The sequence below is a fragment of the Sorex araneus genome, chromosome X (assembly GCF_027595985.1).
Source record: "Sorex araneus isolate mSorAra2 chromosome X, mSorAra2.pri, whole genome shotgun sequence".
Taxonomy (NCBI): Eukaryota; Metazoa; Chordata; class Mammalia; order Eulipotyphla; family Soricidae; genus Sorex; species Sorex araneus.
This window is the reverse complement of record NC_073313.1, coordinates 158,647,018-158,713,442: the sequence shown is the minus strand read 5'-3', so window position 1 is coordinate 158,713,442 and position 66,425 is coordinate 158,647,018. Positions and strand designations below refer to the sequence as shown.

The 66,425-nt window shown below is 61.8% G+C and overlaps 6 protein-coding genes across 7 annotated transcripts; 1 reads left to right on the top strand and 5 right to left on the bottom strand.

Annotated features, from left to right (window-relative positions):
- The first annotated feature begins 10 nt into the window (after positions 1 to 10).
- Positions 11 to 1,154, top strand: LOC101541982 (olfactory receptor 10J4-like). Its single transcript, XM_055121200.1, has 2 exons — positions 11 to 38; positions 185 to 1,154. The coding sequence occupies exons 1-2, from the start codon at positions 31 to 33 to the stop codon at positions 1,152 to 1,154; spliced, it is 978 nt and encodes a 325-aa protein (XP_054977175.1). The 5' UTR covers positions 11 to 30.
- Positions 1,155 to 2,915: 1,761 nt separating this feature from the next.
- On the bottom strand, positions 2,916 to 6,650 carry FCER1A (Fc epsilon receptor Ia). The gene is made up of 5 exons (XM_055121199.1): positions 6,608 to 6,650; positions 6,342 to 6,425; positions 5,535 to 5,792; positions 3,837 to 4,094; positions 2,916 to 3,106 (listed from the first exon to the last, which is right to left on the bottom strand). The coding sequence occupies exons 1-5, from the start codon at positions 6,648 to 6,650 to the stop codon at positions 2,916 to 2,918; spliced, it is 834 nt and encodes a 277-aa protein (XP_054977174.1).
- Positions 6,651 to 12,914: 6,264 nt separating this feature from the next.
- On the bottom strand, positions 12,915 to 15,631 carry LOC129400069 (mucosal pentraxin-like). The gene is made up of 4 exons (XM_055122948.1): positions 15,539 to 15,631; positions 15,336 to 15,356; positions 14,454 to 14,744; positions 12,915 to 13,534 (listed from the first exon to the last, which is right to left on the bottom strand). Exons 1-4 carry the CDS (start codon positions 15,579 to 15,581, stop codon positions 12,939 to 12,941), a joined length of 951 nt encoding a protein of 316 aa, XP_054978923.1. The 5' UTR covers positions 15,582 to 15,631; the 3' UTR covers positions 12,915 to 12,938.
- Positions 15,632 to 17,135: 1,504 nt separating this feature from the next.
- LOC101541413 (mucosal pentraxin-like) lies at positions 17,136 to 18,488 on the bottom strand. The gene is made up of 2 exons (XM_055121198.1): positions 18,419 to 18,488; positions 17,136 to 17,731 (listed from the first exon to the last, which is right to left on the bottom strand). The coding sequence occupies exons 1-2, from the start codon at positions 18,486 to 18,488 to the stop codon at positions 17,136 to 17,138; spliced, it is 666 nt and encodes a 221-aa protein (XP_054977173.1).
- Positions 18,489 to 29,900: 11,412 nt separating this feature from the next.
- On the bottom strand, positions 29,901 to 30,950 carry ACKR1 (atypical chemokine receptor 1 (Duffy blood group); the record flags this gene model as incomplete). The annotated part of the gene is made up of 1 exon (XM_004613926.2): positions 29,901 to 30,950. A coding segment is annotated over one exon (1,020 nt), but the record flags the coding sequence as incomplete, so codon positions are not given.
- A 2,197-nt stretch (positions 30,951 to 33,147) lies between these two features.
- CADM3 (cell adhesion molecule 3) lies at positions 33,148 to 58,870 on the bottom strand. Of its 2 annotated transcripts, XM_055120878.1 has the most exons (10): positions 58,660 to 58,870; positions 41,376 to 41,468; positions 39,630 to 39,770; positions 39,215 to 39,367; positions 38,354 to 38,491; positions 36,943 to 37,113; positions 36,757 to 36,847; positions 36,143 to 36,312; positions 35,101 to 35,226; positions 33,148 to 34,524 (listed from the first exon to the last, which is right to left on the bottom strand). In XM_055120878.1, exons 1-10 carry the CDS (start codon positions 58,853 to 58,855, stop codon positions 34,406 to 34,408), a joined length of 1,398 nt encoding a protein of 465 aa, XP_054976853.1. In that variant the 5' UTR covers positions 58,856 to 58,870; the 3' UTR covers positions 33,148 to 34,405. The 2 variants fall into 2 exon arrangements, with proteins under 2 accessions (XP_054976853.1, XP_054976854.1); XM_055120879.1 differs by lacking the exon at positions 41,376 to 41,468.
- Between the last annotated feature and the right edge of the window lie 7,555 nt (positions 58,871 to 66,425).

Genomic DNA, 66,425 nt, shown 5'->3' with positions numbered 1-66,425 from the left:
TGGGGTGACCGCTCGTCTGCTCCGGACTCCATGACCGGGTAACTGTCGCCTGACGTTCGCTGCCCCCCACCCCCGCCTCTGTCTTCCTGCCCCCGGGATGGGGGAGGGGGGCTTGTGCACGGCCCCTGGGATCCCGGGTCGCCCTCCGGCGCGCTGACCCCGCTTCCCTCCGCCCTCCGCCCAGCCCTCTGGCCCCTGGCGCTGCCCCGCCGCCGGCCGCCCCCAATGGCAGCGCGGTGACCGAGTTCCTGCTTGAGGGCTTCTCCAGCCTGGGCCAGCGGCCGCGCGTCCTGCTCTTCGCCGTCTTCCTGGCGCTCTACCTGCTGACGCTCTCAGGCAATGCGGTCATCGTGTCCATCATCCGCCGCGACCGCCACCTGCACACGCCCATGTACTTCTTCCTGAGCCTGCTGTCGGTCTCCGAGACCTGCTACAGCATGGCCATCATCCCCCGCATGCTGCAGGGCCTGCTGTGCCCGCACATGCCCATCCCGCGGCCCGCCTGCGCCGCCCAGCTCTTCTTCTACCTCACCTTCGGCGTCAACAACTGCTTCCTGCTCACGGCCATGGGCTACGACCGCTACGCGGCCATCTGCAGCCCGCTGCGGTACTCGGCCATCATGCGCAGGGCCGCCTGCGCCCGGCTGGCCGCCAGCTGCCTGGGCGTGGGGCTCTGCATGGCCGTGGCGCAGGTCGCCTCCGTGTTCGGCCTGCCCTACTGCCGCGCCCGCGTCGTCGCCCACTTCTTCTGCGATGTGACGCCGCTGCTGCGGCTGGCCTGTGCGGACACCACTGCCAACGAGATCCTGAGCCTGGCCGTCAGCGTGCTGGTGCTGGTGGTGCCCATGGGGCTGGTCTTCTGCTCCTACGTCTTCATCATTGCCACCATCCTCAGGATCGCCTCGGCCGAGGGCCGCAAGAAGGCCTTCGCCACCTGCGCCTCCCACCTCACCGTGGTCATCGTCCACTACGGCTGCGCCTCCATCGTCTACCTCAAGCCCAAGTCGCAGGCGTCGCCGGTGCAGGACCGGCTGGTGTCGGTGACCTACACGGTCATCACGCCGCTGCTGAACCCCGTGGTGTACAGCCTGCGGAACAAGGAGGTCAAGGACGCACTGCTCCGGGCTGCCGGCCGCAAGCCGCTGTCTGACTGACCCCCGGGCCTTTGCTTGGCCACTTGTGTGGCTGCAACCCAGCTGGGGCCTTGCCAGGCTGCAGGGAGCAGTGCAGGGGTCAAGGGCCACACGGTACAGGGGACAGGGCCAGCAGCCGCTGCTGGTACCACCCACCACCACCCCTACCTCTACCATCCCCCATCCCCTACCACCCCTGTCCCTACCATCCCCCATTCCCTACCACCCTGCCCCTACCATGCCCCATCCCCTACCACCCCTGCCCCTACCACCCTGCCCCTACCATCCCCTATCACCCCTACCCCTACCATCCCCACCCCTACCACCCCTGCCCCTACCACCTCACCCCTACCATCCCCTACCATCCCCGCCCCTACCATTCCACTGCTATCACCCCTACCCCTACCTCCCCTGCCCCTGCCACCCCCGCCCCAGCACCCCCAGGCCCTGATCAGATCTTCCTAGTGGCTTAGTCACATCTGCTCCTGCAGCTCCAAGACAGCTGACCCTGCTGGGCCAACTCGCCCCAAGGTCCCTCTGAGCTGGGTTCTCTGTACCCACCCAGAGGCCTGGTTTGCCGGGCACAGGGCCACGGGCAGAGAGGCCCAAGCCCGTGGGCTCCCGTGGCACCCCGTGCTCTCGCAAGGAGCTGAGTCAGAACAGGACGGCCCTGAGGAGCCCCCGGGAACATCTCGGTCTGTGGAACTGTGCAGACCCCTGACACAGAGGGGGGAGGCAGTGGGCACACCCTCCCGGGGGCCGGGGCAGGGGTGCTCCCCGCGGGCAGAGCCCCGCTCAGGCCTGTGTCGGGTGTGGGGGTGGTAGGGGTGCCGCACCCACTTCCTGCGGGAGGAGCTGGCTGTGCTTCCGAGGCCCGAGTGAGCAGCCTCGGGAAGGTGGCGCTAAATAAAGGAGTTTTCCAGGGAGCCTCTGCGTCTCCAGCCTCCTCTTCTGAGATTTCCTCTCAGGCCTCCCTCGGCCAAATGAAAGGCTGAACGTTCTCAGACCCCGGAGTGAGCTTGCAGCCAGCCCCGAGCCTCCTGCAGCCCCACTTCCTCCCCTGTGGGCTGAGGTACCCGGGTTCTCCCACCTCCTCACACTCAATGACATTTAGTTACTTTTTTTTTTTTTTTGGCTTTTTGGGACACACCTGGCGATGCACAGGGGTTACTCCTGGCTCTGCACTCAGGAATTAACCCCTGGCGATGCTCAGAGCGCCATATGGGATGCTGGGAATCGAACCCGGGTTGGCTGCGTGCAAGGCAAACGCCCTCCCCGCTGTGCTATTGCTCCAGCCCCTAGTTACTTATTTTTGTTTGTTTTTTTGTTTTGCTTTTTTTTTGGGTCCCACTTGGCGATGCACAGGGCTGACTCCTGGCTCTGCACTCAGGAATCAATCCTGGTGGTGCTCGGGGGACCCTATGGGATTCCGGGAATTGAACCGCGGTCGGCCGCGAGCTAGGCAAATGCCCTCCCCGCTGTGCTATGGCTCCAGCTCCGACATTGATTTTTAAAAAATTTTATTATTTTTATTTTAAAAAATTGAATCCCAGAGCTGCTCATGATTGGGTGTCAGTCACACAGGGTTCCAACACCCGTCCCTCCACCAGGGCACATTTCCCAGCACCGGTGTCTCCACTTTCCCTCCCTTGACGACATTTACTGGCCGCTGAGCCCAGGGACCACATGCCGAGCAGACATCTCCCGGGGGTCCCCGAGCAGACCCCAGGTCCCCGAACACCCGGCGAGAATCAGCAGGGACCTTGGCTGAGCCAGGGGGCATCAGCGGTTGGCGGGGTCTGTCCTGGAGCGCGGGGCCGCGCGCGTGGTTCGGCCCTTCCTGCCTCTCGGTGCTCTCTGCAGCATCGTGAGCTCCTGCCGGGTGAGGACGAACAGGGCCGAGTCCGCGGCCAGCAGGGCCAGCAGCAGCGCGGGGACCAGCAGCCGCAGCCAGGGCAGGGAGCTGCGGGAAGCTGCCGGGCGGAGGGTGAGAAGGAACTAGCATGAGGGGCTGCGTCAGCCCGGACCCCCAAATCCCTCTAGGGCCCCAGGATCGGGGGGGGGGTGTGAATTCTGGGAGCACAATCCCGGCTCGGGGCTCCGTGTTCTGCTCCTGGTAGGATGTCCCAGAGGTGCCAGCGGCCAGCGGGCGGGAGGGGACAGAGGACACCCGCTCCCCGAGCTCAGCGCCATCTCCCCCGGGGTGGCGTGGCTCATGGGGCCAGACCCCCGTGGCTACTGGCTGGCCTGCTGTTGCCATGGCCGCTGAGGATGGCAGGTGTCCTTTGCACCTGCAGCCTTCTTGGAACAGCCTGAAGCCCACCGGGACCAGACGGCCTGTGAGGACCTTTGCAATGATTCCAGAATGTTCCAGCACAGACACGGCAGCAGAGCCATGCAGACACCAGCCCTCCAGCTGCAATTCCCACTGGGCTGAAGATAGTGGACGCCCAGATCCCACCACTGAAACCAGTACTCTGGAAACAGCCTGGACACCCAGACCCCCACTGTCCAGCCCTTGGGCCAAGCCTGGATGCCCAGACCTCCACCGTCCAGCCCTCGGGCCCAGCTGGCCCAGGTGATGCTCGCAGTCACTCAGGACTGAGGCTGAGGCGCAATTGACAGGTGCGGGTGCTGGGGGCTGGGTCTCCCTCTGTCCGCTGTGCCCGCTGGGCCCTGCGGCCCGGCCCTCTGCACACTCACCCCTGTGCACCACGATGAGCACCGGCTCGGACTCCCTCTCCACCTTGCGGACCCGACCCACGCAGCGGTAGTGGCCACTGTCATTCAGGGTGACTCTGTCCACGGAGATGTTGTGGTTCTCGTACCAGTACTTGATGGACACGTTGTCCTTATAGAAGATGACCTTGTCCACTTTCCAGTTCTTCCAGCTGTGGCACTGCAGGAGGAGGGGCTCGCCCTCACTCAGGTTCTCGGCGGTGGCCTGCAGCAGCAGCCAGTCTGAGGGTCCCGGACAGAGAGACAGGGGCAGGCAGAGAGACGTGTCACCAGCCGGAGCCGAGACTCCCCGACTAGTAAGCAGGAAACCGTCTTCTCTGCGCTGAAACCCTCCCTCCCTGGGGAGGTCCACCGGGGCCAGCGCTGCCCGAGCTTCCAGCCCCGCCTGTCCAGGAGAGAGCACACTCTCTGGGGACAAGCAGGAGCCACACGCTGGTATCAAGGGGGTGTGTCTCGATTCGACTCTGCGTTGCTCTAGAATTAGCAGGTCAGAGTGTGCGCGTGGGGCGAAACCTCTCTTCTCACTGGAGATAAAAATATAAAACTCGCTCAAGCCTCCCGAATGCTTTGTAGAGGGTCAAAACACACGCGGCACAGTCACCATGGGAAAACTCGAGTCCCTTTGCCTCTGCGCTGAAGGGGAGAATGAGTTTGAAAAAATATTATTAGTGGGGCTGGAGCGATAGGACAGCGGGTATGGCATTTGCCTTGCACGCAGCCGACTCGGGTTCGATTCCTCTGTCCCTCTCGGAGAGCCCAGCAAGCTACCGAGAGTATCTTGCTTGCATGGCAGAGCCTGGAAAACTACCTGTGGCGTATTCAATATGCCAAAAAGAGTTACAACAAGTCTCACCATGAAGACGTGACTGGTGCTCACTCGAGCAAACTGATGAACAAAGGGATGACATTGATACAGTGATACAGTGCTATATTATTCATGGATGAGCCTGGCAAGCTCCCCGTGGTGTATTTGATGTGCCAAATACAGTAACAATAACAGGTCTAATCCCTCTGACCCTGAGAGAGCCTCCAATCATTGGGTAAGACAGTAAGGAGAGGCTGCTAAAATCTCGGCTGGTGGGGGCTGGAGCAATAGCACAGTGGGTAGGGCATTAGCTTTGCATGCGGCCAACCCGGGTTCCATTCCCATCATCCCATAGGGTCCGATGAGCACTGCCAGGAGGAATGCCTGAGTGCAAAGCCAGGAGTAACCCCTGTGCATTACTGGGTGTGACCCAAAAAAAGCAAAAAAAAAAAAAAAACAAAAAAACTCAGGGCTGAGACTAATGGAGCCGTTCTTGGCACTCGAGCAAATTGATGAACAACAAGATGACAGTGATTCAGTGATATCTTCTCAGTGTTTTGGACTTGGGTCCACACTGAGTGTTGCTGGGTTCAAACCATGATTCCAAGTGGGGTCAGACTCACCCAGGTCACAAGCCTGCACCCACCTCCCTCATCTCCAGCATGACAGAGACACAAGGGTCGTATGAGAAAGTGCCCGCTGCCCTTTGACCTGCACACATGCCCAGAAGAGGGGGCGGGCAGCCTGCAGATGGGTGGGTGGACTCTGGCTGGGGTAGGGCCGGGGTCTGGCCTCCTGGGCACACAGGGATGAGCCGGCAGCCCATGGACACTGCGTGTTTCTGAGTCCAGACTCACCACTGAAGATGCCCAGGCGCACGGGGTCACTGGGCTGCGTGTCCCCGCCCTGACACCTGTACTCGCCGCTGTCCAGCTCTCTGGCGTCGGAGATGGTCAGACTGGACGTGCTTTCATTCAGAGGGCGGCTGTTGTGTGTCCAGTCGGCAGTGCCAGTCAGCAGGGAACCGTTCCCGAGATGACAGGTGAGGGTCACGCTCTCGCCCCGGAATATTCTGCTCCACGGGGGGCTCAGGGAGACCCTTGGTTTCGGGGTGACTTGCAGACGGGCGGATCGTGGAGAGAGAAAGAGAAAGTGCAGACTGAGAACCCTCGCTCCACATTCCCTGGCGTGTACCGCCCCCGCCGGGGACAGGCCCTCAGACAGAGGCTGAGAGCTGCCACAAGAGGACGTCAGGGCGCTGAGCGGGAGGCCTGGGGGATGAGTGGGCCTGGCCATGGGCGGTCTCTGGGGTACTACTGCCCCTCCCCAGCACCCAGGGGCTGCCAAGCTCCCCCCGAGGGGAGGGGAGGAGCGGGAGAGGGTCGGGGTGGCCCAGCTCTACACTGTCATGACTTGTGGTGGCATGTGCTGGGGGTTGTCCTATGGGGAGGGGCCCCAGGGGTGGGCGAGGGGACAGTCTGGCCCAGGCCACGGCGGCTGAGACCTCCGGTCACCCGGCTGGGCCAGCACCATCCACGGGATAGAAGTGACAGGGAAGGGGGAGGACTCCAGGCAGAGACGCTGAGAGCTCAGCAGACGTGGTGGATGGAGGGGTGGAGGGTGACGAGACGCCTGTGGGGGGGACGAGCACAGATGGAGCAGACCGCTGGCCTGGGACGGGGGCGGGAGGGACACGGGCGCAGACGCACGGCCGGTCTGACAGTCACCTGTTGCCACGCTGCCCAGGGCTGCAAAGGAGCAGAGAAGGGTCAGTGTGCCCACCCGCCGGGCCCTGGGGCTGGCGAGGCCCCCCGAGAGCTGCAGCCCCTCCCTCGTTACCCCTCCCTGCCCTGCTGGTCCCCACAGCCCCAGGGGCCCAGGCAGAGTCACCCCGGGACGGCCCCCTCTGCCCCGAGGGCGCCCGACTCACTGAGGAGCAGCAGGGCCTGGGCGAGCAGGTTGCACGAGTCCATGGCAGGAGTTGCTGACCCTGGAGCCACCAGCCCCCACGTCCACTCCGAGGGCCACGAGGCACAGAAATAAGGAAACTCAGCCTGTATCTGGGGGATCAGGCCTGCCCTGCTGATAAGGGCGGGGCTGCTCGGGGGCCTGTCCCCCCACGCCCGCTCCCAGCTCTCTCCGGGGCCCCGACTGGCCTCTGTGCCCCCTGGAGCTGGCCGTATTTGGGGGGGGTCTGTCGTCTTTGCAGGAGACCTGTGGGGAATCTCCAGAGAGGAGGGGCAGAGGATGCAGTCTCTTCCCTCCTCCATCTCGGAACAGTGCTCAGGAGCAGGACTGGCTTCGGGGCTGCTCTGGGATGGCTCGGAGTCGGGCCCCCAGGCCTCTGGGTGGAACTTTGGGGGGCTTCTGACTGAAGGGGCCCAGACTCTGCTCCCGAGGGCACCAGCGTGGTGGGGGCTGTCTCGGCTGGGTGCTGTTGCAGAAACCGGATGTGGGCTGCCAACGGCTCAGCCATGACAGGGATGTCAGGAGGGGCAGCCAGCTTTCTGCCCCTGCGGCCTCATGGCCTGGGCTGGCTTCTGCCTTTGGGGCCATACTTGCCAGTGCTCAGCATTGCTCCCAGCTCAGTGCTCTTGCAGAAGACCCCAGACGAAGTGGTGCTGGGATCGAGGAATTGAGCCTGAGACTCCCATGTGTTCACACCCTCCTCCTCCATTTTTTTTTTTTTTTTTTGCTTTTTTGGACACATCTGGGGATGCACAGGGGTTATTCCTGGCTCTGCACTCAGGAATTACCCCTGGCGGTGCTCAGGGGACCCTATGGGATGCTGGGGATCAATCCACGGTGTAGGATATCATTGGTTTGTCCTTTCTCCCTTGCCACAGAGTTTGGGCTTCTCTGGTAATAATCTCTATACAACTCTAGACTTCCTTGGTATTGCTCCCCTTGGCACTAGGAGCTTAGGTAAATCAGTCACGCCCATCACTGTGCCCCTGAGTCACTCCCATTCCTTTGTCTATATGTAATCACTTCTATGCTCTCTTCCCCAACTAGTTAATCAGTTCTTCCTCTTATCAGATTCTGTTAATTTGTAAGGTTAGACCCTGCTAGGACAGTGAACTTGTATTGTAAGTTAATATTGCCTTGCTCCTCTCCTTATGTCTTTTGAATAGTTTAAAGCAATATCCTTTTTGTATGGAGAAAGAAAGAGAGTTGTTAATATGCTTTGGTAACATGGGATTTAATTGGCTTCAAATATTAATCACTCCTGGGCATCTGCTTTCTTGACTTAAGCCTCAGCTGCCCTTACTTCCTAGCACCTCCAAAAGCAGGGTCCCGACGAGGGACGTGACACACCCAGGGCAAGCGGTGAGTTATGTGCTACCCTGGCATCGAGATGGGCCTTGCCAAAGTGCCGAATGCTTAACTATATGTTAAAAGCTTGGTCATGGACAGATCATGTCATGATTCAAAAGCAACGACTAGACTAGGACCCTGCTAGGGATAGGAAAGACTAATCTGGCCTAAGCACTGTAGTCTGAGATTGAGATGGCTCCAGGAGAGCAATTCTATAAGCTTAGTGCATCTCTTGCTATGTCCATACAAAATGACTAATATTATGAATGCTTATATGTTAGTTGGATGAGGAGAGGAGAAACACAGCCATGGGATTCCGCTCTTGGGTGGGTGTTCTGCTGAAAGAGAATCTGTCCTAGAAGAATCCCTGAGGGAAAGAACTTTATCCCTATTGATTGTGACCACACCTATGTGTAAGCACCAAACCCTCTTTCTTAGGGATTTAACTAGGCTGAAAGAGTCTCAGTGCCAGATCTGGAGAAGCTACATCCACATCGAGGTCCAGAGGAGAAGGAGAATGAAGTCGCATGGGGGAGGAAGAAGCAGGAGGAGTTTAAAGGAGAATGGAGATGGGAATGGAATAAACTGCAACTGAGACCAACCAGCCAGGCCCTTGTTCCTTCCTTCGCCTGCCTCATCATCGCCATCAACCTCCCCGGTGTGGTGCCCGCTCCCTTTTCTTTTTTGTGTTTTTACACACCATGGTCAGCCACGTGCAAGGCAAACGCCCTCCAGTCGGGCCCCCAGACCGCTTGGTGGAAATTTTGGGGGGCTTCAGACTGGAGAGGCCCAGACTCTGCTCCCGAGGGGAGTAGCTTGGTGGGGGCTGTCTCGGCTGGTTGCTGTTGCAGAAACTCGATGTGGGCTGCAAACGGCTCGGCCATGACAGGGATGTCAGGAGGGGCAGCCAGGATCCCGCCTCTGCGGCCCCACGGCCCGTGCTGGCTTCTGGCTTTGGGGCCATACTTGCCGGTGCCCAGCATTGCTCCCAGCTCAGTGCTCTTGCAGAAGACCCCGGAGGAAGTGGTGCTGGGATAGAGGGACTGAGCCTGAGACTCCCATGTGTTCACGCCCTCCTCCTCCATTTTTTTTTCTTTTTGGGTCACACCCGATGATGCACAGGGGTTACTCCTGGCTCTGCACTCAGGAATTCCTCCTGACGGTGCTGAGGGGATCAAACCCTGGTCACCCGAGTGCAAGGCAAACTCCCTCCCCGCTGTGCTATCTCTCTGCTCCTCCCCACTTTTATATTTCTAATTTATTTTTGGTTTTGGTTTGGTTATTTTGGCTTTTGTTTCTATTTGGTTTTGTACCCAGGGGTTACTCCTGGCTCTGTGCTCAGGAATTCCTTGTGGCAGTGCTCTGGAGACCCCAAGGCATGTTGAGAATTGAACCCAGCGTGGCCACCTGCAGGGCAAGTGCCCTCCCTGCTGTCCAATTACTCAGGCCCCGCCGTCCACCATTTTCTGAGCACCATGGGTGCCAGCTCAGCAGACATAGAAAGCAGGTAGGCAGATGCGTTTAATTTGGAAGAGGAGGGTGGGGTGGGCTGGGGATCTAAGCCCAAAGCCCTCTCCCCTCCTCCATTTCAAAACAGTGCTCAGGAGCAGGACTGGCTTCGGGGCTGCTCTGGGATGGCTCAGAGAGTGGCACCCAGACCTCTGGGTGGAACTTTTTTGGGTGCTTCTGACTGGAGAGGCTCAGACTCTGCTCCCGAAGGGAGCAGCTTGGTGGGGGCTGTCTCGGCCGGGTGCTGTTGCAGTGTGGTGGTCCCGTCCTGTCCAGCAGGGAGGACCCTTGTAGGACTTCGAAGGGGACGCAGCCGAATGAACAGACACAGAGCCAGAAGGAGGAGCTAGAGAGCGTTTATTCTATGGCAGTTGCAGTCTTTATGCCTCTCTGCTGGGGGGAGGTGGGATGGTATGCCTGCCGGGACCCCCAAAAGAAATGCAGGGTGTGGCATGGGCATTAGCTAGTGATAACAAATGGTGGTAGGATAAGATCAGTAGATCAGGAGTGCAACCTTGCTACAGGAATTTAAGTAAGCCTCTGTTTAATCAGAAGATAAGAGCCAAGCTCTGTAAAATGGCTCCCTACATTGCAGAAACCGGATGTGGGCTGCCAACGGCTCGGCCATGACAGGGATGTCAGGAGGGGCAGCCGCTTACCGCCCCTGGGCCCCACAGCCCGTGCTGGCTGCTGGCTCTGGGGCCATACTTGCCGGTGCTCAGCATTGCTCCCAGCTCAGTGCTCTTGCAGAAGACCCTGGTTGAAGTGGTGCTTGGATTGAGGGATTGAGCCTGAGACTCCCATGTATTCACACCCTCCTCCTCCATCTTTTATTTTATTGGCTTTTTGGGTCAGACCCGGCGATGCACAGGGTTACTTCTGGCTCTGCACTCAGGAATTCCTCCTGACGGTGCTCAGGGTACTTATGGGATGCTGGGAATCGAACCCTGGTCAGCCATGTGCAAGGCAAACCCCCTCCCCGCTGTGCTATGGCTTCGCGCCCCACCCCTTTCAAATTTTTAATTTATTTTTGGTTTTGGTTATTTTGGCTTTTGTTTATATTTGACTTCGTGGCCAGGGGTTACTGCTGGCTCTGTGCTCAGGAATGACTCCTGTCAGTGCTCTGGAATGCTGCTGGAATTGAGGGATTGAATGACACTCCCATGTGTTCACACCCTCCTCCTCCAGTTTTTAATTTTGTTTTTTGTTTTGTTTTGTTTTTTTGGTCACACCCTGCGATGCACAGGGGTTACCCCTGGCTCTGCACTCAGGAATTTCTTCTGGCGGTGCTCAGGGGATGCTGGGGATCAAACCCTCATGTAGGATATCATTGGTTTGTCCTTTCTGCCTTGCCACAGAGTTGGGTTTATCTGGTAATAATCTCTATACAATTCTATACTACATTGGTATGTCCTGATCCCCTTGCCACTAGGAGCTTATGTATATCAGTCACGCCATCAAGGTGCTCCTGAGTCACTCCCACTCCTTTGTCTATATGTAATCACCTCTATGGCCCCTTCCCCAACTAGTTAATCAGCTCTTCCCCTAATCAGACTCTGTTATTTTGTAAGGTCAGACCTTGCTAACATGATGAACTTGTGTAGTAAGTTAATATTGCCTTTCTCCTCTCCTTATGTCTTTTGAATAGTTTACTTTAAAGCAATATCCTTTTGTATCGAGAAAGAAAGACAGTTGTTAATATGCTTTGGTAACATGGGATTTAATTGGCTTCAAATATTATTCACTCCTGGGCATCTGCTTTCTCGACTTAAGCCTCAGCTGCCCTTACTTCCTAGCTCTCCCAAAAGCAGGATCCCGACGAGAGTTGGGACAGACCCAGGGCAAGCGGTGAGTTATGTGCTACCCTGGCATCGAGATGGGCCTTGCCAAAGTGCCGAATGCTTAACTATATGTTAAAAGCTTGGTCATGGACAGATCATGTCATGATTCAAAAGCAACGACTAGACTAGGACCCTGCTAGGGATAGGAAAGTCTAATCTGGCCTGAGCACTGTAGTCTGAGATAGAGATGACCCCAGGAGAGTAATTCTATAAGCTTAATGCATCTCTTGCTATATCCATACAAAATGACTAACATTATGAATGCTTATATGTTAGTTGGATGAGGAGAGGAGAAACACACCCGTGGGATTCCGCCCTTGGGTGGGTGTCCTGCTGAAAGAGAATCTGTCCTGGAAGCAGCATCCCATGAGGCAAAGAACTTTACCCCTATTGATTGTGACCACACCTATGTGTAAGCCCCATCCCCTCATTCTTGGGGATTTAATGAGGCTGTAAGAGTGGGCTGGGGCCCAGGCGAGTCCCAGGGCCAGATCTGGAGAAGCTAGATCCACATGCAGATCCAGAGGAGAAGGAGAATGAAGTAGCATGGGGGAGGAAGAAGCAGGAGGAGAAGCAGAGGAGAATGGAGATGGGAATGGAATACACTGCAACAGAGACCAACAAGCCAGGCCCTTGTTCCTTCCTTCACCTGCCTCATCATCAGCATCAACCTCCCGGTGTGGTGCCTACTCCCTTTTCATTTTTGTGTTTTTACACACCCCAATCAGCAAGGCAAATGCCCTCAAGTCAGGCCCCCAGACCGCTGGGTGGAACTTTTGGGGGGCTTCTGACTTGAGATGCCCAGACTCTACTTCAAGTGAAACAACTTGGTGGGGGCTGTCTCGGCTGGGGGTGGCTATTGCAGAAACCGGATGTGGGCTGAAAACGGCTCGGCTATGACACGGATGTCAGGAGGGGCTGCTAGTTTCCCGCCCTGCGGCCCCATGGCCCGTGCTGCTGGTTTCTGGCTTTGCGGCCATACTTGCCGGTGTTTAGCATTGCTCCCAGCTCAGTGCTCTTGCAGAAGACCCCAGACGAAGTGGTGCTGGGATTGAGAGATTGAGCCTGAGATTCCCATGTGTTCACACCTTCCTCCTCCATTTTTTTTTTTTTACTCTTTGGGTCATACTTGGCGATGCACAGGGGTTACTCCTGGCTCTGCACTCAGGAAATCCCCTGGAGGTGCTCAGGGGACTATATAAGATGCTGGGGATCAAACCCCGGTCAGCCGTGTGCATGGCAAACGCCCTCCCCACTGTGCTATGGCTCCGTGCCCCCCGTTTTTAATTTTTAATTTATTTTTGGTTTTGGTTTTGGTCATTTTGGCTTTTGTTTCTATTGGGTTTTGTTCCAGGGGTTACTCCTGGCTCTGTGCTCAGGAATGACTCCTGGCAGTGCTCTGGAGACCATATGGCATGCTGAGAATTGAACCCAGCTCGGCCGCCTGCAGGGCAAGTGCCCTCCCTGCTGTCCTATGACTCAGGCCCCCGCCCTCCAACTTTCCCCAGCATCTGGGTGCCAGCTCAGCAGACACAGAAAGCAGGTAGGCAGATGCGTTTTATTTGAAAGAGGAGGGTGGGGTGGGCTGGGGGTCTAAGCCCAAAGCTTCGGCTTGATCACCACGTAGCCATAGGACTGGAAGCTGAGTGAGTGCCAGTCGAGGACATTGCCGATTCGGCAGGTGGGCCCCGTGGGCTTCATGGGGATAATGGTGTCCCAGAGGTGCACATCCCACACCTCCCCCACCAAGGACTGTTTGGCATCGAAGCCGCCCCCGTATGAGTCCTGCTCCTGCCCCAGGATGATCTTGGCGTTAGCATCCAGCACATAACCTTTGCTCACGCCTTTCCTCCCCTGGGGCTTCCCGTCCACCCAGAGGGTGGCGATGCCTGTGGCCGATTCCCAGGTGACACACACGCGAATGGGGCCCTTGGAGGACTGGGGGGTCCTAAAGACGATCTCGGAGTGGCCGATGGTCAGGGAGAACTCGCCCGGCCTATTCAGGTAGAGCAGCAGGGCGTTGCTGTGGGCTCGGGTGCTGTAGGAGAAGAGGCTGTAGTCTCGCGTGAGGTCGGAGGAGGCCTTCATGCAGAGCGTGAAGCTGTGCAGCGGCTTCTGATGTCTTGCCGTCAGCAACACGTAGTCGGAGGCCGACTCCCGGGGGAAGATGATCGCCTTCCCCCGCAGCACTGCAGGAGACAAGGTGCCCTGTAGTTTCCCTGAGCTCCGGCCTGCACCCCATCCCCTCCCTGCCCTGAACATTCCCTGGACTCTGGTCCTGAGGGGCCCATCTAACCCTGAAACCGCTGACCAGCGGGGCCTCTTCTGAGGGCCATGAGAGAAGAGGCTGCGTATGAAATCGATGAACAAGGAATGACAGTGAGACAGTGAGGCAGTGCTATATTATTCACGGAAGAGCCTTGCAAGCTCCCTGTGGTGTAATTGATGTGAGAGTTACAGTAACAATAACAGGTCTCATCCCTCTGACCCTGAGAGAGCCTCCAATGGTTGGGTAAGACAGTAAAGACAGGCTGCTAAAATCTCAGGGCTGGTTGGGGCTGGAGCAATAGCACAGCAGGTAGGGTGTTTGCCTTGCATTCGTCATACCTGGGTTTGATTCCCAGCATCCCATAGGGTCGGCTGAGCATGGCCAGGAGGAATTCCTGAGCGCAAAGCCAGGAGTAACCCCTGTGCATTGCTGGGTGTGACCAAAAAAGGTAAAAAAGAAAAATCTCAGGGCTGGGACAAATGGAGATGTTCCAGGCGGTCGAGCAAATTGATGAACAATGGGATGACAGTGATACAGTGATAATTCCTCGGTGTTTCGGACTTGGGTCCACACTGAGTGTTGCTGGGAGCAAACCATGATTCCAACTGGGGTAGACTCACCCAGGTCACACGCCTGCACCCACCTCCCTCATCTCCAGCATGACAGAGAAACAAGGGTCGTATGAGAAAGTGCCTGCTGCCCTTTGACCTGCACACATGCACAGAAGAGGGGGCGGGGAGCCTGCAGATGGGTGGATGGACGCTGGCTGGGGTAGGGCTGGGGTCTGGCCTCCTGGGCACAGGGGGATGAACCAGCTTCCAAAAGACACTGCGTCTTACCTTGTCCAGACTCACCGCTGAAGACGCCCAGGCGCACGGGGTCACTGGGCTGCGCGTCCCCTCCCTGACACCTGTACTCGCCGCTGTCCAGCTCTCTGGGTCCAGAGATGGTCGGACTGGACGTGCTTTCAGTCAGAGGGCTGCTGTCGTGTGTCCAGCTGGTGGTGCCATTCAACAGGGAACTGTTTCCGAGATGACTGGTGAGGGTCACGTTCTCGCCCCGGAATATTCTGCTCCACGGGGGGCTCAGGGAGACCCTCGATTTTGGGGTGACTTGCAGACGGGTGGATCCTGGAGAGAGAAAGAGAAAGTGCAGACTAAGAACCCTCGCTCCACATTCCCTGGCATGTACCACCCCGGCCGGGGACAGGCCCCCAGACAGAGGCCGAGAGCTGTCACAAGAGGCCGTCAGGGCGCTGAGCGGGAGGCCCGGTGGATGAGTGGGCCTGGCCATGGGCGCTCTGGGGTACTACTGCCCCTTCCCAGCACCCAGGGGCTGCCAAGCTCCCCCGAGGGGAGGGGAGGAGCAGGAGAGGGTCGGGGTGGCCCAGCTCTACACTGTCACGGCTCATGGTGGCTTGTGATGGGGGTTGTCCTACGGGGAGGGGCCGCAGGGGCGGGTGAGGGGACAGCCTGGCCCAGGCCACGGTGGCTGAGACCTCCGGTCACCCGGCTGGGCCAGCACCATCCACGGGACAGAAGTGACAGGGAAGGGGGAGGACTCCAGGCAGAGACGCTGAGAGCTCAGCAGACGTGGTGGATGGAGGGGTGGAGGGTGACGAGACGCCTGTGTGGGGGACGAGCACAGAAGGAGCAGACCGCTGGCCTGGGACGGGGGCGGGAGGGACACGGGCGCAGACGCACGGCCGGTCTGACAGTCACCTGTTGCCACGCTGCCCAGGGCTGCAAAGGAGCAGAGAAGGGTCAGTGTGCCCACCCGCCGGGCCCTGGGGCTGGCGAGGCCCCCCGAGAGCTGCAGCCCCTCCCTCGTTACCCCTCCCTGCCCTGCTGGTCCCCACAGCCCCAGGGGCCCAGGCAGAGTCACCCCGGGACGGCCCCCTCTGCCCCGAGGGCGCCCGACTCACTGAGGAGCAGCAGGGCCTGGGCGAGCAGGTTGCACGAGTCCATGGCAGGAGTTGCTGACCCTAGAGCCACCGGCCCCCACGTCCACTCCGAGGGCCACGAGGCACAGAAATAAGGAAACTCAGCCTGTATCTGGGGGATCAGGCCTGCCCCGCTGATAAGGGCGGGGCTGCTCGGGGGCCTGTCCCCCCACGCCCGCTCCCAGCTCTCTCCGGGGCACCGCCTGCCCTCTGTTCCCCCCCCCCCCAGATGGCTGTTGAGCTGGCCATGTTTGGCATGGGTGGGGTCTGCTGTATTTGCAGGACACCTGTTGGGAGTCTCTGGAGAGGGGGGGCAGAGGAGGCGCCCCCTCCCCTTCTCCATCCTGGACCAGTGCTCAGGAGCAGGACTGGCTTCGGGGCTGCTCTGGGATGGCTCAGAGAGTGGCACCCAGACCTCTGGGTGGAACTTTTTTGGGTGCTTCTGACTGGAGAGGCTCAGACTCTGCTCCCGAAGGGAGCAGCTTGGTGGGGGCTGTCTCGGCCGGGTGCTGTTGCAGTGTGGTGGTCCCGTCCTGTCCAGCAGGGAGGACCCTTGTAGGACTTCGAAGGGGACGCAGCCGAATGAACAGACACAGAGCCAGAAGGAGGAGCTAGAGAGCGTTTATTCTATGGCAGTTGCAGTCTTTATGCCTCTCTGCTGGGGGGAGGTGGGATGGTATGCCTGATGGGACCCCCAATAGAAATGCAGGGTGTGGCATGGGCATTAGCTAGTGATAACAAATGGTGGTAGGATAAGATCAGTAAGATCAGGAGTGCAACCTTGCTACAGGAATTTAAGTAAGCCTCTGTTTAATCAGAAGATAAGAGCCAAGCTCTGTAAAATGGCTCCCTACATTGCAGAAACCGGATGTGGGCTGCCAACGGCTCGGCCATGACAGGGATGTCAGGAGGGGCAGCCGCTTACCGCCCCTGGGCCCCACAGCCCGTGCTGGCTGCTGGCTCTGGGGCCATACTTGCCGGTGCTCAGCATTGCTCCCAGCTCAGTGCTCTTGCAGAAGACCCTGGTTGAAGTGGTGCTTGGATTGAGGGATTGAGCCTGAGACTCCCATGTATTCACACCCTCCTCCTCCATCTTTTATTTTATTGACTTTTTGGGTCAGACCCGGCGATGCACAGGGTTACTTCTGGCTCTGCACTCAGGAATTCCTCCTGGCGGTGCTCAGGGTACTTATGGGATGCTAGGGATCACACCCCAGTCAGCCGCGTGAAGGGAAACGCCCTCCCCACTGTGCTGTCGCTCAGTGGCCCCCCTTTCAAATTTTTAATTTAGTTTTGGTTTTGGTTATTTTGGCTTTTGTTTATATCTGATTTTGTGGCCAGGGGTTACTCCTGGCTCTGTGCTCAGGAATGACTCCTGGCAGTGCTCTGGAAACCATATGGCATGCTGAGAATTGAAACCAGCTCGGCCGCCTGCAGGGCAAGTGCCCTCCCTGCTGTCCTATGACTCAGTCCCCGCCCTCCACCTTTCCCCAGCACCTGGGTGCCAGCTCAGCAGACACAGAAAGCAGGTAGGCAGATGCGTTTAATTTGGAAGAGTTGGGCGGGGTGGGCTGGGGGTCTAAGCCCAAAGCTTGGGCTTGAGAACCACGTAGCCGTAGGACTGGAAGTCGAGCGAGTGCCAGTTGAGAACGTTGCCGTTTCGGTGGGCGGGCCCCGTGTGCTTTATGGGGATGATGGTGTCCCAGAGGTGCACATCCCACACCTCCCCCACCAAGGACTGTTTTTCCTCAAACTTGCCCCCGTATGAGTCCTGCTCCTGCCCCAGGATGATCTTGGCGTGAGCGTCCAGGACATAGCCTTTGCTCACGCCTTTCCTCCCCTGGGGCTTCCCGTCCACCCAGAGGGTGGCGATGCCCGTGGCCGATTCCCAGGTGACACACACATGAATGGGGCCCTTCGAGGCCAGGGGCGTCTTGAAGACGATGTCGGAGTTGCCGATGCTCAGGGAGAACTCGCCCGGCCTGTTCAGGTAGAGCAGCAGCGCGTTGCTGTGGGCTCGGGTGCTGTAGGAGAAGAGGCTGTAGTCTCGCGTGAGGTCGGAGGAGGCCTTCATGCAGAGCGTGAAGCTGTGCAGCGGCTTCTGATGTTTTGCCGTCAGCAACACGTAGTCGGTGACCGACTGCCGGGGGAAGATGATCGCCTTCCCCTCCAGGTCTGCAGAGACAGAGGTGCCCTGTAGCGACCCCGAACCCCGGCCTGCACCCCATCCCTTCCCCTTTCTGCACACTCCCTGGACTCTGGTCCTGAGGAGACCATCAAACCCTGGAATCGATGACCATGGGGGCCTCCTTGAGGGCCATGAGAGAAGTGGCTGCGTTTGAAATCTCTGGGCGAAAGTCTTCCCTAGGAGGATGAGTTCTCCCAGTCCTGAGTGGAGAGTGCTCCCCAGGTGCGTGAATGCTCCCCAGGAGGGCAAGTGCTCCTGGACCTGCTCCTGGAGTGAGCTCCCCAGGAGGGCGAGTGTTCCCTAGGAAGGTGAAAGCTCTCAAGGACGGCGATTGCTCCTGGTCCTGACTTGAGAGAATGATCCTTAGGAGGGCGAGTGCTCACTACCGGGTGAGTGCTCCCAAGGAGAGTAAGTGCTCCTTCCGAGGGAGTGCTCCCCCAGAGGGTGAGTACTTCTGGTCCTGAATAGAAAGTGCTCCCCAGGAGGGCGAGTGCTCCCTTGAGGGTGAGTGCTCCCAAGGAGGGCGAGTGCTCCTGGCCCTGTCCCAGCAGGGTGAGGCACAGTCGCATTTGCCGTATTAGCTGCTGAGTCGGAGGCGAGCGAGGGCTTGAGGGGTTTCACCGTCCCCAGCAGCAGCACAACCCAGAGCCGCCCCTTCCCCACTCAGCACCCACTTGAACATGCCGCGTCCACGGCCAGCAGGGGCAGCAGCAGCAGCAGGGTGGTCAGCAGCAGCCTCTCCATGGTGACCTGCTCCGTCTTGGTCAGCCGCAGAGGGACAGGTGGGCCAGTGCTGCCGGGGCTGCCCGGGGCTGCTTATATCGCCCCCGGGCACAGCTGGCAGAGCCGGAGGGGGTGAACATTAACAGGATCAGAGTCGGCCTGAGACTGGACTGTTTGCTCTGGGCCCGCGGTGTCATCTATGATGCTACTCTGTGTGGCGGGTGATCCCCCAGGTCAGGAGGGGAGGGGCGCTGCGGGTCCCGCAGGCCGAGGGAAGCACAGCAGGGGAGAGTGGCTGGGAGAGGGGGACACCGGGCCCGGGATGGGGCCTTTCGGTGTGTGTGTGTGTGTGTGTGTGTGTGTGTGTGTGTGTGTGTGTGTGTGTGTGTGTGTGTGTGTTCCACTCGTCGTGGGGGTCTGGGGCAGCACAGGCCCTGGGAGGGTAGCCGGCCGGCAGCCGTCTGTCCACACGCATGACTGTTTCTGGGCCCACTGAGCCTGTGTGCATCTCTCTTGTCTGAAGTCCCCGACTGACCACAGGTGTGGGTGTGACCACAGCGGCTCAGGTAACACTGATAAGCGTATTAGCTTCCTCACCAACTTGTTTGAGTTGCTTGTCAACTCAAACAAGCAGATGGGGCTGGAGCGATAGCACAGCAGGCAGGGCGTTTGCCTTGCACGCGGCCGAACTGGATTTGATCCTCAGCATCCCATATGGTCCTCCGAGCACCGCCAGGAGTAATTCCTGAGTGCAGAGCCAGGAGTAACTCTAGAGCACCGCCGAGTGTGACCGCCCCCCCCCCAAAAAAAAAAGCAACGCAACCAAATAGAGGGAACACCCAGGGAAATAAACCCAGCCAGTTTCAGCTGCAGGCTGGATCAAGGGCCCCCCTAGGGGGACCCCCACTCTTGAATAATTAAAAAAAATATTTGGAGTCATACCTGGCGATGTTTAAGGGTTCCTCTGGGAGATCCTGTGGAATGCCAGGGATCCAACATGCGTCAGCCGTGTGCCAGGCCAATGCTGTCCCCAGGAAACATCCAGGGGGTCTTAGCACGCGCAGCCTGGGGCCACTGAGGCACGGCTCCACTTGGCTGCCCCCCAAAGGAGCTGGTGGAGGACAGTTAAGATCCTTCTCCATCTCTGTGACATCACATTTGTCTCACGAATCTCTCTCCTTTCACTCTTTAAGTGGCTTATAACATCAGGAACTTTCTTTACGTTTCTTCACGCCATTTTTTTTTCTCAGCATACGTACGCCTACTATTAAATGAATAAGTTATTTCCCATAAAACGTTCGACTTCAGGCCCATATATCATGACTGAATATACTGGGAATAATTTCAGTCAAGTCTTTCACACTGTGATGTATGTGTGAAAAGACCGTTTGACTTATATCCATTTAACAAGTGTGCCACGTTACGGAGTCAGTTTTAAATTCATAATTAAAAACAGCATTTTATAAAGTGTGTTTTATTGGAGTGTGGGAAGCAAATGCATTAAGCACCAAACTCGAGCAGTGTTTCTTTTGGGCCAGATCAGAAACACCAGACAGCTTGGCTCTTCTTTCAGCTTTATCCGAGTGACCCTTGGATACCCCTGAACGAGGGAAGGCAATAACCTCAGAGCCTGATCTGATAAGATTCACCTGTCAGAGCTCCCTGACCTTCCAGCCTAACACCAAGCCTCTTCAAAGCCCCGCTCTCACACTGCTCAGGTAACACTGATAAGCACATTAGCTTCATACCAACATCTCATTTATTTATTTATTTTTGCTTTTTGAGTCACACCTGGCGATGCTCAGGGGTTCCTCCTGGCTCTATAATCAGGAATCACTCCTCGTGGTGCTTGGGGGACCCTATGGGATCCGGGGAATCGTACCCGGGTTGGCCGCATGCAAGGCAAACGCCCTCCCTGCTGTGCTATTGCTCCAGCCCCACCAACACCTCCTTATCATGCAAACAAGTAGAGGAAACACCCAGGGAAATAACCCCAGCACTCGTGACCCTGCTTTCCCTTTCGAATGCCTGGGCGGGTGTTGGCTTCAAGAGGGCCAGAGAATTCCTGGGAAGTGGTGCTCCCTGCGCTGAGCTGAGCTCTCCACCCCAGAGCTTGGTCCTGGGATGCTGGATCTGTCTCTGAGGTGGGTGTGCGGTCACCTGTCCTGGAGGGTGAGAGCATGACGGAGAAGCCAGAGGGGCTGGAAAAGGTCCCATCGGGGGCAAGGGAGAAGTTGGCGAAGAGCAGGGAGCACTGCGGGCTGAGCCCTCAGACTTCGGTGCAACAGGGCCCGGGTGAGGGGCTGTGGGAGTCTCAGGGACAGCACCAGGACCGCATATTGCTGCTTGTGGCAGGGAACTGCCGGGAAGAGCCGAAGGAACATGCGCAGACCTGGCCCTGCGTTGGAGGTACTGCAGCCGTGCGGGATGGGGTCTTTGGTGAACCCTGCATGTCCTGTGCTGTCGACCGGGGCTCTGCCCAGCCTGCTGCGGTGTTGGAACAGCCGCTGCCCAACTCAGAGCTCGCGTCCAGCATCACGGGCCTCGGCATTGTCTCTTCCAAGGGTTGGCACCTAAGGGCCTAACTGGGCGTCGCTCCGGCTGGAGAGGGGGTCTGAGGGAAGGCAGGAACCACACAAACATGCAGGTCAGTCCTGGGCACACAGCCTGGTGCCCGCTGAGCCCACGGCTGGCCCTGGCGTCAGCTCACTGGGGGGCTTCCTTTCTGTTTTTTGGGGGGGTTGTCTAGCCTGTTGCCTCCCAGACAGCGCTCAGGAGGCCCCACAGGCGTGTTAATGCATGGGCTGAGCACGCCGGGTTACTGGGCCTGCACCCACAGCGCTGAGGGGACCAGGCGGTGCCAGAGACGGAGCCAGGGTAGCCTTGGGCAGGGCCAGTGCCTCATCCTGTGCTGCTCTTCGCCCCACTCCCCTGCACACTTTTGGGCACCTGAGAACTTTAAGGCAGGCTGTATATAGTCAGTAGCATGAATTTTGTCTGAACCCACTTCAGTCTGGGGGAGGCCTTCTCTTCTCTTTACGATGTTTTTGGTGAGTAGACTATCGTTTTCGTCGTGTGTTTTTCTTTGCTGTCCCCTTGGAATTTGGAAAGACGTTTTCTTTTAAATTGGGAAGAAAAATTATGAGAAACATTTTTTTTTTGGTTTTTGGGTCACACCCGGCTATGCACAGGGGTTACTCCTGGCTCATGCACTCAGGAATTACTCCTGGCGGTGCTCGGGGGACCATATGGGATGCTGGGATTCGAACCCGGGTCGACCGCATGCAAGGCAAATGCCCTACCCGCTGTGCTATCACTCCAGCCCCTGAGAAACATTTCTTTCTTATTTTTTTTTTTTTTTTGCTTTTTGGGTCACACCCGGCGATGCACAGGGGTCATTCCTGGCTCTACACTCAGGAATTACCCCCGGCGGTGCTCAGGGGACCATATGAGATGCTGGGAATCGAACCCGGGTCGGCTGCATGCAAGGCAAGCGCCCTACCCGCTGTGCTATTGCTCCAGCCCCAACATTTCTTGAAAAATATTTGAGGGCTGGAGTGATAGCACAGCGGGGAGGGCGTCTGTCTTGTATGTGGCTGACTCATGTTCTATTCCCAGCATCCCATAGAGTCCCCCAAGCACTGCCAGGAGTAATTTCTGAGTGCATCGCCGGGTATGACCCCCCCAAAAATAATATTTGATATTGTTGGTGGGGTGGTCATAAGCTTTTGTTAACATTAATAGCAAGTACTCTTCCTAACAGAACTATGGATAACACAAAATCAATGTTATCTTCCACCCAAGACCATGATTTTTTTAATTTAAGAATTTTCTGCTCCACCTAATTTTTCTAACGCTTTGTTTTAACAACAGCAAAGGTGAGTGAGATCAATTTGCTAAGCCTCCCATGCAGATATTGAATCTCTAGCAGATGAGAAAATATGGTGGAATCTGAGCTGTTCCAAAGGGCCTTATTTCTGTTGACGCATCTGAAGGCATGTTTTCTATGATCAATGTATTCCTTCTTAGTGAATCACTGTGAGATACACAGTTACAAAGTTGTTTGTGGTTGGGTTTCAGTTGCACAGTATTCTGAAACCAGTCCCTTCACTAGTATACATTTCCAATCACACCAAAGTCCCCCAGTTGCTCTCCTGCGCCCCCCACAGGCAGACATACTCTCTCTCCTCTCTCCTGTCTGTCTGTCTGTCTGTCTGTCTGTCTCTCACACACACACATTGTGGTTTGCAATACAGGTACTGAAAGGTTATCCCGTTTATCCCTTAGTGATAGCACAGCGGGTAGGGCGTTTGCCTTGCACGCGGCCGACCCGGGTTCGATTTCTCCGTCCCTCTCGGAGAGCCTGGCAAGCTACCAAGAGTATCCCACCCGCACAGCAGAGCCTGGCAAGCTCCCCGTGGCCTATTCGATATGCCAAAAACAGTAACAAGTCTCACAATGGAGATGTTACTCGTGCCCACTGGAGCAAATCGATGAGCACTACAGTGTTACTTTCAGTGCTCAGCTCTTATCCAGAGTGATCATTTCCGACTATCATTGTCTTAGTGGTCCCTTTTTTTTTCTTTTTGCTTTTTGGGTCACACCCGGCGATGCACAGGGGTTACTCCTGGCTTTGCACTCAGGAATTACCCCTGGCCGTGCTCAGGGGACCATATGGGATGCTGGGATTTGAACCCGCGTCGGCCGTGTGCAAGGCAAACGCCCTACCCGCTGTGCTATCTCTCCAGCCCCAGTGGTCCCTTTTCTATCCTAACTCCCCTACCCTTCACTTGTAGCAAGCTTCCTACCATGGACCAATCCTCTTGGTCCTCATTTCTACTCACTTTGGGTATTAGTTTTATACTGTGCTTTTTTTTTCTTTTGGGGTCATACCCAGGATGCACAGGGTTTACTCCTGGCTCTGCACTCAGGAATTACCCCTGGCGGTGCTCAGGGGACCATATGGGATGCTGGAAATCGAACCTGGGTTGGCTCCGTACAAGGCAAATCCCTACCCACTGTGCTATTGCTCCAGCCCCTATAATGTGCTTTTTAAAAATATCACTGTATCACTGTCATCCCGTTGAAGATCGATTTGCTTGAGCGGGCACCAGGACCGTCTCTATTTGTCCTAGCCCTGAGATTTTAGCAGCCTCTCTTTACTCGTTCTTCCCAGTGGTGCCACATTGGAGGTTCTTTAGGGTAAGGGGAATGAGACCCATCATTGTTACTGTATTTGGCATATCGAATATACCACGGAGAGCTTGCCAGGCTCTGCTGTGTGGGCAGGATGCTCTTGGTACCTTGCTAGGTTCTCCGAGAGGGACATAGGCTATAAGAGGTCTTCCAGGAGCTTTGTTTCATAATCTCTGGATTTTAGCCATTGATGGGATTACAGGTACCGCTGGGGGCAGTTTGTGGGTGTGACGTTTTAAAAACTATATCTCCCCAAATGAGTGTCATCATTCTGTCTGTCCTTCTCCTTCTGACTCAATTCACTCAACACGATACTCTCCATGTCCATCCATTGATAAGCAAATTTCATGACTTCATTTTTCCTTGTGGCAGCATAGTATTCAATTATGTAGATGGACCATAGCTTTTTTTTTTAATCCAATTGTCTGTTCTTGGGAATGGGGGTTGTCTACAGATGCTTGTTATTGTGAATAATGCTGCAATGAATATCGAAGTGCAGAAGGCATTTCTTCTGTTTTTGGGCCCCTGGGATAATCCTAAGAGCACTATTGCTGGGTCATATGGAAGCTCAATTTCTAGTATTTTGAGGAATGCCCATATTGCTTTCCAAAAAGGCTGGACCAGTCAGCATTCCCACCAGCAGTGGCTGAGAGTTGCTTTCTCCCCACATCTGTGCCAGGACTGGTTGTTCTTGTTCTTTTTTGATGTGTGCCAGTCTCTGAGGTGTGAGAGGATATCCCATTGTTGTTTTGATTTGCATCTCCCTGATGATTCGTGATGAAGAGCATTTTTTATGATTATTTTTTAATTGAATCTCCTCGAGAAAAGTTACAAAGCTTACAAATTTAAGTCTCAGTCTTACAATGATCAAACATCCATCCCTTCACCAGTGCACATGTTCCACCGCCAAGAACCCCAGTATACCTCCCCTCCCACCCATTCCCCTCCCCCGCCTGTGTGGCTGATGATTTTCACTTTACACTTTGATTCAATTCAATATTTCAACAGAAAGCACACTATTATTATTTGGAATTTCCCCCCAACAATCAGACCTACCGAAAAGGCATCATTTGATAGTTTGTTTTCCATTGCTGAAAATAAAGAGCATATGAGGTCGCATGGCTGCTGTTGTGGCCGCACAGTTTTGGATTTCTGGTATTTTAGTAATTAAGTCCAGAGAAATTTCTGCCAGAAGTTGCATCACTGCAAGCTTGTACCTCTGTTTAGTGGGTTTTAAAAGATGGCGGTCGCCACGCCGCTGCCGTCAGGGAAAGGAAATGCTGAAAGAGAAAAACCTTTCTCCTCCCAGGGCAGCATGGGGCCATAGCTTAGTTCACAATCTAGAGGCATTTCTGCAAGAAGCCGCTGGGTTCCAAAATTAGTTAGTGGACCTCCGGGATCATGGTCATTCAGGAGTAAGAGCATTTTTTTTTCTTTTTGGGTCACACCCAACAATGCATAGGAGTTACTCCTGGCTCTGCACTCAGGAATTACCCCTGGCGCTACTCAGGGGACCATATAGGATGCTGGGATTCGAACCCAGGTCAGCTGCATGCAAGGCAAACGCCCTACCCGCTGTGCCATCGCTCCAGCCCTGTAAGAGCATTTTTTTATGTGCCTTTTGGTCATTTCTGTGTCTTCTTTGAGGAAGTTTCTGTTTGTTTCTTCTCCCCCATTTTTTGATGGGATTGGATGTTTTTGTTTTGTTTTTTTCTGGTAAAGTTCTACCAGTTCTAGTGGACAATTTAAGTGTTGCAACTTTGCCTTGGTGACTCTGCATCTTGGACAAGGAGAACTGCCTGGCGTCACGCAGCAGGAACAAACCCCCGGAACGTCCAGCCCTCCACACCCAGGGCTGCACCCGTGTCTCCACGGAGCTGCACATCAGAGAGAAGGACGTGCTCCACACTCGGTTATCACAGCAGACACCTTTGACAAGTGGATTAATTTGTTTTTATGCTGTCCGCAGAGCCTCCACCATTGAGTCTGTGTCCCCTTCCGGGCAGGATCCGCCCCACGCGTCGTTGCCCGGGAGCCCACGGGCATTAGGGCACAGTTGCTCTTTGTTCGGTGGACAAAGGATGGAGGCGCGGGGCCGTGGTTCTCCGGCGAAGGCGCTGTGTCGGGCAGGAGAACAGATGTCCGTGTCACCTGCCCAGGGACGGGGGCGGGAAGTTGAGCACAGCATTTGTGAATCAACTTGCTGCTGGCTGTGCGCTGGGTCATGTCTCTCTGGGGGGGGGGGGCTGGCCGCAGTCTCATACGCTCGAGTGGGGCTGGGGTGGGTCTCTGGGCCCCAGCCACCTTCCTGCCTTGCACCGTGTCACTTTCTCCATCCACATCTCTTCTCTTGGAGCTGGGCTGTGTTCACTGTGTGTGTGTGTGTGTATGTGTGTGTGTGTGTGTGTGTGTGTGGCGGGGGGGGGCAAGGACTGGGGAGAAAACCGTGGGGGAGGGACTCTGGGCCAGGGCTGGCCAGCCAGCGCAGATGTGGGCGCATGGCCTCTGTGGGGCTGGTTTTCTCTGCAGTTTCTTGCCTACAAACGTGGGTCTGTGAGCCACGGTCTGCCCTGTAGACAGTAGGGGACCCACAGACCCACATCAGTCACAGGGGTACTCGTGGGGCTTCTCTTTTTTTTCTTTTTGCTTTTTGGGTCACACCCAGCGATGCTCAGGGGTTAGTCATGGCTCTGCACTCAGGAATTACTCCTGGTGGTGCTTGGAGGACCATATGGGATGCCGAGGATCAAGCCCGGGTCGGCCGCGTGCAAGGCAAACGCCCTATCCGCTCTGCTATAGCTCCGGCCCCTCGTGGGGCTTCTCTTGTCCCTTCCCCCACAGATTCGAGTTGGATCCGAATGCCCCAGACCATGTGTGTGCCCCTCGCTTTCTGCTCTGTGTGCTGAGGTCCCTCACCCAAGTCAGGGGTCCTGCCTGGTGAGAAGCGGGAAGGTCTCCTTCGCTCTGCGGCTGTGACATCCTGTGAAGGGTCACGGGGTGGGGGGCTGTGGGCATACGGAGCCCTGTGGCACCCCTAGGGTGGTGTGGGGAGCTAGGAGCCTGGAGACTCATTCCTGACCCCCAGAGCTCAGAGATGAGGACCAACACCCCTGACCCAGCTGCACCCAGTGGGGTGCCTGGCAGTGACTACCTCAGGGCTGCGGACCCGGCTCCCACTGTCCCAGGGCACTCAGGCAGGACCCACCCACCCCTGCAAGGCGGCGGACTCCAGTCTCTGCTCCTGCTTGGTCCTCGCGGGGGTCTCCTGCTCCTCTGGGTGTGGTGAGCACGCAGTGGCAGGGCATGGCCACAAGGCGCAGCTCTTGCTCCAGAACTGGGTGGAGTCCCGCAGAGCAGCTGCCCTGGCTGGTGGAGGGGGGGGTGGGGTGGTGGTGGGGGGAGGCTGCCTCACCACATCCAGCTCCACCCTGGGGCTTGAGGGGTGACTTTCTGCCATCGCCCCCATGGGCCCCCAGCACAGGTGTGGGGTGGAAGGACGGGGCTGCCCCAGGGCTGTTTCTGGCCCAGCTCAGAGTGGAACTGGGTCCCGCCCCATCATGCAGGATTCAGCAGTGGCACCTGTACCCACACCTGCTGCCGCGCCTGGCTCTGAGCTCTGGGGCGGGGGCAGCGATGGGCAGAACTAGACCAGCATGGATGCCGGATGCCTGCTGGGCTCACAGATGGGCTGACATGCCCTGAGTTGTGGGGTCGGTCAGTGGTGAGGGTGCTGGATGTGGGGGGGACTCGGGGACGTTTGCACCGAGACCCCAGGATGAGGTGTCGCCGGTGGTGCCTGGACAGCGGGGAGGCCCGAGACTCTGGAGGAAGAAGGGCCCTGTGGAGCGGCAGGGGCCGAGCCCACCTATCCCTGGGCGCAGAGAGAGAACCTGGCGTGGAGCCCCAGGGAGGTGGCGGTGTCAGGGTCTGGGGTTGGAACTGCCCCCATGGGGAGGACTTGGAGCAGGTGACCACTCCGGGGCTGAGGGGGCAGCTCCAGCTGGAGTGTGGTTCTTTCTCTGAGACAAGCTGGCTAACAGGCGACAGTTGGGGGCAGCACCCAAGTGTGAAAGGCCAGCGTCCAGCCAGGACGCCTTCAGCCAGTCCCTGCTGTCCAAAGGCCTCTGGCTGGAGACGCCTGTACCGACCAAGTAGTACCTGGCCCTGCACCCCGAAGCGCCCCAGAGATGGGCTGGGTCACCTGTTGGAATATTTCCCCTTTTCCAGCTGCCTTCTGGAGTTTTGTCACAGAAACCTTTTGTCACAGAAACCTAGCTGATCTTTGACCCGCAGATCTAAGGTGCTAGCCAGGCTTGATTTGACATTGTAGATTCCAGGCTGCAGCCCAGCCTGGTCTTTGGGATGTAAATCCGAGTGCTTTCAGCCCAAAGGCGGCTTCGGTTTTGGTTTTGTATCTTCTTTCCGGGGGGCCTAGATTAAGGGCCTGCAGATACAAGAGAATTATGTTGCCTCAATGTTCTTCCTGTAAGATCTTTAGGTGCTTTTGGTGACGTCAATGTATTGGGCCCTTTGGAAGGGCCATGATCAATAAAAGGGGTTCGGAGAGAAGGTGAGGGGGTGGAAAGTGTATAGGGGCAGAAAGGTGTAGAGAGGACGGAGAGTGTATAGAGGGAAGACTGGAATAAACTGCAAGTGAGACCAACCATCATGGCTCCCGTTCCTTCCTTCGCCTGCCATATCATCGCCATCAACCTCCCCGGGGTGGGGGAAGCGGCTGGAGGCTACCGAGCTCGGGTGGCGGGAGAGACAGCTGCTGCCCTAGGCCCTGTGCCTGGCTCGGTGCGGTGAGGCGTCCCTTCCCTCGCCCGTGCCTTTTCTTTTTATTTTTATACAGTCACCCACACTGCACCCGTCCATGGGCAGTGCTGCCGGGAGTGGGGCTGATTGGGCCGTGGGGTGGCGTCCATATGCACGTGATCCCTGGCCATGAGTGGGTTTAGGCTGCAGGCGATGGGGGGGGGGGCTGTGAAGGAAGACGGGTGAGGGTGCATGTGGGGTGCCAAGGGGCCAGCTGTGTCCCCCAGCTGTGTCCCCCACATTCCCTGAGTGCCTTCCTCAGGGTGTCTTGGCCGCTGGACACTCTGCCCTGTGTCACATACAAGCTGTGCCGGGCGCTGGTTTTGTTCCTGGGGCTGCTCCCAGGACGCTCCGTCCAGGCCCTTGGGAAGGGGGAGGTGGAGGCTGGGGGAGGGCCAGGGACCAAGGATGCCCTGGCGTTCATTCATTCCCCAGCTTCGGGAAAGGGAAGCGAGATAAGGTCTGAGAGCTGGGCAGGATGGGGTGGGAGGGGACGCCCCTCCCCTCCTTATCAGCCGCCTGCCTCTGCCGGTCCCCGCCCCCCCCCCCGCCCTTCCCCCTTCACGCTGCTCGGCAGTGGAGCGGATAAGACCATGGTCCAGTAGAGGAAGGCCCTCTCCTCCCTCCGGGGCCAGCTCCAATCCAGCGGCTCCTGGAGCCTGGAATATCCGAGGTACCCAGACTCACAGCATCACAATAGAGGTCCAGAGCGGCCCCTTTCCCTCTCTCTGATTGGACCCGCTCACGCTCCCCAGGTCCCGCCTCCCACTCGGAAGCACCAATCAGAGCTGACCTACTGGTTGCTAGGAGACAGGAGATGGGCGGAGGCGCAGAGCCTTTGTCACCCCACCTGCTAAGCCCGGGGAAGAGCAGCCGGTTCAGGGCTCAGTCACATGAGGCCGTGGGAGCTCCTGGGACCGGCTCGGGGGTGGGGGGTGGGGTGGGCAATAAAAGGCTCCTAGAGGGCCCGAGACCGCGAGGTTGGGCAGCACGTTTGTGGCTGAACGGAGTAACCCCAGAACGGGACATTCTGAGCAGAAGACTCCGACCCTCCACTGCTTGCCCCTCAGCCTGGAGGCTGTCGCGTCCCTCTCGTGGGACATGTTGGTGGGGACAGCGGGAGCCCCAGCCCACAGTCCTCTGGGCCAGCCTCGAGGTGGTGCCTGGAGGTGGCGTTCCAGCGTCCCTGGACGCAGGAGCCCCAGCAGGGGGATGCCATGGCTTATGGCAGCAGGGGCCGGGAGGTCCTCAGTCCCACTTTGCGCTGCTCCACCCAAGAGGCTGGGCGCTGGCATCATGTCCCTGAGACCGAGAGGCCGCAGTGCTGAGCCCTGGTCACCTGCCAGGCTAGCCAAGGACACCGCCCGCATCAGCTGGCCTCTCCTTCCATCGCGCGTGAAAGACCGAGGAGGGCAGCAGTCCCGGGGAAGCAGGACAGACTTTATTGGGTTAGGATTTGCCTGCAAGGGGGTCCGGGCGGGGAGCCGGAGCTGGTGGCAGTGGTGGGGCGGCGACATGGGCAGCCCGGTGGCAGGCCAGGGCCAGCAGCAAGGGGGTGGCCACGCAGTGCACCGTGGCCAGACCTTCTGCCAGCTGTAGCAGCAGGTCCTGGACCTGCTGGGCGTGGCATGACCGTATAGCCACCTGCCGGGACCTCACCAGGTCGTCCACGCCCAGCATCACCCCATACGGCCACCAGAAAATGAACCAGACCCACAGCGCGTCCACCCATAGGCACGGCCCCTTGCCCAGGGCCGCCCTCAGCCCCGTGGCGCCCAGCAGGCCCAGTGGCAGCGCGACGAAGAGGCAGCAGCAGGCGGAGACGTGGAGGGTGTGCAGCAGGCCCCAGCCCTGGCTCGGGGGGCAGGAGCCCTCGGAGGAGTCGCTGGTCAGGGCACTGGGCAGCCCCAGCATGATGGACACCGCCCAGAGAGCCGCCAGGATCAGGCGCGGGAGCCAGCCTGTGCCCAGCCGGGGCCCCAGACAGGCCCGGCTGGCAATCAGCAGCGCCTGGGCGAAGGCCGAGCTGTGCCAAGCCAGGTGGGCCAGCTGGCAGAGGGGGGCTGGGCGGGCACCACCCAGCCCCGGCGCCAGGAGGGGCAGAGCCAGGCTGAAGAGGGCGCTGCCCGCGGCCGCGTGCGCCAGGACGGGCCGGTCAGCACAGCGCCGCCAGCGGAAGAGTGGCCGGAGGAGGGCGAAGAGGACGGCAGCACTGGCCAGGAAGCCCAGGACGCTGACCAGGAGGAAGAAGGGCAGCGAGGACGCGTCCAGCAGGTTGCAGGAGCGGCAGGGCGCGGCCGCGGTGACGTCACTGTCGTTCACGCTGTCCTCGTAGTAGAGCTCGTTCAGCTCCTCCTCTGTGAAGAGCTCGCCCCAGTCCTGCTGGCTGGAGTTGTCGGCCACGGTCGGGGACACCTGCAGGACGGGCACCGGGCAGGGCAGGGCGGGTGCCCGGGTGCGAGCGATGGGTCAGGGCTGAGGAGTCGTGCAAGGGGCAGCCACAGAGGGCTGAGCGCAGGGAGGGGAGAGGAGAGGCTGTGGCAGGGTCTGGGGGTGCAGAGGGGAGAGGAGGAGAGGGCAGGGCTGGGGCAGGCTTGGGGTCACGAGGCTGGGGCAGCGTCTGGGGGTGCAGGGTTGAGTAGTGAGCACAGGGTCTGGGAGCAGGCTTGGGGGGCACAGGGTTGGGAAAGATCTGCAGGTAGATCCAGGGTCAAGGGCAGAGGCTAGGGTACAGGGTCTGGGGGTCAGAGTCTGGGGGTCAGGGCCTGAGGGTGCTTGGGGGCACACTGTTGGGAAGATCCAGGGTCTAGGGCAGGGTCTGGGGACAGGGTCTGGGTACAGGGTCTGGGTACAGGGTCTGGGGGCAGGGTCTGGGGGTACAGGGTCTGGGGGTCAGCCTGGGGGGCAGGGCCTGGGGGTGCTTGGGGGCACAGGGTTGGGAAGATTCAGGGTCTAGGGCAGGGGCAGGGTACAGGGTCTGGGGGCAGGGTCTGGGGACAGGGTCTGGGGGACAGGGTCTGGGAACAGAGTCTGGGGGTACAGGGTCTGGGGAGACAGGGTCCGGGGGGACAGGGTCTGGGGGTACAGGGTCTGGAGACAGGGTCTGGGGTACAGAGCCTGGTTACAGGGCCTGGGGGCTAGGGGTCGAGGGTCGGGCAGATGCAGGCTGGAGGGCGGGCTAGGGGCAGGGAGCAGGGTCTGGCTCACCGGCTGCAGGCAGTTCCCCATGTGTGTGCTCTGGCCCGGGCTGTGTCCGGGGCTGCGGCTGGGAGATAAGTGCGGACCCCGAGGAGGGCCTGGGCTGCTGGGGGGCCGGCGGGCGGGAGGGGTTCCGGGAGCGGGTCCCACGCCCTTGGTGCCCGCCCGCCCGGGAGGGCAGGACTGGCTTCCTGTTCGGAGGCTGCAGGTCGTGCCCGCGGTGGGCCCGCTCGCAGGAAGGAAGAAGGGGAGTCCAGAAAGGGAGTTTCCCCAAGGCTGGGGGGGGCGCGCAGCCAGGGGCTTCCCGGCCAGCCCAGGAGGAGCAGGAAGGAGCGGGGGGCCGAGTGCCAGGCGCGGGGACAGACAAGGCTGCTGGGTGGGGCCTGGCGGCCCTTGTGAGGGTCTCTGGGGGGCCCACATGAGGCTGTTTGAATAGTTACCCCAACACTGGCAGGACGGGGGACACGGGGCAGGGCCAGACCATGGTGGAGGGGAGGTCGTGGCCCGTCTGAGGGTCCCTGATACGGGGAGGGTCTCCGGCCCGTCTGAGGGTCCCTGATACGGGGAGGGTCTCTGGCCAGTCTGAGGGTCCCTGTAGGGGGAGGGTCTCCGGCCCGTCTGAGGGTCCCTGCTAGGGGGAGGGTCAGCTGCTCGTGTCCAGCTGTGTGGGGCGGGCGGGGCCAGCCCAGCGTCTGCACAGTGTGTGGCCCCTCTGGGCGGGGGAGACCCCCTCCTCAGTGCTCGCTCTGCCCCTCAGGAGAGGACCCCCGAGACCTGGCCCTCAGGCGTGGAGCCCCGGGCTGGGAAGGGGCGTCCGGGGGCATGAGCTGGCGGCAGGGCCTGTGCCCGGGCTTGGGGGCGCAGGAGGGGCAGACCCAGCATCGCGTGGGGTTGGGGAGCGAGTTTGGAGGCCACGTGCCCACCTCGACCGTGCCCCCCCCTCCCGTCTGGGGGGCCAGGGGATGGGTGAGCCCCCGCCCAGGGGGGCGCCCCTCCTCTCCAGTCCTTCCTGGGGAGGCCCGCGGCGTGTCACGGCCAGTCACAGAGCCCGGGTGTGAGTGGACAGGGCAGCCCCCCGGGTGTGAGTGGACGGGGCAGTCCCCCCGGTGTGAGTGGACGGGGCAGTCTCCTCGGTGTGAGTGGATGGGGCAGGGCCCCTCCAGGTGTGAGTGGACAGGGCAGCCCCCCGGTGTGAGTGGACGTGGCAGCCCCCCATGTGAGTGGACAGAGCAGTCCCCCCGGGTGTGAGTGGACAGGGCAGTCCCCCCGGTGTGAGTGGACAGGGCAGTCCCCCCGGTGTGAGTGGATGGGGCGGCCCCCCGGGTGTGAGTGGACAGGGCAGGGCCCCTCCAGGTGTGAGTGGACAGGGCAGCCCCCCGGGTGTGAGTGGCCGGGGCAGGGTCCCCAGGGGCTGTTGGCCCCTCGCACGCCCCGAGGGAGGAGAGCACAGAAGGACGAAGGCCGAGGCCACGGTGACCAGATATATTGAGGAAGGCCCCTCGAGATTAGCACAGGGTTAGAAAGATTATAAAGATACACAACCCTCCCGGCACCCCACGACAGACACGCACAGCACAGACCCCCCCGCCCGTACAAATATGGCTTCTGTGTAATATGGACAGAGTGTGTTTCAGCTTAAGGAAAAGTCCGTTCCCGAAGCGGGTGCTGGAGACGGTGCAGCCCCCTGCCCGCAGCTGGAGGGGTCTGGGGCCCGGCGTGCAGCGGGGGGAGACCCCCAGGTCAGTACCTGAAGGGAAGGGGCGGAGCTGAGGTAGCCCCCACGGGCGCCCCCGGGCTGTGGGGGACACACGGGGGACGGGAAGAGCAGCCTGCGGCCACGGCCACCCACTCCCCCACCAGGAAGAGCGGCCAGACGGGAGGGCCGCGGCCAGACGGGGGGACGAGTGATGGTCATTCTAGGTCAGGGGCCGCGGGAGCCCGGGCTGCATAGCAAAGGACACGTGTGCACCACGGTCGGGCCGGGTGCCCTGCCCAGGGAAGCACCCGGCCCCCTCCCCTTCTGTGTCAGTCACCTTGGCCGGACACTCACGCACACGCACCGCACACGTCAGACACCTCACTCGGGCGTACCTGCACACAGGCACGCGCGCGCGCACACGGGACTGCGTGTTCCATGCACACACACGGGGCTGCGGGGGCAGAAAACCGCGCTGAGCACGAAGCCTTTAGTATTCTTGTTGCAGCTGCCTGTGGGCGGGGGTGGGGGCGCTCGGGAAAGCGGGAGGGACCGTGCAGCAGGCCAGAGCTGGGCGGCCGAGGCCCCGGGCGCTGTCCACTCTCCCCGCGGCTGGCCCTGCGTGGCTTCCTCCACGCGGCGGCGGGGAGGGTGGTCCCCAGTAGCCCCCGTGGGTCTGCACCGTCCTGCGCCCCCCAGGGGGCCACCCCCCTGCGCTGCCCAGAGCCCGGGCGGGCCTCCTAGTCTGGTGCCCGCCTCCACCCAGGGCCCCTGCTCCAGCCTGGAGTTGGATCGGATTTGGGATTGTTACAAAACTAAGAAGAACCCAAAACGCAGAGAAGCCATGGAAAGGGCTGAGGGCACCCTCCCCCCGCCCCCTCCCTCCCCATTCCAAACCGAGTACAAAACCGTCCCCCCAAAGCAGACATTCTGTACAGGGGTGGGGGCGGGGAGCAAGCGGGAGGGCGGCCGAGGTCGCTCTGTACAAGTCCGGTGGGTGGAGGCTGCGGGCCCCGGCCCGGGCAGGGCTCTAGATGAAATACTCCTTCTTGTCCTCGCCGCCTGCCTGCCCGCCCTCTGCGTTGATGATGGCCGTGTCTGCGTCCGGGGCGTCGTCGGAGCCCTTCGCCTCGTGAGTCAGGTAAGTGCCTGCGGAGGGCTGCTGTCAGGAGGGTGCCCGGCCTCCTCGGTGACCCCTGCCCACCTCGGCGTCCTCTGGGCCACCCGCCCTCGGCCGCAGACCCAGCCCAGCTGTAAGTGGAGACAGGCCCCGAATGGGCGCACTCTGCCCGTGTGCTCTGTTGTGCGGCAGTGTGTCACAGGCGTCACAGCGTGCCTCTGGCGGCACACGCGTGTATCTGCAGGGCGCATGGGTGTGCACGGCTGTGTGGGAACGCGTGTCCCGTGTGAGGATATCTGCGTGCTGTGCGTGTATGTATGCGTGACCACATGGGCGTGAGCACACCTCCACGCATTCTCATGCTTGCGTGTTCTGGTCTGTACTGTGAGCATGCATGTTGCATGAGCATGTGTGGGAGCAGTGTGACTCGCCCTGTCAGCTCTGGGAGCCGCCCAGCGGGGGTCCGAGGAGGAGACTGGTGTGGGCAGGCAGGAGCGAGGCTGCAGGTGGGGGGGGGCAGGAAGGGGCGCTGGCCGGTCTGAGCCCTGGCCCGTGGGGTGTCCTCCCCATGGGCTGCTGCCACGGTCCCGGTGCCCGCTACCCACCTTTGTGCCGGATCAGGTAGTGGCCGAGGAAGATGAGCAGGATAAGCATCAGGAAGACGACGAACGCCACGATCCCGCCGATGATGGCGTGGTAGTTGTTAGGGGACGAGGGCAGCGGGCTGGGGTCTGTGGGAGGGTCACAGGTCAGGGCGGGGCGGGGGGGAGGCTGGCCTCTCCAAGAAGGCACTTCTCCTGGGGAGGGGGGTGGTCTGGATTGCACCCTGGTCTCCGAGCAGCGTCGGGGGACGGGATGTTTGTGAATGAAGGGATAAATCTGCTCCCGTCCAGCCCTCCCGCTGAGCCCCGACCCTGGGCGTGGAGGGTCAGGCCAGGGGCCTGGAAGGCGCCTCTGGTTTCCCGTCTGCTCCTGCTGCTCCAGCCCAGGCAGGGCCACAGAAACAGCGACCCCTCCCCCACGTCTACAGGGGCCACGCCTCAGGCAGGGAATCCTGTCTGCTGAACCCCTGCCCACGTCCACCCCCACCTGCCAGCTGGGAAGGGATGAGCAGGGACCGCGTGCCCCCAGCACGGCCAGTGCGACAGGAGCCTGCCTCAGCCCCTTGGTGTGGACCCCGGGTATAGTGCAGACCCCGGGTGTTATGCAGTGTGGACACTGGGTGCTGTGTGGGCCCCAGAGCCGCGCCTGGGTTCCATACCACAGACGCTCCCACCGGCACGGCCAGGCTGTGGCCCCGTCATGCAGATGCCTCCATGTCTCCCTGTTTCTGCACAGTGACTAGAAACGTGGACGCTGACCCCGGGGCCGACAGGTGTGGGGGTTCCTGCACCCACTTCTTCGGGGAGCTCGAAACACAGACCCCAGGAAACCAACCTGGGGTCATCACCGAGGCAGTGGGAGGGGGCACCCCTGGAGAAGCAAGTGGTTCCAGGGCCAGGAGACCTCAGGGGTCCTCAGTGCCGCCCCCAGTCCCCATTCTAGGTTAGGGTTCAGGTCCCCCTGCAGGACGGGCTGCAGTAACTCATGGCACCACAGGGTGTCAGCACTGAGCAGCCTCGCGAGGGCGGAGGGGGCGGGGCCTACCGTTGACGTTCAGCGTGTAGTAGGCCTTGAAGCTGCCCATGTTGCTGGTGGCCGTGCAGCCGTAGGTGCCGCTGTCGCTCTTGTTGAGCAGCGGGAAGAGGAGGGCGCGCTCCTGCGTCATCTTCAGGGGTGGCAGGCTGCCCTCCTTTTCCCACAGGAACTGCTGGGGGCTGGGGGGGGGCGGCAGCTCAGCACTACCCACCCTGCCCCCAGCCAAGCCGCCCCTGGTAGGACCTGTCGGGGCAACAGGGCGCGCTCCCGGCATGCTCTGACTTCACGTGGCCCCCGGGGGCCAGCAGATGTGTCCCTGGGCAGGTGAGTCCCCGGGCAGGTGAGTCCCCGGGCAGGTGAGTCCCTGGGTAAGTGAGTCCCCGGGCGGGTGATTCCCCGGGCGGGTGTGTCCCCGGGCGGGTGAGTCCCCGGGCAGGTGAGTCCCCGGGCAGGTGAGTCCCAGGCAGGTGAGTCCCCGGGCAGGTGAGTCCCAGGCAGGTGGACCCCCGGGCAGGTGAGTCCCCAGGTAAGTGAGTCCCCGGGTGGGTCCCCGGGCAGGTGAGTCCCCGGGCAGGTGGGCCCCGGGCAGGTAGGCCCAGCATGGGCAGGCGGCGGGTCCTTACGCAGGGTTTCCTCGGCCCTCGCAGTGCAGCAGCAGCTTCTGGCCCTCGCGGGGGTGCGGTGGGTCCGGCCTGATCATGGCTGTGGGTGTGTCTGGAGGGAGACGTGGCCCCTGAGTCCCGGCACCAGCGGGCAGGTGCCCCCCGGCTCGGGGCCCCCACACCCGCCGTGCCGGAGCAGGGACGTACACAGGACTTCGATGCGCTGCGTGGTGAATCGGTCGACGCCCTTGAGGGACTCGTGCTTCACGGCGCACACGATGTCCACCCCGTCATCCTCCCGGGACACCTGGAAGGTCACGGAGCTGCTGACGGTGAAGGTCTTCCCGTTGGGGTCTTCCTGGATCCGGGTCGGTTCTCCTGAGGAGCAGGCACAGAAACAGGTGAGCCCGGCTGCCTGTAGACCGCGAGCGTCCGAGATGTTGTGAAGCAGGGCACCACAGGCTCGCGTGCACGCACACACACATGCACACACACAGGAGAGAGCACACCAACATACGCAGCACGTGTGCACAGGCACAGTACACACATGCAAGCACACATGAGCACGCACGAATGTTCCCAGGTGACCTGCTGCTCTCCTGATCTCTGCTCTCGCCTGATGTGGAGCGTAGACAGACACACGGACAGACAGACAGAAACACAGACAGGGAAGATACAGAGGCAGAACAGACCGAGGAGCAGGGCAGACACAGACACAGAGACAACAGACACACAGACAGAGCAGATAGACAGACACAGACAGGACAGACATACAGGGCAGACAGAGAGACGGACAGACAGACAGACAGGGCAGACATAGACACAGAGACAGAGCAGACAGACACACACACAGACAGGACAGACAGACAGGGCAGACAGAGAGACGGACAGACAGACAGACAGGGCAGACACAGACACAGAGACAGACACACAGACAGGGCAGACAGACACACACACAGACAGGACAGACATACAGGGCAGACAGAGAGACGGACAGACAGACAGACAGGGCAGACACAGACACAGAGACAGACAGGGCAGACACAGACACAGAGACAGAGCAGACAGACACACACACAGACAGGACAGACATACAGGGCAGACAGAGAGACGGACAGACAGACAGACAGGGCAGACAGACACACAGACAGGGCAGAGAGACACACACACAGACAGGACAGACAGACAGGGCAGACACAGAGACAGACACACAGACAGGGCAGACAGACACACAGACAGGACAGACATACAGGGCAGACAGAGAGACGGACAGACAGACAGGGCAGACACAGACACAGAGACAGACACACAGACAGAGCAGACAGACACACACACAGACAGGACAGACATACAGGGCAGACACAGAGACAGACAGACAGGGCAGACATAGACACAGAGACATACACACAGACAGGGCAGACAGACACACACACAGACAGGACAGACATACAGGGCAGACACAGAGACAGACCGACAGAGAGACAGGGTAGACACAGAGATGGACAGACAGACAGGGCAGACAGGGCAGACAGACAGGGCAGACAGATAGACAGGGCAGACAGAGACAGACACAAAGACGGCAGACACAGATGGACGGATGGACAGGCCTCCCACGTACCCTGCAGCAGCTGGTCCCCCTTCCTCCAGCTGAGCTGGGCCGCGGGCTTGCTCCCCGAGGAGCGGCAGTTGAGCGTGATTCTCTCGTTCTCCCGCAGCGGGGACTTGTACCCGGTGATGACGGGCTTCTGCGGGACTCCTGTCCAACAGGCCAGTGGGAGGGTCATCACCCCCGTCTCCCCAACCAGGGTCCCCCATGATCTGGGGTTCACGTAGGAGGGCAAACTTTGATCCCTCTGGGGGCCAAGAGGGAGACCCTGGGTGGGGCCCCTCGTGGGCCAAGGGTGCAGCTCATGGTGATGGAACAGGTGGACACGGTACCCAGGAGGGCTGAGGAGGGGCTGGAAAGGTGCTTCCCTCTGCACTGCACGGGACCAGCGAGGGCGGGGGCACTCACCCAGCAAGGTGACTAGGGTGCGGTGGGCACTCACGGAGCCGGGGTGGGGCAGGGGGGCGGGCACTCACCCAGCACGGAGCCAGTGAGGGCGGGCACTCACCCAGCACAATGACTGGGGTGCAACAGGCACTCTCGGAGCCTGAGCAGGGCAGGGGGCGGGCACTCACAGAGCCGGAGGGGGGGCCAGGGGGCGGGCACTCACGGAGCAGGGGCGGGGCAGGGGGCGGGCACTCACAGCCGGAGGGGGGCCAGGGGGCGGGCACTCACGGAGCAGGGGCGGGGCAGGGGGCGGGTACTCGCGGAGCCGGGGCGGGGCAGGGGGCGGGCACTCGCGGAGCTGGGGCGGGGCAGGGGGGCGGGCACTCGGGGAGCTGGGGCGGGGCAGGGGGCGGGCACTCACGGAGCTGGGGCGGGGCAGGGGGCGGGCACTCGCGGAGCCAGGGCTGGGCAGGGGCGGGCACTCACCCAGCACGGTGACCAGGGACTTGGCGGTGCGCACGGGCATGGTGAAGATGGAGCAGGTGTACTCGCCCTCGTCTGCCAGCGCCACGCTGCTGATGCTGATGCTGAGCTCATGGGGCGTCGACTTCACCAGCTGGATCCGGTTGTCTCGGAGGGCTGGGCCGGGGCATGCGGCGTCACACACCGTCCACCCGGCCCGGCCCCGCCCCGCCTTTGGAGGAGGGGGCCCGCGGAACTTGGGGCAGGGCTGTCCTGGCACTCCGGCCCTTCGCGGGCCTCCCTCAGCACCGGGGCTGGACCTGGCCTGAGGAGGTCCCTGCAGGGGGTGGGACCCCCGAACTCACGAGATGAGGCCACCTGGGACATCAGACCACCCACGTTCTGGTCTCTCTCCCTCCCAGGGGACAGGCCGGTTTACCTCGCTTCTCCCCGAAGTACAGCGTCTGCTGGGCGGGGTTGGACCACTGCAGGGAGGAGTCCTCGTGCTCCCGCACCTGGCACTTGAGCACCACGGTGCCCCCAGCCACTACTGTCTCGTCTGACGTCCAGGGTTGACTGTCTGCAGGAGCAGAGCAGGGTAAGTCTTGGAAATGCCCCCCGCTGCGCTCCACTCACAGTCCAGACTCTGTCTCTGAGCTTGCAGGCAGGACAGAGGTGGGGGCTGCCTGGTTTCCTGCCCGACCACAGAAACATAGCTCAGGAGCCGTGTGACCTGGGTGCAGAGTGGCCCAGATGCAGTACGGCCTAGATGCAGTGTTGCCCAGGTGCAGCGTGGCCCAGGTGCAACATGGCCCAGGTGCAGTGTGGTCTGGGTGCAGCATGACCAGAGTGCAGCGTGGCCTGGGTGCAGTGTGATCCGGTGCAGTGTGGCCCGGTTGCAACATGGCCTGGGTGCAGCATAGCCTAGGTGCAGCGTGGCCCAGGTACAAAATGGCCCGGGTGCAGCATGGCCTGTGTGCAGCGTGGCCTGGGTGCAGCATGACCCGGGTGCAGTGTGGCCTGGTTGCAGCATGACCCGGGTGCAGCGTGGCCTGGGTGCAGCGTAGCCTAGGTGCAGCGTGGCCCGGCTGCAGAGTGGCCCAGTTGTAGTGTTGTCTGGCTGCAGTGTGACCTCGGTGCCTGTGACCTGGTGCAGAATGGCCTGGTTGCAGTGTGGCCTGGGTGCAGCATGGCCCGAGTGCTGTGTGGCCCAGGGGCAGAGTGGCCCAGGGGCAGCACGATGTGGGAGTAGTGTGTCTCAGGTGTGGCATGGCCTGGTACAGAGTGGCTTGGGAGCACTGTGTCCTGGCAGAGACTATCCTAGGAGCAGCGGGGCCTGGCAGAGACTGGCCCGAGAACAGCGTGGCCCGGGAGCAGTGTGGCTCTGGCCCGTGCTGCAGCCCCGCCGTCTGCTGGCCCTGCGCACACCGGCTGCCCCAGCGCAGGCTGTCTGGTGCCCAGCCCCGCAGCAAACCAGCCGGACACTTGCTGCAGGAGGAGCGACTGCCCAGACACACGGGCAGGACGCGGAGTCGCAGATTTTCCCAGACTCTCACCGGCGTTTCCATCCCTGGCCGCCTCCCTTCTGGCCCTCCCCACCCAGCGTAGCCCGTGCCCGCGGCGTCTCTGAGCTCCGTGTCGCCCTGAGGGCGCCCCCCGCAGGCGGCCTGGCTGAAGGCGGCCGACGCCGGCCTCACTCAGGCCCGAGTTCCCTCAGCCCCTCATCTCAGTCGGAGGCGGGACTCGGGGCTGGGGTGCGGCTGCAGAGAGACCCGGCTGGACACGCATCCCTGCAGCACGTCCCGCCGGCCTGGCCCAGGCGGGGGACGCCTTGGAGCCTCACTGCGGTGCGGGTGTCCTGGATGCCGGGACCCCCTGCCCCTCCCCCAAACAGATGTTCCAGAAAACTGTGGAGACACCTAAGTCCACACGAAGCCTCTGCATAAAAGCGCACGTCCTCCCTCCTCTGTGTCGGTGACTCCGTGCCCGGCAGGTGGGCTCCTGAGGGGGTGGCCCCTGCACCCACACAGGGGTCTTCCCTGCGCTCATGCCAGCGGCGGCCTGGCGGGCGTCTCGTGCGGAGCTGGCGAGCATGGATATGGGTGAGATGTGGCGGAGGGGGTGGGATGGGGTGGGATGGGGCGGTCGCTGTGGTCTGGCGGCTGTGATGGACCCTGCTGCTCACCTTGGCTGTCGGGGCTGCTCCAGCCTGTGGAGCCCACGGCCTCATCCACGGGAGCCAGGGTTCCCGGCTCCACGTCCCGCTCCTGCCAGATGCCTGGGGAGAGAGTCTCCATCAAGCAGGAGCCCTGCGTGCTGCACCCGGGCGCTGTGTGTGCCGGGCGCCATGTGTGCCGGGCGCCGTGTGTGCCGGGCGCTGTGTGCTGGGGGCTGTGCACGACAGGGCTGTGTGAGCTGGGGGCTGTGTGTGGCAGGGCCGTGTGTGACAGGGCTGTGTGTGCTGGTGTGTGTGTGTGTGTGACAGGGCTGTGCATGCTAGGGGCTATGCATGCTAGTGGCTGTGTGTGTCAGGGACTGTGTTTGCTGGGGGCTGTGTGTGTCGGAGGCTGTGTGTGTGTGGGCTGTGTGTGTCGGGGGCTGTGCACGACAGGGCTGTGCGTGCTGGGGGCTGTGTGTGGCAGGGCTGTGCGTGACAGGGCTGTGCATGCTAGGGGCTATGTGTGTCAGGGGCTGTGCATGCTAGGGGCTGTGTGTGTCGGGGGCTGTGTGTGTGGGGGCTGTGTGTGTCGGGGGCTGTGTTTCCTGGGGGCTGTGTGTGCTGGGGACTGTGTGTGTCGGGGGCTGTGTGTGTCGGGGGCTATGTGTGTCAGGGGCTGTGTGGTTCGGGGGTTGTGTGTGTGGTCCCTGAGGGGTGGAAGGAAGTGGGTGTTCATGGTAGTGGCGGTTCCATGGAGACTCAGAGATGGGGTATAAGCTGGCGGTGTTGGGGAGATGAGGAGCCTGGGGCTGGGGGCTGTGTGTGTGGGTGCTGTGTGTGCCGGGGACTATGTGTGTTGGGGGCTGTGTGTGTCGGGGGCCTTGTGTGTCGGGGGCCTTGTGTGTCGGGGGCTGTGTGTGTCGGGGGCTGTGTGTGCCGGGGGCTGTGTGTGTCAGGGCGTGTGTGTCATGGGCTGTGTGTGTGGGTGTTGTTTGTGTAGGGGGCTGTGTGTGCCGGGGGCTGTGTGTGCCAGGGGCTGTGTGTGTCGAGGGCTGGGTGTATCGGGGCTGTGTGTGCCGGGTACTGTGTGTGTCGGGGCTGTGTGTGTCGGGGCTGTGTGTGCCGGGGGCTATGTGTGCCGGGGGCTGTGTGTGTTGGGGCTGTGTGTGTCAGGGGCTGTGTGTGTCGGGGCTGTGTGTGCCGGGGGCTGTGTGTGAAGGGGCCTGTGTGTGCCGGGGCCTGTGTGTGCCAGGGGCTGTGTGTGTCGGGGCTGTGTGTGTCGAGGGCTGGGTGTGTCGGGGCCGTGTGTGTCGGGGGCCTTGTGTGTCGGTGTTGTGTGTGTCGGGGCTGTGTGTGTCGGGGCTGTGTGTGTCGGGGCTGTGTGTGCCGGGGGCTGTGTGTGTTGGGGCTGTGTGTGTCAGGGGCTGTGTGTGTCGGGGCTGTGTGTGCCGGGGGCTGTGTGTGAAGGGGCCTGTGTGTGCCGGGGCCTGTGTGTGCCAGGGGCTGTGTGTGTCGGGGCTGTGTGTGTCGAGGGCTGGGTGTGTCGGGGCCGTGTGTGTCGGGGGCCTTGTGTGTCGGTGTTGTGTGTGTCGGGGCTGTGTGTGTCGGGGCTGTGTGTGTCGGGGCTGTGTGTGTCGGGGGCCGTGTGTGTCCGGGCTGTGTGTGTCGGGGCTGTGTGTGTCGAGGGCTGGGTGTGTCGGGGCCGTGTGTGCCGGGGGCGTGTGTGCCTGGGGCCGTGTGTGCCGGGGGCGTGTGTGCCTGGGGCTGTGTGTGTCGGGGGCCGTTTGTGTCGGGGCTGTGTGTGTCGGGGCTGTGTGTGTCGGGGGCTGTTTGTGTCGGGGCTGTGTGTGTCGGGGCTGTGTGTGTCGGGGCTGTGTGTCTCGGGGGCTGTGTGTGTCGGGGTTGTGTGTGTCGGGGCTGTGTGTGTCGGGGCTGTGTGTATCGGGGGCTATGTGTGCCGGGGGCTGTGTGTGTTGGGGCTGTGTGTGTCAGGGGCTGTGTGTGTCGGGGCTGTGTGTGCCGGGGGCTGTGTGTGAAGGGGCCTGTGTGTGCCGGGGCCTGTGTGTGCCGGGGCTGTGTGTGTCGGGGCTGTGTGTGTCGAGGGCTGGGTGTGTCGGGGCCGTGTGTGTCGGGGGCCTTGTGTGTCGGTGTTGTGTGTGTCGGGGCTGTGTGTGTCGGGGCTGTGTGTGTCGGGGCTGTGTGTGCCGGGGGCTGTGTGTGTCGGGGGCAGTGTGTGTCGGGGGCTGTGTGTGCCGGGGGCTGTGTGTGTCGGGGGCCTTGTGTGTCGGTGTTGTGTGTGTCGGGGCTGTGTGTGTCGGGGCTGTGTGTGTCGGGGCTGTGTGTGCCGGGGGCTGTGTGTGTCGGGGGCTGTGTGTGCCGGGGGCTGTGTGTGTCGGGGGCCTTGTGTGTCGGTGTTGTGTGTGTCGGGGCTGTGTGTGTCGGGGCTGTGTGTGTCGGGGCTGTGTGTGCCGGGGGCTGTGTGTGTCGGGGGCTGTGTGTGCCGGGGGCTGTGTGTGTCGGGGCTGTGTGTGTCGAGGGCTGGGTGTGTCGGGGCCGTGTGTGTCGGGGGCTGTGTGTGCCGGGGGCTGTGTGTGTCGGGGGCCTTGTGTGTCGGTGTTGTGTGTGTCGGGGCTGTGTGTGTCGGGGCTGTGTGTGTCGGGGCTGTGTGTGTCGGGGGCTGTGTGTGTCGGGGGCTGTGTGTGTCGGGGGCAGTGTGTGTCGGGGGCTGTGTGTGCCGGGGGCTGTGTGTGTCGGGGGCCTTGTGTGTCGGTGTTGTGTGTGTCGGGGCTGTGTGTGTGGGTGTTGTCTGTGTCGGGGGCTGTGTGTGTGGGTGTTGTCTGTGTCGGGGGCCTTGTGTGTCGGGGGCTGTGTGTGCCGGGGACTATGTGTGTCGGGGCAGTGTGTGTCGGGGGACGTGTGTGCCGGGGGCCGTGTGTGTCGGGGGCTGTGTGTGTCAGTTCCTTCTGTGTCGGGGCCTTGTGTGTCGGTGTTGTGTGTGTCGGGGCTGTGTGTGTCGGGGCTGTGTGTGTCGGGGCTGTGTGTGCCGGGGGCTGTGTGTGTCGGGGGCTGTGTGTGCCGGGGGCTGTGTGTGTCGGGGGCCTTGTGTGTCGGGGCTGTGTGTGTCGGGGCTGTGTGTGTGGGTGTTGTCTGTGTCGGGGGCTGTGTGTGTGGGTGTTGTCTGTGTCGGGGGCCTTGTGTGTCGGGGGCTGTGTGTGCCGGGGACTATGTGTGTCGGGGCAGTGTGTGTCGGGGGACGTGTGTGCCGGGGGCCGTGTGTGTCGGGGGCTGTGTGTGTCAGTTCCTTCTGTGTCGGGGGCCTTGTGTTGTGGGGGCCGTGTGTGTCGGGGGCCGTGTGTGTCAGGGCCTTGTGTGTCGGGGGCCTTGTGTTGTGGGGGCCGTGTGTGTCGGGGCCCGTGTGTGCCGGGGGCCGTGTGTGTCGGAGGCCTTGTGTGTCGGGGCCGTGTGTGTCGGGGGCTGTGTGTGTCGGGGCTGTGTGTGGTCGGGGGCTGTGTGTGTCTGGGGCTGTGTGGGTGGGTGTTGTCTGTGTCGGGGGCTGTGTGTGTCGGGGCTGTGTGTGTCGGGGCTGTGTGTGTCGGGGGCCGTGTGTGTCCGGGCTGTGTGTGTTGGGGCTGTGTGTGTCGAGGGCTGGGTGTGTCGGGGCCGTGTGTGCCGGGGGCGTGTGTGCCTGGGGCCGTGTGTGCCGGGGGCGTGTGTGCCTGGGGCTGTGTGTGTCGGGGGCCGTTTGTGTCGGGGCTGTGTGTGTCGGGGCTGTGTGTGTCGGGGGCTGTTTGTGTCGGGGCTGTGTGTGTCGGGGCTGTGTGTGTCGGGGCTGTGTGTCTCGGGGGCTGTGTGTGTCGGGGTTGTGTGTGTCGGGGCTGTGTGTGTCGGGGCTGTGTGTATCGGGGCTGTGTGTGCCCGGGGCTGTGTGTGTCGGGGGCCTTGTGTGTCGGGGGCTGTGTGTGTCGGGGGCTGTGTGTGTGGGTGTTGTCTGTGTCGGGGGCTGTGTGTGTCGGGGCCGTGTGTGGGGGGGCCGTGTGTGCCGGGGGGTGTGTGTGTCAGGGTTGTATGTGTCTGGTTGTGTGTGTCGGAGGCTGTGTGTGTCAGGCTGTGTGTGTTGGGGCTGTGTGTGCCGGGGGCTGTGTGTGCCGGGGGCTGTGTGTGTCGGGGGCTGTGTGTTTCGGGGGCTGTGTGTTTCGGGGGCTGTGTGTGCCGGGGGCTGTGTGTGCCGGGGCTGTGTGTGCCGGGGGCAGTGTGTGTCGGGGCTGTGTGTGTTGGGGGCTGTGTGTGCCGGGGGCTGTGTGTGGGGGGGGCTGTGTGTGTGGGTGTTGTCTGTGTCGGGGGCCTTGTGTTGTGGGGGCTGTGTGTGTCGGGGCTGTGTGTGTCGGGGGCTGTGTGTGTCGGGGCTGTGTGTGTCGGGGCTGTGTGTGTCGAGGGCTGGGTGTGCCGGGGCCGTGTGTGCCGGGGGCGTGTTTGCCGGGGGCTGTGTGTGTCGGGGGCCTTGTGTGTCGGGGGCTGTGTGTGCCGGGGGCTGTGTGTGCCGGGGGCTGTGTGTGTCAGGGGCCTTGTGTCGGTGTTGTGTGTGTCGGGGCTGTGTGTGCCGGGGGCTATGTGTGTCGGGGGCTGTGTGTCGGGGCTGTGTGTGTTCGGGGGCTGTGTGTGTCGGGGGCTGTGTGTGTCGGGGGCCGTGTGTGCCGGGGGCCTTGTGTGTCGGGGCTGTGTGTGTCGGGGGCTGTGTGTGTCGGGTGCCTTGTGTGTCGGGGCTGTGTGTGTCGGGGGCTGTGTGTGTCGGGGCTGTGTTTGTCGGGGCTGTGTGTCGGTGGCTGTGTGTGCCGGGGGCTGTGTGTGTCGGGAGCTGTGTGTGTCGGGGCTGTGTGTGTCGGGGCTGTGTGTGTCGGGGCTGTGTGTGTCGGGGGCTGTGTGTGTCGTGGGCTGTGTGTGTCGGGGGCTGTGTGTGTCGTGGGCTGTGTGTGTCGGGGGCTGTGTGTGTCGGGGGCTGTGTCTGCCGGGGGCTGTTTGTGTCAGGGGCTTGTGTGGCAGGGCTGTGCGTGGGCGCCGTGTGTGCCGGGGGCTGGGGCTGTGAGTCTGGGGGGCCGTGGTCCCTGAGGGGGGAAGGAAGTGGGCTTCATGGTGGTGGCAGTTCCGTGGAGACTTGGAGATGGGGTATAAGCTGGCGGTGATGGGGAGATGAGGAGCCTGGGCGGGGTCACTAGGACCCTGAATCCTGGTTCCTGCCAGGGAGGCCCCGGGGCCCAGCCTGAGACGGAACCCCGGGGCGGGGACGCGGACGGCGGGCACGGAGCAGGGGGGGGCCGCAGCTGCCCTGCCAGCACGTCCACGCGGGGCCGCGGGTGGCAGGTTCGGACACTCTGGCCACGGGTGGCTGCGGCAAGTGGGGAGGGGCTGTGGCCCGAGAGACGAGGCGGCAGGTCGGCAGCTCAGGCCCCGTGTCCCCAGGCGTGGTCAGAGACCGGCCCTCCCCTCGGTGAAGAACTGGCCGGCCAGTCTGCGGCGCCCGAGCAGGGCCGGAGCCGGAGAGGTGGCCCAGCACGCCACAGGGGTCCCTGGGGAGGAATGAGGCAGAGAGCGGGGGAGAAGGGAGGGGTTGTGGCCAGGGCCAGCGGGGCCACGAGAGTCGCTGTCACCCTGCCCTCAGCTGCCCCTCCCCTCTGCACACACCCAGTGCCCCCTCCCCTCTGCGGGCGCCTGGGCAGACGGGGAGATGTGGGGGTCAGGGGCCGAGGGGCACAGAGGGTGAGGGCAGGAGGGACCCACACCCAGCATGCCCTGGCCATGACGCCCCAGGCTCCGAACATGGCAGTGCCCTCTGCACACGGCTGACACCCTCCCCTCTGCACATAGCCCAATGCCCCCTCCCCTCTGCACACGGCTGACACCCTCCCCTCTGCACACGCCCAGTGCCCCCTCCCCTCTGTACACGCCCAATGCCCCCTCCCCTCTGTACAGGCCCAATGCCCCCTCCCCTCTATACACAGCCCAGTGCCCCTCCCCTCTGTACACGCCCAATGCCCCTCCCCTCTGTACACGCCCAATGCCCCTCCCCTCTGCACAAGCCTAATGCCCCCTCCCCTCTGCACATGCCCAATGCCCTCCCCTCTGCACACACCCAATGCCCCCTCCCCTCTACAACAGCCCAATGCCCCTCCCCTCTGCACACGGCCCTATGCCCCTTCCCCTCTGCACATGGCTGATGCCCCACCCCTCTCACAGAGCCCCCAGGCCCCTCCCTTTTCACAAGGCCCGGTGTCCTCTCCCTCTGCACAAGGCTCAGGACCCTCCCCTCTGCCCCTGCCCTGACACCAAGGCCAGCTCCTGTGGCTTGTCATGGGGCACACGTGGTGGGACAGGAGGGTGATGGTGGGCCCAGGGCGGGTGAGGATCCTCTGGCTCTGCTGGGGGGGGGGGAGTGACACGCTGGTTCCGAGAGGGTCCGTCCTGAGTGTCAAAGGCCCAGGCCCCTCTGGGGGACGGCTGGGCTGGGCCGCGTGACCCTCCTCTGGCTGGCAGCTTCACGGAAGGCACAGCACGGGGTGCAGGGATCTGTCCCTCCCCGCCCCTCTCCCCCGCCCCTGCCCTGCCGGGCTCTCTGCAGATGGCAGCTCAGGGGGACGTGCTGCTCCTTCAGCTGGACACAGGTCACAGAAGAGGGCCCAGTGCAGCCACGCCCAGGGAGCCGGACATGGCGGCCCCTGGTGTCCCGACGGTCTGAAAGGTGCCGGTGACCCCTCCCGGGAGGACGGTCCTCCCTGTCCTGCAAAAGGCCCCCGCACCTGGTCTGCCGCCCGAGGTCCCTGCTCTGCCCCGCGGACGCCCAGTACGGGGAACCCGGGAGCAGACAGGTAGGCTCGCCCCGGGCCTCGCGCCTCCGCGGCCCTGTGCCCACTCGCTGTCCGGGGGCTCCCACCGGGCAGGCCGTCCAGTCCGGTCCGTCAGGGCTGCCCTCTGTCCTCTCTCCCCCCGCCGCCGGCCCCCACTGCTGCTCCCCTGTGAGGGTACGCACGCCCATTCTCTACTCTCGGCACGCCTCTCCCATCCCAGCTGTTCCTCCAGCCATCATCTTCTTAGTGACCCCTTCTCTGTTGCACCTGCCTTCCCCCTCCGCGCATGAGGCAGGCTTCCAGCTACGGGGCAGCCCCCCCGGCCCTTGTGTCTACCGTCCTTGGGCGTCAGCCTCCTGTGATGTTGTTCTACACTCCACAAACGAGTGCAGTCCCTGTGTTGCAAGCCATAATGCCCCAAAGTAGAGATTGTGGGGAATATTGTCTGCCATGGAGGCAGGGGGAGGTGGGGAAGGGGGGTATACCCGGGATATCGGGGGTGGGGAGTGTGCCGTGGTGGAGGGATGGGTGTTTGATCCTTGTGAGATTGTAACCCAAACAGGAAAGCTTGTAACTATCTCACGGTGATTCAATACAATTTAAAAAATTAAAATAATAATAATAATACGGATGCCCTCGGCCTTCACACTCTGAGGTGGCACCTCCTCCAGCAGGCCCGGGACTGCCCACTGGGGTCTCCTGTCCCAGCGCCTCCAGCCCTCTCGCGGCACTGCTGGGCCGGCTGCTCCCGTCCTGCTGAGGCTAGGTTCGGGCCAGAGCCACTGCTGTGTCCTGCAGGGCCGCAGCCTGGTGATGGTCAGGGAGGCGGAAAGCAGCAGTACTGGGCACCAGGCAGGGGCAGGGAGAGACCCCCAGGGGCTGAGCTGAGGCCTGACAGAGAGCGCCGTGGTTAAGAAGGGCCCGAGTGTGAGTCTCTGAGTTCTGTGGTGCCCTGGGCTATGTGTGTGTGTGCGTGTGTGTGTGTGTGTGTGTGTCTCTGGGCTGTGTGTGTGCTGGGCCGTGTGTGTGTCTGTCTGGGCTGTGTATCTAGGCTGTATGTGTCTGGGCTGTGTGCTGCATGTGTGCTGTGGGCCATGTGTGTTGGGGTGTGTGTGTCTGGGCTCTGTGTGTGTGTGTGTGTGTGTGTGTCTGAGCTGTGTGCGTGTCTGGGCTATGTACGTGTTGGGCTGTGTGTGTCTGGGCTGTGTATGTGTTGGGGTGTGTGCATGTCCAGGCTGTGTGCGTGTCTGGGCTGTGTGCATGTCTGGGCTGTGTGTGTGTCTGGAATGTGTGTGCTGGGCTGTGTGTGTGTGTCTGGTGTGTCTGGGCTGTGTGTTGGGCTGTGTGTATGTCAGGCTGTGTGTGTCTGGGCTGTGTGTGTGTTGGGCTGTGTGTGTTGGGCTGTGTGTGTCTGGGCTGTGTGTGTTGGGCTGTGTGTCTGGGCTGTGTGTGCTGGGGTGTGTGTGTCTGGGCTGTGTGTGTTTCAGGCTGTGTGTGTTGGGCTGTGTGTGTGTCTGGGCTGTGTGTGTTGGGCTGTTTGTGTGTCTGGGCTGTGTGTGCTGGTGTGTGTGTGTCGGGCTGTGTGTGTTGGGGTGTGTGTTATTGGGCTGTGTGTGTCCAGGCTGTGTGTGTTGGTGTGTGTGTGTTGGGCTGTGTATGTCAGGCTGTGTGTGTGTTGGGCTGTGTGTGTTGGGGTGTGTGTTATTGGGCTGTGTGTGTCCAGGCTGTGTGTGTTGGTGTGTGTGTGTTGGGCTGTGTGTGTCAGGCTGTGTGTGTTGGTGTGTGTGTGTTGGGCTGTGTATGTCAGGCTGTGTGTGTGTCGGGCTGCGCCTGCCCCGGGCTGCCGTGCGGCCTGTGTGTGCGGGACCAGCTGGAGCGAGCAGCCCTGCCAGCGTGACTCAGCCGGGGCTCCAGCCGGCAGGCGGGACGGTGGCTCTGGAAATGGGGGTGCGGAGCACAGGCCCCTCCTGAGCCGCCCGCCCGCCCGGGTGCCCTCGCTGCATGTCCCCCCCTGCCCAGCCCCTGCCCCCCCCGCCCGAGTCGGGGCTGCTGACCTGGCCAGGGGCCCCTCTCCCGTCCCCGTCCCCGTCCCCCTCCCGCCTGGCTTGTTTACCTTCGTGCTGCCACGGCCCCCTGGGCCCCGGCACGTCTCTGCTTGCTCTGTCCTCCCAGGAGACCCTGGGCCGGGCCGAGCAGGGACACAGACGGCAGTTCCCGGTGCCCGGGGCCAGTCTCAACCCGGGCTGTGTCTGTCAGAGAAACCAGGGACCAGGCTGGCAGAGGGCACGTGTGTGTGTGTGTGTGTGTGTGTGTGTGTGTGCGTGTGTGTATGTGTGAGAGTCTGGTTGTGCAGGTCAGGCTGGGATTGTGCATGCATATGAGTGTGTATGTGCCTGTGGGGGTTAGGCCGTGTGCGTGTGTATGAGTGTGTGTGTGCATGTGTGTGTACATGTGAGTGTGGCTGTGGGGGTCAGGCCATGGGTGGGATTGTGTGTATGAGTGCGTATGCGTGTGTGTGGCAATGTGTGTATGTGTGAGAGTCTGGTTGTGCAGGTCAGGCTGGGATTGTGCCTGTGTGTGTGTGTATGAGTGTGGCTGTGGGGGTCAGGCCGTGGGCAGGACTGTGTGTGTGTATGAGTGTGTATGCATGTGTGTGTAGTGTGAGAGTCTGGCTGTGGAGGTCAGGCTATGGCCGGGATTGTGCATGTGTGTGAGCATGTGTGTGCATGTGTATGTGCATCCGTGCACGTGTGTGGCTTTGGGTTCAGGCCGTGTGGGGGCGACTCTGGTGTGGCGAGGGGCAATGGCCGGCGGGCACTTCCTGCCCATCTTGGAGCTGCTGGAAATGAGGCTGGGTGAGGAGGGTCCACTTCTGAGCGGCCCGTGGTGGCACCGGGAGGCCACGCTCGCGGCCCGAGGAGTCGGCCCGCCACTGTGGAGACAGCCTCAGCGTCCAGACGCCAGGGGAGCCTCAGGACACACGACAACCTGCCCTCGCAGCCTGTGTCTGGCCGTCCCGGCTCTCAGGACCTTCCCTGTCGCCCCCCGCCTGGCCCTAGAGAGGGTCCCTGCAGCCCGCGGGTGTTGGAGCCTCAGCCGACAGTGGCCTGCCCAGCGTGACCTCGCTTCCGGTCCCTGACCCAGGGGCAGTGGGTCCCGAGGATGCACGGAGCACGTTCACGGCTGCCCGGTGAGTGTGGGGACTGCAGGGGCACGAGACCTGGCGTGGGCCAGGGGCCCCGGGGGACCCTCACACGCGGCGGGCGCAGTGCTGTCCAGAGAGAGGGGTCTGACCTCCTGGGCCCCCTGCGGGTCCCTTCTGTCTCCGAGCCGGCACCCCACCGCACTCGCCACGCCTCAGTGTCCCCTCCTGCCCTGGCTGGTGGTCGGCGGCCGGCCAGGTAAGGACAGGGGTGAGGTCCTGGGCGTGGGCGGGGCAGCGGCTCTCGTGTCCGGCTGCCCCTCGGCAGGCAAACCCCACTCAGCCCCTTCCGCCTCGCCTGCACGTACACGGGCGCTGGGGGACATGCATGCGTGTGCCCCGCTCGGACACCAGGCCACCTGCACCCCACCTCCGGCCTCTGCTTGGGGGGCGCTCACGCTCCTTTTCTGGGGTTCACGTCCCCCCCAAACCGCACGCTCTTCCTGCTTTTCTCTCTCCTGGCACACGCGGCTTTCCCCGTAACCCAGACCCACCTCCCTGCCCATGGGCCCAGCCCGGTCAGGACCCGGCCTTCCTGCCAGAAGACCATATGGCCTCGCTCCGGCTTCCTCCCCAAAGCGGGAGCCAGCCCCTCTCTGCAGCGCGGCCCCCTGGGAAGGGCCGAGTCCTCGCCCGGTGCAGGCTCTGCCCATCTGTCGCTGAAACCAGAGAGGACCGGCGTGGAGCCACAGCCCACAAAGGCTTGTGGTTACAGGCAGGGGTTCGCGGGGACGCAGAGAGGGGGCGGGAAAGGTGAGACCTCAAGAGCCAGAGCAGCGGACTGGGGAACGGGGCTGCAGGGGTGAGAAGGTCTGGGCTGTTCTGTCGGCTCTGGTGGTACCAGGGCAGGGGTGAGGGGGTCTGGGCTGTGCCATCTGCTCTGGGGAAGGAGCTGCAGGGGTTAAGGGGCTTGCCTTGCAGGCACCCTACCTGGGTATGGGAATGACACCACGGCCCCAGGACGCCACCAGCTGTGACCCCAGAGGGGCACAAGCTCTGCCAGGTGTGGCCCTGGCAAAGCCTATCACCGCTGGGCCCCAATCACGCCGCATAGAACTGCTGTGCATGTGGCCAGAGGGGCCTGGGCCTCTGGAGCCCCGCCCAGAGCCCTAGAGTAGGTCCCGGTAGATGTCTGCAGGGCTGGGGCCCCAGCACCATATACAGGAATAGCTCCTGAGTATAAGACAAAGGGCTGGGGAAGGAGCTGCAGGGGTGGGGTGGGGTCTTGGCTGTGCTCTCTGCTCTGGGGAAGGAGCTATAGGGGTGAAGGGGTCTGGGCTGTGCCCTTTGCTCTGGGGAAGGAGCTGCAGGGGTGAGGGGATCTGGGCTGTGCCCTCTGCTCTGGTGGTGCCAGGGCAGGGGTGAGGGGGTCTGGGCTGTGCTGTCTGCTCTGGGGAAGGAGCTGCAGGGGTGAGGGGGTCTGGGCTGTGCTGTTGGCTCTGGGAAGGTGCTGCAGGGGTGAGGGGGTCTGGGCTATTCCCTCTGCTCTGGGGAAGGAGCTGCAGGGGTAAGGTGGTCTGGGCTGTGCCGTCTGCTCTGGTGGTACCAAGGCAGGGGTGAGGGGGTCTGGGCTGTGCCATCTGCTCTGGGGAAGGAGCTGCAGGGGTGAGGGGGTCTGGGCTGTGCCATCTGCTCTGGTGGTACCAGGGCAGGGGTGAGGGGGTCTGGGCTGTGCCATCTGCTCTGGGGAAGGTGCTGCAGGGGTGAGGGGGTCTGGGCTGTGCCGTCTGCTCTGGTGGTACCAGGGCAGGGGTGAGGGGGTCTGGGCTGTGCCATCTGCTCTGGGGAAGGTGCTGCAGGGGTGAGAGGGTCTGGGCTGTGCTGTCTGCTCTGGTGGTACCAGGGCAGGGGTGAGGGGGTCTGGGCTGTGCCAAGGCAGGGGGAGGCTGGAAGGGGAGGCGGCCCAGTCTCAGGGCTCCCAGAGCCACATGTGGGCTGCATGGTCCCGGGCGCCTGACGGGCTTCTCCGGGTCACCGGGCTTGCCCGAGGTGGCAGGGAAGCGGAGACGCGGGCAGCTCCTCCCGGGCTGTGCCCTGCTGGAGGCCGTGGGCGAGACGCTGGCTTGGAAGCACAGAACCAGGGTGCGAAGCAGCCAGGCCTGCCTGTGCCAGGGGTCTGGGCCACTCGCCGTCCCGCCTCCCCTCGGGACCGTGGGCAGAGGGTGGACAGTCAGTCCCCAGATGAACAAGCTGAACCCGCACTACTCACTTCCACACACGGCGCGGAGGGCTTGGGCCTGGCGGGACGCAGGTGAGCCCAGCTCCCGCATGGGCAGGGGAAGGGCAGGCCGGTATGGACGGGGGAGGGCAGGCCAGTGTGGACGGGGGAGGGCAGGCCAATGTGGATGGGGGAGGGCAGGCCGGTGTGGACGGGGGAGGGCAGGCCGGTGTGGACGGGGGAGGGCAGGCCAGTGTGGACGGGGGAGGGCAGTCATGCTTCTGTTCACGGTACTTGGTCTCCATGCCCTTCTGCAGGAGTGGGGTGGCCAGATGGAGGGGGCATCCCTGAGATGAGCCTGTGGAGGGGACCGAGGCCATGTCCCGGGGTGCAGAGAGAGGAGGCCGGGGGCCTGCAGCCTTGCTCGGGGCTGGCCCGTAAGGGATGAGGCTCCTCGCAGCAGTGGGAGCAGTGGCGGGTCCCTGGGACTCCGCTGCTCTGGGCCGGGCGGACACGGACAGTGGACGCCAGCATGGCGGGAGGGACACTTGGTGGTTCCTGTGGGGAAGCTGTGGCCCACGGGTCTCCTCATCCCCAAGGGGCAGCAGAGTCCACCTCAGAGGCTCCCTGGAGCAGGTGCGCCCCGGGCCACCGGGTGGGCGTGATGCCTGGTGACCCTCCCCCGCTGCCCGACGACCCCCGACAGAGGTGGCCGACCACCCGTTTACAGGGGGGAGGGAAAGTCGCTCACGCCCGCTGGGATCCACCTCCTCCCAGCGAAGAAAAAGAAAGTACCCAGTAGCCCCGGCCGATTCTGTTCCTTTTTTTCGCTTCCTTTTGGGTCACACCCGGCGATGCTCAGATGTGTGTTCCTCCTGGCTCTGCACTCGGGAATTACCCTGGTGGTGCTCAGGGGACCCTATGGGATGCTGGGAATCGAACCTGGGTCGGCTGGTGCAAGGCAAACGCCCTCCCCGCTGTGCTGTCGCTCCAGCCCCTCCCCCCCAGCCGGTTCTGATGCCCCCAGAGCACCGAAGGCCCAAGCAGTGCTTTGCCCACTCTGGGGAGCTCCTGGGACCCCCCTCAGCAGGGACTTTACCTGAGCCCAAGGATGCAGCATTGTGGGGTGCTAGAGGCTCAGCGTGAGGACTGTGTCCACGAGGGGCACCGTCTGGGGGGCTGTGAACTCGGGGCTCACCTCTGAAGGCTGCTGAGCAGAGACGCGCTTCTCTCCTGTCTGAGCCGATGCTGGTCCCCAGCACGCTCTGCCTCAGCCTCTGAGCCCCGGTGTACAGCGTGTGTTGGCACATAGGCACACATGTGCCTGTCGCCCTGGGCGCGCACGTGCGTGGGCCCTGGGAGGGCGCCTTGGGCCTGCCCGAGACTGTGCAGGTGGGGCGAGGGCTGCAGGACCTCGGAGAGAGGCAGGGAGCAGGCAGCACCATGGAGAGCTCAGAGGGCAGCGCGGGCCCGCCCGCAGGGCCAGGGTGTCCTAAACTGACCCCGCATTTGGACGCCGTCCCCACGTGAGGGGGGGGGCCTCCGGGGGACCCGTGGCCCTAGTGTGTCCGGGAGAGGACCACCAGACCGGGCGCCACGCGTGCCGTGATTACGACAGTTTCGTAACAGTCAGCGGTGCTGGAGGGGTTTAATTTGCTACAACCAATTAGGGATAAATTATGGGTCTCTCTGGTGTGGGAAACACGTTTCCACCCGCTAAGGGGCTGCACCCATCGGCCCCGTGGCGCAGGCCTGGGGTCCCCTCGGGGAGAGTGGCCGTGTCCAGGTGCCCCCGGTGCCCTCTCTGGCCCGGGAACTTCTCCGTTATATCTGGTCGCTTCAGGACAGAGCCTGCTGGCTAGCTGAGTCTGCTGGGAAAACTGTGGGGGCCCCTGGGGCGAGGGGATGGGCAGGAGGGACCCCGGGCCTCACCAGGGGCGGCCCCAAGGCAGCAGGGCTTGGCTGCCTCTGGCCAGGCTCGGGCTGCCTGTGGCTCTCCTGTCTCCCCGGCGTCTCCTGGGAGAGCCCGTCTCTGAGGTCACGCCAGGGCCAGCTTCATTCTTAGAGCCTGAGCGTTCATTCAGCACCTGGGGTTGTGTGTGCGTGTGCGTGCGTGTGTGTGCGTGTGGGGGGCTGTCTGTGGCTTTGTCGGAGTCCAGCGGGAGGGTCCGAGGCCCAGGGCACAGCCGGCTGAGGCCTTTCTCGGGAACAGGTGGGCGGCCCGGGAGGGGGTGGGAGCCCCACCAGCCTCCTGTCTGCACCTGAGGCTCAGATGACCCCTCAGGGAGTCCCCAAATCACCCTAACCGGCCTCCTGCTTCCTGGCCCTCTGAGGGGTCCAGCCCCTGACCGGGTCAGAAGGGCCGGCCCCCAGCACCGGGTTCCAAATCCGAGCCCAAGAGCACAGCAAGGAGGGGCTGTGTCCGGCCCTGGCAGCTGGTGTCCCCTGTGAAGGGAGATGCTGCCCAGAGGGTCGCCCAGCCCAGCCCGGGCGGGGGCTCCGGGCCCAGGCCCGAGGGCGGGTGTGCAGGGCAGCCCCCACCCACCCCTGCCTGCTGGGTCAGAGCCGGGAGCAGCCCCACGGCGCACGGGGCAAGAGCTGCTGGACGCTCGGGACACTGGGCCTAAGCGCCGCCGGGCACCTGGCCAGGGGGCTGCAGCATGGACGGCGCCGGACAGAAGGTCACCAGGAGGGCTGGGCACGCTGCTGCCATCTGTCCCCACGCACAGCGCTGAGGCCATGGCCAGCTCGGCCGTGCCCCGAGGTGGGGAGTCCAGCCCTGACGCCTGCGTGCAGAGGTCACCTGCGCTCTTGGGGTTCTCCCGACCCCAGGCGTGCAGGACCCCCAGCACCGGCCCCCAGCCCTCCCACCGGCGATCCCACCCAGCCAAGTGAGAGACCCCCACGTCTGCCTGGGGACCCCAGCCAAGTCAGAGATGCCCACGCCTGGCTGGGGACCCCAGTCAAGTCAGGGGCACCCCTCGTGTACCTGGGGACCCCAGTCAAGTCAGGGGTACCCCTCGTGTACCTGGGGACCCCAGTCTAGTCAGGGGTACCCCTCGTGTACCTGGGGACCCCAGCCAAGTCAGGGGCGCACCCCGTGTACCTGGGGGACCCCAGTCTAGTCAGGGGCGCCCCTCGTGTACCTGGGGACCCCAGTCTAGTCAGGGGCGCCCCTCATGTACCTGGGGACCCCAGTCAAGTCAGGGGCGCCCCTCGTGTACCTGGGGACCCCAGTCTAGTCAGGGGTACCCCACGTGTACCTGGGGGACCCCAGCCATACAGCAGTTCCCCTCACGTCTGCCCGGGGACCCCAGCCACGTCAGGGGCGCCCCAGGTCTGCCCGCTGTGCAGAGGCCTCAGGACCCTGGCCTCCAGTCCTGGTCCCTGCACACCCCCTCCCAGGCCCGCCCACCCAGAGTCAGTGCAGACGGAAGGGCCAGGCCTCACAGGCTCCTCCAGGCTTGGACGCTTCTGGACCCCGCCCCACAAGCTCCCCTCAGACCCTCCCCTCCAAAGTCCCATCTGCAAGGGGGGCCCAGGAGGGCTGGCCTAGGGGGACAAGGCCTGGGGCTTATGGCCTGAGTGGGCGCGACCCCTCTCCTGGGGCCCGAGGGCCCCTTTCTGGTCCCAGATGGGGCGGCTGAAGGGGTGTGGCTGGGTCTGCCCAGGGTCGGGGCCAGGGGGGTTCCCGGGGCAGGGGTGACGCGAGGCTCCCAGGCCCACACCCAGCAGGGCAGGGCAGGGCTGTCCGCTCTGGTCCGGCCTGGCTCCCCGCCTGTTTGCTTCTGATGAAATCCTCTACATCATCCTCTCGCCGCGCCCCACCCTGCGCCCATCCCCGCTGGCCCGGTCCACCGCCCTGGGCCTCCGTTTCTCCTCCCCTGCGGCTCGCTCTGCCTTGGCATCTGGCCGGGCACGGCCACCACCCTCCCCTGCCCTGCCCCCCGCGCCCCTCCCTGCGCAGGGCCCCGGGGGGCCCCTCCTGCCCGGGATGGATTCCTCCAGTCCCGCCGGTCAGCCCAGCCCCCTCCGGGCTGCGCCGTGGCCCCCTGGGGTCTGCCGCCCCGCCTCCACACCGGGCACTACCCGCCCAGACGCCCCCACAGCGCTGACCTACATAGCCCAGTCCGGGGGAGGGGCTGCGAGCCCCCCCCCCCGCCCTCCCCGCGGGCCCTCGCCCCTGGCCAACCCGGGAAGGTGAATTCCGGCGGCAGGGCCGGCTCGCGCCCCCCACCCCAAATTCTGGGGGCTGGAGCAAGCCCCAAGGCGCGGCTGCATCGGCCTCCCCGAGTCCCCGCCGGCTCCGCGACCTCCCCCGCCGCCCCCGCCTGTCTGGGCTTCTCCGAGCCTGACCGCGGCCATCAGGCCTCTCCGCCCTGTGTTGTTGTTTTGCTCCGCCGAGAAGCCCCCCGACCCACGCCCCCTGCGCTGCCGCCCCCCGCCCGGCCCAGGGCGGCTCCGCCGGCGGCGGGTGGGGCGCAGCGCTGTTTGCATGCAGCAGTTTGGGGGTGCTCTGGCGCCGACCCTCGCGCGCACGCACGGACACACAGACGCACAGACAGACGCGCGGACACACAGGCACCCACACAGACACACAGACACAGACACACGCGCACAGGCGCGCGCGCGCGCAAGCCCCCCCACCTTCCCCAACGCCCTGCCGGGAGCGGCGACAACCGCTCGCAGCCCGCCCCCGGTGCACGGAGACACGGGGGACCCGAACCGACTCGGACGCGCGGACACGGCCAGGCGCCGCGGGGTCCTTCCCCGGGGGCCACGCAGACCCGCGCCAACGCCCCCCGCGCGCGTCGGAGACGCCCCCCCAGTCATGGAGAGCCCCTGCCCGCGGGAACCCCCGCCCCCGGAGAGCTCCTGTCCGCGGAGACGCCCGGTCCCTGGAGACCCCCGCCCCCGGAAAGCCCCTGTCCGCGGACACCCCCGCCCCCGGAGACCCCCCCCGCCCCCGTCCCCGGAGACGCGCCCCATCAGCAACAAAGCGCCCGCCCGCGCACCCGCGGGAGCACCCCCAGCCCCCGGACTGTCCCCCGCCCGCGGAGCCCCCCGCCCGCGGGCCCCCGGCCCCGCAGCCCCCGCCCGCCCGCGCGCACTCACCGTCCTGCGTGGGGGTGGCCGCGCCGGGCGCCCCGCAACACGCCAGGAGCAGCAGCAGCGGCAGCGGCAGCGCGCGCGGGGCCCCCATGGCTCGGGGCCGCTCTCGGGCCGCGGTCCGGCCGCTGGGGAGCCCGGCCGGGACGCAGGAGCCGCGGGCTGCGGGCGCGCCGGCTAAATAGGGCGCGGAGCGAACCATTCCGGGCGCGGGGGGACGCGGGGGCTGCGCCGTCGCAGCCCCGCGCGTGGACGCGCCCGCCGCTCCCGGGGGACCTCCCGGCGGGGCGCCGCCCTCCCGTCCCCGCCACCGGGGACCCGCGGAGCCGGGCGCGGCGACCCCCGGGGCGGGCGCCCCGCCAGCTGCCCCGGAAGACCCCCGCCCTGCCCGGGACGGTCTCTGCGCGTCCTGCCCGCGGCCCCGCTCTGCGTCAGCTCCTTCCCGGGGCCGCGACCCCCGCCAGGGCCCGGGCCGGTGCAGCCTGTCCCCTCCGGGACAGAGGGGTCCCGCGCTCTCCGGGGCGCTGGCACCAGACGGGCCGCTCAGCAGCAGGGGCTCTAGCCCCCCAGAGCTGGAAGGTTCTGGGAGCGATGGGGTCCCACCTGTCCCAGCCGGGCCCAGGGGGTCCTAGCGAGCACCAGGCGCGCGCTGCAGGTGCCTCCCATGCCGGGACCCGAGTCGGGTCTGAACCGCGGTATCTGCGGTATCCACCCCTGGACTGGTTCCTCCTCCCCGCCGAGGCCTGTCCCACACCCCTCGCGCCTCTCCTCTCTGGCAGCCTCTGTGCCGCCTGGCCATCCCGCGACCTCGGGATTCCGGAGAACCAGGAGGAAAGGAGAAAAAGTTTTGCGCAGATGGTGGTGGGTGGTGGGGCGGCCAGAGAGCGGCTCCTGGAGGGCGCTAGTAGCCAGAAGGCTGCCCCTGGTGCCCGGGCCTCCCTTCTGCCCTCCCTCCTCTCTCCTCCCCTACCCCCTCCTCTCTCCCTCCCTCCCTCCCTCCCTCCTGCCCTCCCTCTCTCTTCCTTTCTCTCTCCCTCTCTCCCTCTCCCTCCCTCCTTCCCTCCTCTCCTTCCTCTCCCCCTCTCCCTCTCCCTCTCTCTCCCTCCCTCTCCCTTCCTCCTTTTCTCCCTCCCTCCCCTCTCCCTCCCTCTCTCCCTCCTCTCCCCTCTCTCCCTCTCTCTTCCCCACTCTCTCCTTCTCCCCTCTCTCCTTCCCTCTCCCTCCCTCCCTCTCTCCCTCCCTCTTTTACTCTCTCCCTCTCTCCTCTCCCCCTCTCTCTCCCTCCCTCCCTCTCTTCCTCCTTCTCTCCCTCCATCCTTTTCTCTCTCCCTCTCTCCCTCCCTCCCTCCCTCCCCCTCTCCCTCCTTCTTTCCCTCCCTCTCCCCATCTCTCTCCCTCCCTCTCCCCATCTCTCGCCCTCCCTCTCTCCCTTTCTCCTGCAAAGCCTGGGTGACACTTGCTCACGCATTTTCCACTCGCATCCAGCCCACTTCCTGGGACCTGCCTGGGGACCAGCTTCCACCAGCCCCTCCTCCGGGGGCTTTGTGAGGGCGAGATGGAGGGTCTAGGGAGGTGAAGGTCGTGTGGACTCAGAGCATGAGAGGGCAGCAGGGACAGGAAGGAAGGAGGGACTGGGCTGTCTGGGCCGGGGACTCAGGAGCTGCGAGGCTCTGAGGCCACAGGGCGAGTGCAGGGGCGCAGAGCTGAGGCTGCGGGCAGGAGAGGCCGGTCCTCCTCCCTGCCTCTTCCTCCCTGCCCCATCAGCATCCTCTCCGCCCCCAGGGCGTGAGGGCCTGGGAAGTGGAGACTGTGAGTGGCCTTGTGGGCTGCAGGGGCGTCCCCTTGGGAGGAATGTCCAGGACCGGCTGCTGTGCCCTGTGGCAGACGAGGGGCGGCCGTGTGGGGTCCCTGGGGCGCCTCCTGCAGGTGTGCGCTCACCTATGCAGGTGCTCAGAGCTGGGGCTCCCCCAGAAGAGCGGCCCCTGTGGGAAGAGTCTCGCAGCAGGGGCTGTGCTGGGGTCTCTATGGTTACGTGGCTCTGAAATGCCACGGCCTTAGCTGTGCTCCCCAGAGTGGGCTGAGGGGGGGCGCCTGGCTCCTGGGCAGCCCGGGCCGGGGGTGTGGAATGTGAGGTTGGCACGGTGCTGGCCGCGTGTGCATTCCTGTCCCCACTCCCGGGACTCTCGCGAGGGACGCGCCCTATTCATGGGGAAGCGGGCGGCGGGGCGGGGCGGGCCTGGCCTCTGCCGACCCTCCGGCTCCCGGGGGCTTTCTCTTCCCCGGCAAACTCGCGTGGGCTCCGCTTTAATTTTCCACCCAACTAACCAGCCGTCTCCTGCTGCCGCTCACTCCTGCCATCCAGTTTTAATTAACCCCATCCTAATAATAGCCCCGGTGTACTAACTCACACTAACCTTAATTGAATTCTAATTCCAATCCCAACCCGACTGCATCACGGAAGGGAGCGTCTTCACCCGCTGGAGCCAGGCCTGCAGCCTGCTCCTGTCCAGGCCCCCGGGACGGGACTGAGAAGCTCGGGTGACGGGATCTACGCGGCCGGGCAGCTGTGGGAAGCGGAGGGTCCCCGGGCGCTGCCATCTGTAAACAGTGGGTTCCAGGCCACGGGGCGGGCCCACTCCCCTGGCTCGGGCACTGCTGCCTCTATGATGTTTTATGCCCAGAGCTGCCCTTGCCCGGAGCTGCCTGGGGTGGTGTGGGGGGGACGGGTCTGTGCCATCTCTGCCCGGCGGGGCTGCCCTGGCCATGCCTGCGTTTCCTCCTGGAGCCGGCTCCGGGAGGGCGGACATCTCGTCATTCTTCCCTCAATGAAGAAACAAGAAAGCTGGATTCTCAGTTGTGTCTGCCCACTTAAGCTGTCGTGTTTATAAACACTGGAGTCTGATAAGCCCTTCCCTGCAGACACGAACAGAGAACAGCCGTTGCTGGGCGTTTGGCGTTTGGCGTTTGGCATCCCTCCTGCACGCAGGGAAATCCACAGCAGCCAGGTGACCCAGAGAAGGCCTCATACACACCTCTGTTTGTCTGTCCATCCGTCCGTCCTGTCCGTGGCCAACAGCTTGGTGAATCCACAACTGCAAGCCCGCCCCTTCCTCTGGCTGTGGAAATTCTGGTCCTCTGAGGTGGCTGGTGAATCTGGGGAGAGCCGCGTGTGTCTGGGCTCCACGCCTTCTGGACTCCGCGGTGGTTTGCGTGAGCTGTACATAAGGAGGGTGTGATTGGAAAGGCAGAATAAGTGGCTGATAGGGTTGACTAATCAGTTGGGTCCTGAGCCAGCTCCCCAGAGGGACTCTAGAAAGTTTCCGGGGGCGGCATTCTGCTCCGCGTACAAACACAAACAAAATCAAACAGGAGTTTTGTCATTTCCGTCTCACCTGGGAAGTGTGAAAGCACCCTCTACGGAGAGAGCCCCCTGCCCACCCCCGGGGCCCCTCCACTGACCCCCTCACTGTATGCAACGTGGCTGAGATTGGGGACTTCACCCCCACCTTTGATGTTTTTATTTATTTAATATGTATATATTTTATATATTAATATATACATATATATATATTTGGGCTGGAGCGATAGCACAGTGGTAGGGCGTTCGCCTTTCACATGGCCAACCTGTGTTTGATTCCTCTGCCCCTCTCGGAGAGCCCGGCAAGCTACCGAGAGTATTGTGCCCGCACGGCAGAGCCTGGCAAGCTACCTGTGCGTATTGGATATGCCAAACACAGTAATAATAAGTTTCACAATGAGAGACATTACTGGTGCCCGCTGGAGCAAATCGATGAACAATGGGATGACAGTGACGGTGACAGTGACAGTGATGTTTTATATATATATATATTTTAAAAAAAGCTGTGCAGAGAAGCAATAGAGGAAGACCTCAAAGAGAGAAGAACAGCAGTGTTGGCCGATGTGGCAGAAGCTGGGAAAAGTATTTGCAACACTCACCTGTCCTTTGACAACTACAAGACCAAGATGACTACCCTCTGATGTCCTGATCTATCACATCTTCCAGAAGGGCAATGGAGAAGATTATTCACGACTTCTACTTGGATCTCTTTGACAGCCATGTCCACCTGCCCACATACCAGATTCCACAGGATGGATATGTCGTTCGCAACGTCCTTCCTTCCGAAATCCGACACGCCATTTCGTCAGTAAAGATGCGTACAGCAGGGGCCGGAGTGATAGCACAGCAGGTAGGGCATTTGCCTTGCACGCGGCCGACCCGGGTTCGATCCCTGGCATCCCATATGGTTCCCCAAGCACCGCCAGGAGTAATTCCTGAGTGCAAAGCCAGGAGTAACCCCTGAGCATCACTGGGTGTGACCCAAAAAGCAAAAAAAAAAATGCATACAGCACCCGGTCCAGACAAGGTCAGACCCGAACACCTGAAGAATCTGCCACCCGTACTCATCAATACACTGGCTTGGCTCTTCACACCTACCTGTCTGAATGCAAGGTTCTGTCCCTGTGGAAAACCAGCAGGACCATTCTGTTGTACAAGAAGGGAGACATCCATGACACCAGCAACTCTCGCCCAGTCTGCCTGCTGTCTGTCATCTACAAGTTGTTCACTCAAGTCATACTGAATAGAATAGGCAGAACACTAGACGAAGGACAACCATGCAAGCAAGCCAGGTTCCGAAAAGGATTCAGCATGATCGACCATATCCACACAGTGACCAAACTCATTGAAGTTTCGCGAGAGTTCAAGATGCCGCTCTGTCTAACGTTTATCGACTTAAAGAAAGGCCTTCAATTCTGTTGAGACTGAAGTGGTCATCGAAGCGCTAGCCAAACAGGGCATTCAAACTCAGTACATCAAGATCCTCCTTGAGCTGTATTACAGATTCACCACCAGGATCTCACCATTCCACAAGGAAGTGATCATTGATGTAAAGAGGTGTGCTGCAGGGGCGACACCATTTCACTGAAACTCTTCAGCGTCACCCTCAAGAACATCATGAGACAACTGGAATGGGAAGAAATGGGAGTGAAGATAGACGGTTGGCAACTACACCACCTCCGCTTCGATGATGACATCGTTCTCATAACGCCAAACATTAGCCAAGCGGCACAAATGCTGGCCAACTTTGACTTTGAGTGTGGAAAGGTCGGACTGCAGCTGAACCTCAGCAAGATGATGCTCACGAAAACTAACTAGTCTCTGATGCTTCATTTGCTCTCAATGGAATGAACATCTACGAATGCAGCAGCTATGTGTACCTGGGTCGAGAACTCAACATGAGGAATGACTTGGCGCCAGAACTGTGCAGGAGGAAGAGAGCAGCGTGGAACGCCTTCAAGAGAGTCAAAGAAGTGGTTAAGAGGGCGAAGGATCTCCGACTCTGGGCACATCTCTTCGATTTCACTGTTCTTCCTGCACTAACATATGCCTCAGAGACCTGGGCCCTATGCAAACAGGATGAGAAGGCTATTTGGGTATCCCAAAGAGGAATTGAAAGAGCTATGCTAGGAGTATCACATCTCACTCATGTGAGAGAAGGAATCCGGAGTTCCGACCTTTGTCGAAGGTCAAGAATCAGGGACACTGTCTCGTTTGCCAAGGCATCAAAAATCAGATGGGCTGGACATGTAATGCGATTCAGAGACGACCGCTGGACTAGAGCTGTTACCAAATGGATTCCATGGGACGTCAAAAGACCACGTGGCCGCCCACCAACAAGATGGTCAGACTTCTTTGTCAAAACCCTGAATGAACGATTTGAGGCTCTTCCTGTTCCTGGAGCGAGCAGATATCATTGGGCTACACTAGCACTCAACAGGGACAATTGGCGACGTTACTGGTGCCTGCTTGAGCAAATCGAAGATCAATGGGAAGACAAGTGATAAAAGTGAAGTGATACATGTTTTTACACACTTACAAATTTTTGTGATTATGGTTCAAACACTGTGATGCTGTCTTTAAGAAAACCTATTAACTTCAGGTTTTTATGTTATTTTTATTTTATTTTACTTTTTATTTATTTATTTTTGCTTTTTGGGTCACACCCAGCAATGCTCAGGGGTTACTCCTGGCTTTGAACTCAGGAATTAATCCTGGTGGTGCTTGGGGGACCATATGGGATGCCAGGGATTGAACCTGGGTCGGCCGCGTGCAAGGTAAACACCTTACCCGCTGTGCTATCGCTCCGGCCCCAGGATTTTTTTTTTTCTTTTGGATTATTTTACTTTTTAAAAAAAATCACTGTGAGATAGATCCTTTACAAAGCTGTTCATGATCAGGTTTTAGTCATACAGTGTTCCAACTCCTGTCCCTCCACCAGTGAAATGTTTCCAGCACCAGTGAACCCAGTTCCCTCCACCCCCCACCTCACACCCCACAGCCGGCCTCTGTGTCAGGCACTTTTCTTCTTTGTCTCTGTGTCTCTGTCTCTCTCTGGGCAGTGTGGTTTGCAATACAGATACTGAAAGGTTATCAGGAATATCCCTTTACCTACTTTTAACAGTTAGTTCTTGTCCAGCGTGATCCTTCCCAGCTATTATTGTTATACTGGTCTCTCTCTCTCTCTCTCTCTCTCTCTCTCTCTCTCTCTCTCTCTCTCTCTCTCTCTCTCTTTCTCTCTCTGCTTTTTGGGTCACATGCGGCGATGCACAGGGGTGATTCCTGGCTCATGCACTCAGGAATCACCCCTGGCGGTGCTCAGGGGGCCCTATGGGATGCTGGGAATCAAACCCGGGTCGGCCGCGTGCAAGGCAAATGCCCTCCCTGCTGTGCTATCTCGCCCGCCCCATTGTCTCTCTATCTTACCTACCCTCTGCCCACACTTGCGGCTGATTCCAACCACTGACCAGTCCTTCTGGCCCCTGTTAACTTCAGGTTTTATGATTTTAATTGCTAAATAAATCGACAGGCAGACGTGGACCCACGCCCACACCCCACCTGTTCTGGAGCCAGTTCTATCTGCTCAAGCTTGGCGGGCGGGAGGCAGGGTCAGGGCATGCCCCGCCCGCCAGCCTGTGGCATACGCGTGTCCTGGGCCCGCCCGGCTCAGGCAGCCATCCAGGCTCGCGTGGACTGGGAAACGTGCCCACGGGGCAGAGTGGCTCCGGGGCCGAGCCCAGGAGGAGGGGGCGCCCGGAAGGAGCCCGGAGGAGGCGGCTGAGGCGTCCTGCAGCCTGTGTCTGGCCCCCCAGCGAGCAGTGGCGGGAGGGGAGGAGCCCTGCAGGAGGGAGGGGCCCCGGGAGCCGTGACCAGGCCTGAGTCTGCAAGGCCAGCATGCACACGTGTCCCGCTCCTGTGTTCCCTGCACATGCGTGTGTCTGCACAATACTACTGGAGTTCTGTGTACAGAACTGAGCCTGTGCCTGTGTTCCCTGCACGCATGTGCCTGCAAACACGTGACTGCAAGCCTGAGTGTGGCTCCTGTGTGGAAGCTCTTCCTCCCTGTCGGCCCAGAACTCATGAATGCTTGTGTGCCTGCGTGCAGGTGTGTGCCAGACAACGTGTGCTCTGCATTCAGATGTGTCACATGTGTGCCCTGTGTGCAGCTGTGTCACATGTGTCCCTCTGTGCAGATGTGTGTCACATGTGTGCCCTGAGTACAGCTGTGTCACACACGTGCCCTGTGTGCAGCTGTGTCATGCATGTGCCCTGTGTGCAGCTGTATCACACGTGTCCCTGAGTACAGCTGTGTCACACATGTGCCCTGTGTGCAGCTGTATCACACGTGTCCCTGAGTGCAGCTGTGTCACACATGTGCCCTATGTGCAGCTGTATCACACGTGTCCCTGAGTAC

What these genes read in the sequence shown, in the direction of transcription:
- LOC129400069 (XM_055122948.1), bottom strand. Translation starts at nt 15,581, where the DNA reads ATGGACTCGTGCAACCTGCTCGCCCAGGCCCTGCTGCTCCTCA. An exon ending in CCAGGCCCTGCTGCTCCTCA is followed by an intron (nt 15,357 to 15,538) that starts GTGAGTCGGGCG and finishes GCTCCTTTGCAG; the next exon opens with CCCTGGGCAGCGTGGCAACA. An exon ending in CAGCGGTGAGTCTGGACAAG is followed by an intron (nt 13,535 to 14,453) that starts GTAAGACGCAGT and finishes TGTCTCCTGCAG; the next exon opens with TGCTGCGGGGGAAGGCGATC.
- FCER1A (XM_055121199.1), bottom strand. Translation starts at nt 6,650, where the DNA reads ATGGACTCGTGCAACCTGCTCGCCCAGGCCCTGCTGCTCCTCA. An exon ending in GCCCCCGTCCCAGGCCAGCG is followed by an intron (nt 5,793 to 6,341) that starts GTCTGCTCCATC and finishes CCCGTCTGCAAG; the next exon opens with TCACCCCGAAACCAAGGGTC. An exon ending in GCTCATCGTGGTGCACAGGG is followed by an intron (nt 3,107 to 3,836) that starts GTGAGTGTGCAG and finishes TCCGCCCGGCAG; the next exon opens with CTTCCCGCAGCTCCCTGCCC.
- LOC101541413 (XM_055121198.1), bottom strand. Translation starts at nt 18,488, where the DNA reads ATGGAGAGGCTGCTGCTGACCACCCTGCTGCTGCTGCTGCCCCTGCTG. An exon ending in CGTGGACGCGGCATGTTCAA is followed by an intron (nt 17,732 to 18,418) that starts GTGGGTGCTGAG and finishes CTGTCTCTGCAG; the next exon opens with ACCTGGAGGGGAAGGCGATC.
- CADM3 (XM_055120878.1), bottom strand. Translation starts at nt 58,855, where the DNA reads ATGGTTCGCTCCGCGCCCTATTTAGCCGGCGCGCCCGCAGCCCGCGGC. An exon ending in GTACTTCGGGGAGAAGCGAG is followed by an intron (nt 39,368 to 39,629) that starts GTAAACCGGCCT and finishes GCCCCGGCCCAG; the next exon opens with CCCTCCGAGACAACCGGATC. An exon ending in GAGGGCCGAGGAAACCCTGC is followed by an intron (nt 36,313 to 36,756) that starts GTAAGGACCCGC and finishes GCCCCCCCCCAG; the next exon opens with CCCCCAGCAGTTCCTGTGGG.